The 60,948-nt window shown below is 38.4% G+C and overlaps 1 protein-coding gene and 2 long non-coding RNA genes across 5 annotated transcripts; 2 read left to right on the forward strand and 1 right to left on the reverse strand.

Annotated features, from left to right (window-relative positions):
* Window positions 1–14,354: 14,354 nt before the first annotated feature.
* Window positions 14,355–23,958, reverse strand: LOC136256619 (uncharacterized). The gene is made up of 3 exons (XR_010701570.1): window positions 23,494–23,958; window positions 14,593–14,703; window positions 14,355–14,466 (listed from the first exon to the last, which is right to left on the reverse strand). It is a non-coding gene; the product is annotated as an uncharacterized lncRNA (long non-coding RNA).
* Window positions 23,959–28,156: 4,198 nt separating this feature from the next.
* LOC136256618 (uncharacterized) lies at window positions 28,157–35,348 on the forward strand. 3 transcript variants are annotated; one of them, XR_010701569.1, is made up of 4 exons: window positions 28,163–28,293; window positions 30,146–30,241; window positions 34,974–35,148; window positions 35,198–35,348. It is a non-coding gene; the product is annotated as an uncharacterized lncRNA (long non-coding RNA). The 3 variants fall into 3 exon arrangements; XR_010701567.1 differs by lacking the exon at window positions 30,146–30,241 and having other exon boundaries at window positions 28,157–28,293; XR_010701568.1 differs by lacking the exon at window positions 28,163–28,293 and having other exon boundaries at window positions 29,824–30,241.
* A 3,297-nt stretch (window positions 35,349–38,645) lies between these two features.
* LOC136255754 (uncharacterized) lies at window positions 38,646–54,072 on the forward strand. Its single transcript, XM_066048629.1, has 3 exons — window positions 38,646–38,766; window positions 40,343–40,696; window positions 54,029–54,072. Exons 1-3 carry the CDS (start codon window positions 38,721–38,723, stop codon window positions 54,052–54,054), a joined length of 426 nt encoding a protein of 141 aa, XP_065904701.1. The 5' UTR covers window positions 38,646–38,720; the 3' UTR covers window positions 54,055–54,072.
* Window positions 54,073–60,948: the final 6,876 nt, after the last annotated feature.

The following is a 60,948-nucleotide window of genomic DNA, read 5'->3' on the forward strand; positions in this document are numbered from 1 at the left end:
GATCCTCTCTACAAGAACACACCAGCACACACACACATACACACACACACTAAGGACAAGTTGGAGCACAGAAGCAAAATTGGCAAGGTTGCATGACCTTTCCCAAGTGCATAAAGAAACAGGACAAGATGTTTATTCCAACAATTGGCAAGATCATTATACCTTGTCTCAATTCACGCATGTACTGTACAACATATCAATTAAATGGAAACTACAAAAGATTCTTCTAACATTCTAAGCAAATGGCAAGGTTGTTCTTTCTTGCTCAGGTCCATGAGGAACAATACATAATTATGCTAATATAACTTGGAAACCACATGCACAAAATACATATGACATGCATCAATTAAATGGAAATATGTACTATTGTCTCCAAGCAATTAGTAAGATTAAGGTACATACTCAAGTGCATATACACGTACACACATGCAAACACAATACAAACTGGCTGTGCAAAGAGATTACCACACAATTAAGATATGGTTTTGCCAAATGTGTCAAGGCACAATCTAGGCACAAGGCACAATCTATTTGATACATGTAAATTAATTGCTCCATGGTGAAAAGAAAGAAAAAAAAAAAAAGAAAAAGAAGGTGATGCATTATGTGGTGTTGTACATAAGAGCTTATTTTATTAGAGTTATCTTGTACAGAGCTACAGACTTGGTTTGTGGTGGAGGTTTATAGTAAATGCTTTTTGTTGCATTTCACGATTTCTCACTCGATATGTTCACGATTTGCTTATAGTAATCAGAGGATGGTTACAAGTATACAATGTCAATGTTAACAATAAAGGCATAATGACTGGACATACCTGCCAAAATGTAACAGATATCCAGCTTTTCCATCTTTAGATTAATTGAAACCTGAAGATATTCAAGGTTTGTCCATCTTTAGATTAACCTGAAGATGTCATGTTTTTACATCTTTATATAATCAGAAGATTTTGGAGTAAAACCTAACAAGAAATTCTGATTATACCTGCTGGAAATGTGGAGTTTCTTGGATTGAAATGTCAATACAGAGTAGAGAACAAAACAAATTATTTGATGCAAATCAAAGGTAAGGATTTTGTGTTAGTAGTAGATGTGAATTCATCTGTTGCTGTTTTGATATAGATTATTTCAGAACTAACAGGCACAAGCTAAGTGAAACAGAATGTGTCAGTCATCACACATCAATGACAAGTAGTTTCAACCCACTTGTAGGTGCGTAATAATATAAACCATGTATACATTCCATGTTGTGTGATGAATATTCACTGTTATATTAACTTGTGTTAACTGTAATACACAATTTTTGTTACAGGTGGACTTGTATTACAACAAACATTTGGAAGTTGAGCAACTAGGATGAAGGATCACACAGACATGATCCATTGCCAGCAATACCTGCTGAATTTCTCAAAGGTGTTTGATACAGTTTCTCACCAACACCTATATTACAAGTTGCATCATTATGGCATTAGAGGCAACCTTCTAGAATGGTTAAAGCAGTTTCTTTCAGAGAGACATCAATGGGTAATAGTAAACGTTGATCCTGTTGATGTAACATCTGGGATCCAACAGGACACTGTGCTGGCCCCTTACGATTCATAAATGACTTACCTAATAATATCATCTCATCGGTCAGACTATATATATGCTGATGATGTCATTCTTTACAGACCCATTCATTCAGAAGAAGACTGTCACTTCTCCTGCAGGACCCACACACACTAGAAAAGTGTGCAACAAAGTCATTTAACATAATCCTATCCGTTTTCAATACATTTTACACAATTAAGTTATAGTGAAATAGAACACACAAAATACTCAGACATAGTTATTGATTCCAAACTATCATGGTCACAACATATTTGAGAAGTTACCAATAAAGCTAACAAAGTTTTCTACAATGCAACCTCTAGGATTTTCCAGTATCTGTCAAGGCCAACTGCTATATATAGTCTCCAATTTTGGAGTATGCTTGGGCACCACACATGCAAAAGGATATATCTAGCACTGAGTCAGTATACAGAGATGTGTTGTAAGGTTTCATTATTCCTACCACTCAAGTGTTACAGAAATACTAAACTGGCCAACTCTACTATGCTGATGAGACCAACTAAAACTATTACTATGATAATAATTCAGAATCGTATTGACATACCTGACACCAGTTACATCAACTTATCACCTGCAGGGTCACGCATTGAAGTTTCAGCAGCCAATCACTCTTCCAATGCAGTTTGGTGTATTCACATCACTTAAGGGAATAGTGAGCATTTTTAAACTAGACAACTATGTAGCTATAGGTAATGAATTATTGTTATAATTAAAGTAGTAAAAACAAAAGTGAAAAATAATATCAGCTGTCAACCTAGAAGATATGTATCAGCTGTTAACTGAATTTTTGAATGATTTAACACCTTAAGATACGAGGTGAGAATTTCATGAGGTGGGAAATTCAATCAAACAAAACAAAATAAAATACTTGGTCTGTGGCTATCAAATATAAGGTGGGAGCCATATTCCTTTCTACTGCTGGTATTTTATGCAGAATTATGTGGGAGCAAGACAGTAATTTTGAAATTAAAGTACGTTTACTGAATTTTCAAATGATTTAACACCTCAAGATATGAGGTGAGAATTTCATAAGGTGGGAAATCCAATCAAATACTTAGTCAGTGGCTATCAAACAAGGTGGGAGCCATATTTGTATTGTGAAAACTTTAAAGGGCATAAACTCAACTCAATTTAAGAGTAATTTTTTCAATTCTAAAGAATTCAATGGTGAAGTGGCTATAAATCATTCATATCCTCCTGGTAAAACAAATAGTTGATGGCTGCTAAACAACAGGTGAAGGCAAGCCTGCAGCTATGTATTATTCATAAACACAAACTAAACTGGATCAATAGATTAGCTATTTGGTGGCTAAACTGGTGGCAGGTGGTGACAAGCAAAACTTATCAGAATTATGAATCAATTTAGACACTGATGCAAATGCTATCAAAGGTGTGGTAACCATAGTTTGGTGGCTTTAAAGCAGGAATAAGTCTGTCAAACAGAAGAAATACAATATTTAAGTAGTGGCTACAGTTTTTTTATAGTTGTGGTGATCTCTTCCAAACTGGTCATACAAGTATCAAATTGATGGCTATTATACACAAGTGGTAGCAGCTAGCTATTATTCAACAGGTGGTGACAAGCAAAAACTTAGAAAAACCATTATACAGTTAATAATTGTGGTGGCACAAGCAAGAGCTACTGGTATTAGCAATCCTTACAAACAGGTGGCTATTTTTCAGTTGTGGCATACACTAAGAATTGGCTACAGCTTATATATTATGCAAATTTATATGTATGTGGTGGCAAGGCTTGCAATTTTAACAATGGTGGCACAAGCAAGAACTACCGATTCATTCCAATGTTAATGGTAGTGACAATCCTAATTCCTAACAGGCAGGTGGCTGCACAATTTCGAACTGTTTTATTAAGGCTTACAATTTTAACAATGGTGGCACAAGCAAGAGCTACCGATTCATTCTAATGTTAATGGTAGTGGCAATCCTAATTCCTAACAAGCAGGTGGCTATACAATTTTATAAAGGCTTGCAATTTTAACAATGGTGGTACAAGCAAGAACCACCGATTCATTCCAATGTTAATGGTAGCAGCAATCCTAATTCCTAACAAGCAGGTGGCTGTACAATTTTATAAAGGCTTACAATTTTAACAATGGTGGCACAAGCAACAGCTACCGATTCATTCCAATGTTAATAGTAGAGGCAATCCTAATTCCTAACAAGCAGGTGGCTATACAATTTTATAAAGGCTTGCAATTTTAACAATGGAGGCACAAGCAAGAACCACCGATTCATTCCAATGTTAATGGTAGTGGCAATCCTAATTCCTAACAAGCCCTAATTCCTAACAAGCAGGTGGCTGTACAATTTTATAAAGGCTTACAATTTTAACTATGGTGGCACAAGCAACAGCTACCGATTCATTCCAATGTTAATAGTAGAGGCAATCCTAATTCCTAACAAGCAGGTGGCTATACAATTTTATAAAGGCTTGCAATTTTAACAATGGTGGCACAAGCAAGAACTACCGATTCATTCCAATGTTAATGGTAGAGGCAATCCTAATTCCTAACAAGCAGGTGGCTATACAATTTCAAAGTATTTTATAAAGGTTACAATTTTAACAATGGTGGCACAAGCAAGAACTACCGATTCATTCCAATGTTAATGGTAGAGGCAATCCTAATTCCTAACAAGCAGGTGGCTATACAATTTCAAACTATTTTATAAAGGTTACAATTTTAACAATGGTGGCACAAGCAACAGCTACCAATTCATTCCAATGCTAATGGTAGTGGCAATCCTAATTCCTAACAAGCAGGTGGCTATACAATTTCAAACTATTTTATAAAGGTTACAATTTTAACAATGGTGGCACAAGCAACAGCTACCAATTCATTCCAATGCTAATGGTAGTGGCAATCCTAATTCCTAACAAGCAGGTGGCTATACAATTTCAAACTATTTTATAAAGTTACAATTTTAACAATGGTGGCACAAGCAACAGCTACCAATTCATTCCAATGCTAATGGTAGTGGCAATCCTAATTCCTAACAAGCAGGTGGCTATACAATTTCAAACTATTTTATAAAGGTTACGATTTTAACAATGGTGGCACAAGCAACAGCTACCAATTCATTCCAATGCTAATGGTAGTTCCAATCCTAATTCCTAACAAGCAGGTGGCTATACATTTTCAAACTATTTTATAAAGGTTACGATTTTAACAATGGTGGCACAAGCAACAGCTACCAATTCATTCCAATGCTAATGGTAGTTGCAATCCTAATTCCTAACAAGCAGGTGGCTATACAATTCAAACTATTTTATAAAGGTTACAATTTTAACAATGGTGGCACAAGCAACAGCTACCAATTCATTCCAATGTTAATGGTAGTTGCAATCCTAATTCCTAACAAGCAGGTGGCTATACAATTTCAAACTATTTTATAAAGGTTACAGTGTTAACAATGGTGGCACAAGCAACAGCTACCAATTCATTCCAATGCTAATGGTAGTGGCAATCCTAATTCCTAACAGGCAGGTGGCTATACAATTTCAAACTATTTTATAAAGGTTACAATTTTAACAATGGTGGCACAAGCAACAGCTACCAATTCATTCCAATGCTAATGGTAGTTGCAATCCTAATTCCTAACAAGCAGGTGGCTATACAATTTTATAAAGGTTTGCAATTTTAACAATGGTGGCACAAGCAAGAACTACCGATTCATTCCAATGTTAATGGTAGTGACAATCCTAATTCCTAACAGGCAGGTGGCTGCACAATTTCGAACTGTTTTATAAAGGTGGCACAAGCAAGAGCTACCGATTCATTCTAATGTTAATGGTAGTGGCAATCCTAATTCCTAACAAGCAAGTGGCTATACAATTTCAAACTATTTTATAAAGGTTACAATTTTAACAATGGTGGCACAAGCAACAGCTACCAATTCATTCCAATGCTAATGGTAGTGGCAATCCTAATTCCTAACAGGCAGGTGGCTATACAATTTCAAACTATTTTATAAAGGTTACAATTTTAACAATGGTGGCACAAGCAAGAGCTGCCGATTCGTTCCAATGTTAATGGTAGTGGCAATCCTAATTCCTAACAAGCAGGTGGCTATACAATTTCAAACCGTTTTATAAAGGCTTACAATTTTAGCAGTGGTGGCACAAGCAAGAGCTGCCAATTCATTCCAACGTTAATGGTAGTGACAATCCTAATTCCTAACAAGCAGGTAGCTATACAATTTCAAACCGTTTTATAAAGGCTTACAATTTTAGCAGTGGTGGCACAAGCAAGAGCTGCCGATTCGTTCCAATGTTAATGGTAGTGACAATCCAAATTCCTAACAAGCAGGTGGCTATACAATTTCAAACCGTTTTATAAAGGCCTACACTACAATTTTAGCAGTGGTGGCACAAGCAAGAGCTGCCGATTCATTCCAACGTTAATGGTAGTGGCAATCCTAATTCCTAACAAGCAGGTGACTATACAATTTCAAACCGTTTTATAAAGGCCTACACTACAATTTTAGGAGGGGTGGCACAAGCAACAGCTACCGATTCATTCCAATGTTAATAGTAGAGGCAATCCTAATTCCTAACAAGCAGGTGGCTATACAATTTTATAAAGGCTTGCAATTTTAACAATGGTGGCACAAGCAAGAACTACCGATTCATTCCAATGTTAATGGTAGTGACAATCCTAATTCCTAACTGGCAGGTGGCTGCACAATTTCGAACTGTTTTATTAAGGCTTACAATTTTAACAATGGTGGCACAAGCAAGAGCTACCGATTCATTCTAATGTTAATGGTGGTGGCAATCCTAATTCCTAACAAGCAGGTGGCTATACAATTTTATAAAGGCTTACAATTTTAACAATGGTGGCACAAGCAACAGCTACCGATTTATTCCAATGTTAATAGTAGAGGCAATCCTAATTCCTAACAAGCAGGTGGCTATACAATTTTATAAAGGCTTGCAATTTTAACAATGGTGGCACAAGCAAGAACTACCGATTCATTCCAATGTTAATGGTAATGATAATCCTAATTCCTAACAGGCAGGTGGCTGCACAATTTCGAACTGTTTTATTAAGGCTTACAATTTTAACAATGGTGGCACAAGCAAGAGCTCCCGATTCATTCCAATGTTAATGGTAGTGGCAATCCTAATTCCTAACAAGCAGGTGGCTATACAATTTTATAAAGGCTTGCAATTTTAACAATGGTGGCACAAGCAAGAACCACTGATTCATTCCAATGTTAATGGTAGTGGCAATCCTAATTCCTAACAAGCAGGTGGCTGTACAATTTTATAAAGGCTTACAATTTTAACAATGGTGGCACAAGCAACAGCTACCGATTCATTCCAATGTTAATAGTAGAGGCAATCCTAATTCCTAACAAGCAGGTGGCTATACAATTTTATAAAGGCTTGCAATTTTAACAATGGTGGCACAAGCAAGAACTACCGATTCATTCCAATGTTAATGGTAATGACAATCCTAATTCCTAACAGGCAGGTGGCTGCACAATTTCGAACTGTTTTATTAAGGCTTACAATTTTAACAATGGTGGCACAAGCAAGAACTACCAATTCATTCCAATGTTAATGGTAGTGACAATCCTAATTCCTAACAAGCAGGTGGCTGTACAATTTTATAAAGGCTTACAATTTAACAATGGTGGCACAAGCAAGAGCTACCGATTCATTCCAATGTTAATGGTAGAGGCAATCCTAATTCCTAACAAGCAGGTGGCTATACAATTTTATAAAGGCTTGCAATTTTAACAATGGTGGCACAAGCAAGAACTACCGATTCATTCCAATGTTAATGGTAATGACAATCCTAATTCCTAACAGGCAGGTGGCTGCACAATTTCGAACTGTTTTATTAAGGCTTACAATTTTAACAATGGTGGCACAAGCAAGAGCTACCGATTCATTCTAATGTTAATGGTAGTGGCAATCCTAACAAGCAGGTGGCTATACAATTTTATAAAGGCTTGCAATTTTAACAATGGTGGCACAAGCAAGAACCACCGATTCATTCCAATGTTAATGGTAGCGGCAATCCTAATTCCTAACAAGCAGGTGGCTGTACAATTTTATAAAGGTTACAATTTTAACAATGGTGGCACAAGCAAGAACTACCAATTCATTCCAATGTTAATGGTAGTGACAATCCTAATTCCTAACAAGCAGGTAGCTATACAATTTCAAACCGTTTTATAAAGGCTTACAATTTTAGCAGTGGTGGCACAAGCAAGAGCTGCCAATTCATTCCAACGTTAATGGTAGTGACAATCCTAATTCCTAACAAGCAGGTAGCTATACAATTTCAAACCGTTTTATAAAGGCTTACAATTTTAGCAGTGGTGGCACAAGCAAGAGCTGCCGATTCGTTCCAATGTTAATGGTAGTGACAATCCAAATTCCTAACAAGCAGGTGGCTATACAATTTCAAACCGTTTTATAAAGGCCTACACTACAATTTTAGCAGTGGTGGCACAAGCAAGAGCTGCCGATTCATTCCAACGTTAATGGTAGTGGCAATCCTAATTCCTAACAAGCAGGTGACTATACAATTTCAAACCGTTTTATAAAGGCCTACACTACAATTTTAGGAGGGGTGGCACAAGCAACAGCTACCGATTCATTCCAATGTTAATAGTAGAGGCAATCCTAATTCCTAACAAGCAGGTGGCTATACAATTTTATAAAGGCTTGCAATTTTAACAATGGTGGCACAAGCAAGAACTACCGATTCATTCCAATGTTAATGGTAGTGACAATCCTAATTCCTAACTGGCAGGTGGCTGCACAATTTCGAACTGTTTTATTAAGGCTTACAATTTTAACAATGGTGGCACAAGCAAGAGCTACCGATTCATTCTAATGTTAATGGTGGTGGCAATCCTAATTCCTAACAAGCAGGTGGCTATACAATTTTATAAAGGCTTACAATTTTAACAATGGTGGCACAAGCAACAGCTACCGATTTATTCCAATGTTAATAGTAGAGGCAATCCTAATTCCTAACAAGCAGGTGGCTATACAATTTTATAAAGGCTTGCAATTTTAACAATGGTGGCACAAGCAAGAACTACCGATTCATTCCAATGTTAATGGTAATGATAATCCTAATTCCTAACAGGCAGGTGGCTGCACAATTTCGAACTGTTTTATTAAGGCTTACAATTTTAACAATGGTGGCACAAGCAAGAGTTCCCGATTCATTCCAATGTTAATGGTAGTGGCAATCCTAATTCCTAACAAGCAGGTGGCTATACAATTTTATAAAGGCTTGCAATTTTAACAATGGTGGCACAAGCAAGAACCACTGATTCATTCCAATGTTAATGGTAGTGGCAATCCTAATTCCTAACAAGCAGGTGGCTGTACAATTTTATAAAGGCTTACAATTTTAACAATGGTGGCACAAGCAACAGCTACCGATTCATTCCAATGTTAATAGTAGAGGCAATCCTAATTCCTAACAAGCAGGTGGCTATACAATTTTATAAAGGCTTGCAATTTTAACAATGGTGGCACAAGCAAGAACTACCGATTCATTCCAATGTTAATGGTAATGACAATCCTAATTCCTAACAGGCAGGTGGCTGCACAATTTCGAACTGTTTTATTAAGGCTTACAATTTTAACAATGGTGGCACAAGCAAGAGCTACCGATTCATTCTAATGTTAATGGTAGTGGCAATCCTAACAAGCAGGTGGCTATACAATTTTATAAAGGCTTGCAATTTTAACAATGGTGGCACAAGCAAGAACTACCGATTCATTCCAATGTTAATGGTAGTGACAATCCTAATTCCTAACTGGCAGGTGGCTGCACAATTTCGAACTGTTTTATTAAGGCTTACAATTTTAACAATGGTGGCACAAGCAAGAGCTACCGATTCATTCCAATGTTAATGGTAGTGACAATCCTAATTCCTAACTGGCAGGTGGCTGCACAATTTCGAACTGTTTTATTAAGGCTTACAATTTTAACAGTGGTGGCACAAGCAAGAGCTACCGATTCATTCTAATGTTAATGGTGGTGGCAATCCTAATTCCTAACAAGCAGGTGGCTATACAATTTTATAAAGGCTTACAATTTTAACAATGGTGGCACAAGCAACAGCTACCGATTTATTCCAATGTTAATAGTAGAGGCAATCCTAATTCCTAACAAGCAGGTGGCTATACAATTTTATAAAGGCTTGCAATTTTAACAATGGTGGCACAAGCAAGAACTACCGATTCATTCCAATGTTAATGGTAATGATAATCCTAATTCCTAACAGGCAGGTGGCTGCACAATTTCGAACTGTTTTATTAAGGCTTACAATTTTAACAATGGTGGCACAAGCAAGAGCTCCCGATTCATTCCAATGTTAATGGTAGTGGCAATCCTAATTCCTAACAAGCAGGTGGCTATACAATTTTATAAAGGCTTGCAATTTTAACAATGGTGGCACAAGCAAGAACCACTGATTCATTCCAATGTTAATGGTAGTGGCAATCCTAATTCCTAACAAGCAGGTGGCTGTACAATTTTATAAAGGCTTACAATTTTAACAATGGTGGCACAAGCAACAGCTACCGATTCATTCCAATGTTAATAGTAGAGGCAATCCTAATTCCTAACAAGCAGGTGGCTATACAATTTTATAAAGGCTTGCAATTTTAACAATGGTGGCACAAGCAAGAACTACCGATTCATTCCAATGTTAATGGTAATGACAATCCTAATTCCTAACAGGCAGGTGGCTGCACAATTTCGAACTGTTTTATTAAGGCTTACAATTTTAACAATGGTGGCACAAGCAAGAGCTACCGATTCATTCTAATGTTAATGGTAGTGGCAATCCTAACAAGCAGGTGGCTATACAATTTTATAAAGGCTTGCAATTTTAACAATGGTGGCACAAGCAAGAACCACCGATTCATTCCAATGTTAATGGTAGCGTCAATCCTAATTCCTAACAAGCAGGTGGCTGTACAATTTTATAAAGGCTTACAATTTTAACAATGGTGGCACAAGCAAGAACTACCAATTCATTCCAATGTTAATGGTAGTGACAATCCTAATTCCTAACAAGCAGGTGGCTGTACAATTTTATAAAGGCTTACAATTTAACAATGGTGGCACAAGCAAGAGCTACCGATTCATTCCAATGTTAATGGTAGAGGCAATCCTAATTCCTAACAAGCAGGTGGCTATACAATTTTATAAAGGCTTGCAATTTTAACAATGGTGGCACAAGCAAGAACCACCGATTCATTCCAATGTTAATGGTAGCGTCAATCCTAATTCCTAACAAGCAGGTGGCTGTACAATTTTATAAAGGCTTACAATTTTAACAATGGTGGCACAAGCAAGAACTACCAATTCATTCCAATGTTAATGGTAGTGACAATCCTAATTCCTAACAAGCAGGTGGCTGTACAATTTTATAAAGGCTTACAATTTAACAATGGTGGCACAAGCAAGAGCTACCGATTCATTCCAATGTTAATGGTAGAGGCAATCCTAATTCCTAACAAGCAGGTGGCTATACAATTTTATAAAGGCTTGCAATTTTAACAATGGTGGCACAAGCAAGAACCACCGATTCATTCCAATGTTAATGGTAGCGGCAATCCTAATTCCTAACAAGCAGGTGGCTGTACAATTTTATAAAGGCTTACAATTTTAACAATGGTGGCACAAGCAAGAACTACCAATTCATTCCAATGTTAATGGTAGTGACAATCCTAATTCCTAACAAGCAGGTGGCTGTACAATTTTATAAAGGTTTACAATTTAACAATGGTGGCACAAGCAAGAGCTAGCGGCAATCCTAATTCCTAACAAGCAGGTGGCTGTACAATTTTATAAAGGCTTACAATTTTAACAATGGTGGCACAAGCAAGAACTACCAATTCATTCCAATGTTAATGGTAGTGACAATCCTAATTCCTAACAAGCAGGTGGCTGTACAATTTTATAAAGGCTTACAATTTAACAATGGTGGCACAAGCAAGAGCTACCGATTCATTCCAATGTTAATGGTAGAGGCAATCCTAATTCCTAACAAGCAGGTGGCTATACAATTTTATAAAGGCTTGCAATTTTAACAATGGTGGCACAAGCAAGAACCACCGATTCATTTCAATGTTAATGGTAGCGGCATTCCTAATTCCTAACAAGCAGGTGGCTATACAATTTCAAACTATTTTATAAAGACTTACAATTTTAACAATGGTGGCATAAGTAAGAGCTGCCGATTCATTCCAATGTTAATGGTATCTAATTCCTAACAAGTAGGTGGCTATATAATTTTATAAAGGGTACAATTTTAACAGTGGTGGCACAAGCAAGACTACCAATTCATTCCAACATTAATGGTAGAGACAATCCTAATTCCTAACAAGCAGGTGGCTATATAATTTTATAAAGGCTTACAGTTTTAACATTGGTGGCACAAGCAAGAGCTCCCGATTCGTTCCATTATTAATGGTAGTGGCAATCTTAATTCCTAACAAGCAGGTGGCTATACAATTTCAAACTATTTTATAAAGGCCTACAATTTTAGCAGTGGTGGCACAAGCAACAACTACCGATTCATTCCAATGTTAATGGTAGCGACAATCCTAATTCCTAACAAGCAGGTGGCTATACAATTTCAAACTATTTTATAAAGGCTTACAATTTTAACAATCGTGGCACAAGCAAGAGCTACCGATTCATTCCAATGTTAATGGTAGTGGCAATCCTATTTCCTAACAAGCAGGTGGCTATACAATTTCAAACTATTTTATAAAGGCTTGCAATTTTAACAATGGTGGCGCAAGCAAGAACTACCGATTCATTCCAATGTTAATGGTAGTGACAATCCTAATTCCTAACAGGCAGGTGGTTGCACAATTTTGAACTGTTTTATTAAGGCTTACAATTTTAACAATGGTGGCACAAGCAAGAGCTACCGATTCATTCCAATGTTAATGGTAGTGGCAATCCTAATTCCTAACAGGCAGGTGGCTGCATAATTTTGAACTGTTTTATTAAGGCTTACAATTTTAACAATCGTGGCACAAGCAAGAGCTACCAATTCATTCCAATGTTAATGGTAGTGGCAATCCTAATTCCTAACAAGCAGGTGGCTATATAATTTTATAAAGGATTACAATTTTAACAATGGTGGCACAAGCAAGAGCTGCCGATTCACTCCAATGTTAATGGTAGTGGCAATCCTAATTCCTAACAAGCAGGTGGCTATATAATTTTATAAAGGATTACAATTTTAACAGTGATGGCACAAGCAAGAGCTGCCGATTCACTCCAATGTTAATGGTAGTGGCAATCCTAATTCCTAACAAGCAGGTGGCTATATAATTTTATAAAGGATTACAATTTTAACAATGGTGGCACAAGCAAGAGCTACTGATTCATTCCAATGTTAATGGTAGTGACAATCCTAATTCCTAACAAACAGGTGGCTATATAATTTTATAAAGGATTACAATTTTAACAGTGATGGCACAAGCAAGGGCTGCCGATTCACTCCAATGTTAATGGTAGTGGAAACCTTAATTCCTAACAAGCAGGTGTCTATACATTTTCAAACTGTTTTATAAAGGCTTGCAATTTTAACAATGGTGGCACAAGCAAGAACCACCGATTCATTCCAATGTTAATGGTAGCGGCAATCCTAATTCCTAACAAGCAGGTGGCTATATAATTTTATAAAGGATTACAATTTTAGTAGTGGTGGCACAAGCAAGAGTTACCTATTCATTGCAGTGTTCATGGTAGTGACAATTTCAAACTGTTTTATAAAGTGCATGTAGTTGTATTAGTGTTCCTAACCACACTATACTGTACTATAGGCAACTAGTTACCTTTTGTGATTCGTATATAAGAAGCATAGCAGATAGTGAACTGGATGTCATAAAAGAAAGTTTTAAACAGTATTTTCAGATTATTTCACAAGGAAATGTATATACAGTATACAGCTAACAACATTACTGTTTGTTTATGTTACTTACCCAGCAAATTATGGCAGACTATCATTCAAAGTCTTCAGAGTGAACTAGTGAAAATGATCATCTAAATGTAACTGCTCTAGCAAGACACAATGTTGCTTCAGTAAATGAATGGAAAATGGTAACCAAGGAGGTTAATAAATAAAGTATTACTTGAATCATGTCTGATGTGATCTGTGAATGCGGAGGGTATTCTTGACACTTTGTCAACAAGGTATTTAGATATTACATACGTACATAGTTACTTTACATATTTGTATACTTTAGTACAAGTGATGCCTCATCAGGATTTTGGAAATTATGTTTAACTGAAGATAGCAGCAGATGAAGACTTAAATTAGTTGAAAACTCCCATGGTACTGCCTATTTGCAAGCCTCTAGAAATAAAGGTATTAACACTGCTGTGCTTGGTTAGTTCTTCAGCATATGAGGTGCTAAGCTGGTTGGTTAAATGTGAAATCAGCATACACTATTAGGAATGTAGCTGCTGGGCTCATCTATATTTAAAATTTGTGTTGATAGCAATGTAGCAATGTTGGCTGAAATGTTGTGTGTATTTTTGTAGTTGTTGCTGACACTTCAGATTCAGGCACAGTTCAAGTACAGCCAACCAGCTTTCAGTGGAACACAGAGAATGAAGATATACAATAAGTGTTAATAGATGATGAGGATACCACTGAAAGCATTGGTACGCAATTTGTGTGTCACATTGTACTACATGTATGTGTTACCTTACATTTATATTAACTGTAGGTAGATCATCTTTAACTATGAGCTGCTCCATACTTCTAATGGCACATGCTATTCCCGGTACACTGACATTTGGCAAATCATCTTTTAGCTTCAACCCTAAAGACACAACGGAAGTTTCTAATTATGTAAGATGTGCAATAGAATATGTATAACTCTAATATAATGTTATAGGCACCTTTGATTCCTAGCTAACTATGTAGTGTTTACATAATTTATAATTACTTGTCTCCATTAGCTGGATACGTCATGTGTTGAGAAGTGGTGGTATGCTGATGTGACTGCAGTGTTCTTACGGTTGTATCTTCACCAAAGAAGAGCTGCTGAAGTGTTCTTCTGTAATCAAAGTACAAGAAGATATTTGTTGTAGTTTAATGCCTGCTATTGTCCATATATTTAGTACACTATATGCTGCGAAGCATGAAATTAAACTTACATTACTAAGAAACTTTAATGAATAAATATGTGATCGACACATGCTGTACACATACATAATTCCTTCCTGGAAAGTATCTCCACATTTCATTATGTGATCCCCATTTCCATTGCCTCCAAATATAACTCCCATGTTAATTTGAACTGGTTGTGTCTTCATACATGTACGTATATGTGGGATGTGTATCAGGTTGGTTGGACGCCATGATACAAGAACTTAAGGTTGCAAAATTAGTGTAGCACAATCCTATAGTTAGCTTTACAGAGCTATTTCTTATCATACTTTATAAGTTGAATCAAACTGTTAGCTTTGCACTATTTAACTAGCTTTATTCAGTGACTAATGACAGTGGTTGTGGACAGAGTCCATGGTGTCTTTGGAACTGGCCAGTTGGTCACATATGTTATACAGTACAGGGATCATTGAGGTTTGGATTGTCTTGCCCAAAAATATCAAAAACCTACCTCATTTTCCCTTCATAATGTGGCAGAATTGGCAATGTAGAACAGCCTCCAAACCCTCCAGCAAGTTTCTATATATATTTTTATTTAACCAATTCTCTCCTTAGGTTAACTTTGTCTTTTCTTTGTAATTTCTTTTGGTGATTTTTACATCGGTGTGTAATAGTGGCTACTTTCTTTGACAACTTCCAAGCCCTGAAGCAGTTTGTAAAGCGTTTGGAGTTGGAAAGTTGTATGGAGTACCTATTACAAGGTACAAAACAATGAATTTGTGAATATAATCAGCATTGCTGTAGTGTGTTTACATATGTATTTCCCTAGCAATTGTAGTAACTTTGTGGTGGTATACAGTGTGTGTATTATATTATGCATCTTTTTTTTCATGTCATTTTCCATTGTCATAGGTCAATTTCCTTAGCTTCTTCATTGCAGCTACTTAAGAAATCTAATATGTCATCAAGATGGTAAAAAAAGAGAAATGACGAATTTTGATTATTTGATGTTTTTAAATACTATATCAGGTATTTTGTAGCTTGTGTATACATTTTACATACAGTTTGCAAATTGTACATATCTCATAAATCTAATTAAGTATATACTGTATGTATAGTTTGTATTGATTTGTGTTTATATTTTTACTTGAGTCCATAGTTGAAAGTTTGGTTTGTAATTTACGTAACTGTATACAGTAAATATTGCCAGTTTGTATTTCTATTTTCTGTCACTGATTTTCTGTTGTGTTAGGACGATCTTATAATGGCCTTGGCCAGTACCCAGTGTTTCCATGGATATTGAATGGTTACTGTTCTGAAGAATTAGATCTTAACAACCCAAAAATCTATAGAGATTTGTCTAAGGTATATAAAGCTAGATATTGTTAAGAAAAAAGTAATTGTTTAAATTTAAAGTTAAGTTGCATTACAGTATCTTGTCATCTTTAAAATGCAACTGAATGTATGTGCTGCATATCTTGTTTCACAGCCTATTGGCTTGTTGAATCCAGACCAACTAGAACAGTTCAAAACACGCTATGATTTTATGGATGATGAAATGCCAAAATTTCTGTTTGGGACTCATTACTCAACAATGGCATATACCCTACACTGGTTAATCAGAGTGGTACGTTTGTACTATATGTAATTCATTCTTACTGATTTTGATATTGTACATAGGAACCTTACTCATCCCTCCACATTGAGTTCAATGGAGGCTATTTTGATGATCCTATCAGAGTATTCTCTTCTATGGAAGAAACGTGGAAGAAAGTACATCTGATTTTAGAGTACGTGTCCATTGTTTTATCAACTCTGTATTACTAGGGTCAAAATTAAATAACAATAATCAATAGATTTACTGCTAGTTGAAAATACTAATGTCTATTTTGTAGGAGCTGATACCAGAGTTGTTTTTCTTACCACAGATGTTTGTAAATGATAACAAGGTGAGTGTTGTGTACAACACGAGCATGAGGGCTTTGTCTGAAATGTATGCCCGACTGCCTGAGGACTGCAGGCTCAAGGGCGGAGGGCAAATATTTCAGACAAAACCCGAATGCCCCATGTTAATATGTAACACTTCCCATCAGTATCAGGCTAATGGCCTGCACAGGGTGATCAATCACCCAAGCCAATATGAGTACAGCCACTGGATGCATACCTAAACATTGTGATGGGTGTGTGGTCTGGAACATTGTGATGGGTGATGGGTGTGCTGACCCATAATGGAAATGTTTATATGCATACCTAAACATTTCCATTATGGGTCAGCAGCTACTGTAGTACATTCTCGGTATGATGATCAGACAGATCCTAGAGGTATCACGGTGAATTTCAGTTATGCAAGTTTAGTGTTTTAATCAGTGCTATTGAATCATTTATGGAATAATTGATGTATTGTAAGCTTGCTTATAGAGTGGTTACTTCATGCAGAGTAGTAACATTGTGATGGGTGTGTGGTCTGTATTCAGAAACATGTGGAAAAGATTGGTGCAAAAGCTATATCACTAGTTCTCACTTTAGCCCAACATTTTTCAACTCATACGTAGGATAGCGAGAATAACAAAACGCTCTCCATCTGAGTGGTTTTATGGCAAAAATCCATATGACATGAGCATAATCGATCCCCACAATTGTTTTCAACCTTATCTCACTTCCCAGATGTAGTCTGGGCAGCTCTTTGATCTGAGATGTGAAAGTGTTACATGTGTGTTTATCCATTTTTACATGTGAACTTTCTAGTAGTCTGTATTTTGGATACACAGACGGATGGTTATGTGCATTTCCCCTCCGTAATCTTCATAATAGTTTAATTGCTGCTCACTGAACATTACCAGCTGTGTTTGTGTATTTTTAGTTTGAATTAGGTGTCAATCATTTTGGAGAAGCAATTGGAAATGTAAAGCTTTCTTGTTGGGGAAATTCACCAGAAGAATTCATTAGAATATACAAGGAGGTGTGTGTGCTTGGAAATCTGTTTGCTATTTTTGGTGATTTATTTTCAGGCATTAGAGTCGGATAATGTTTCAGCTAACTTGCATCACTGGATTGATCTTGTGTTTGGCTATAAACAAAATGGTAACATATATACTGTACTGTATGTACACATTATGTTTAGTTCAGTGCCAAAGTAAAAGATTTTCCCACTTAACTAATGATTGTGACCTGCTGAGCAAAAACCAGCCGTTTTCGACATTCCTCGAATTCCATTTTATTGCATCTCTGTAATCTATAGTAACAAAAGAGTGGACAGCCAAAGTTTCAGCCTTTTATTATGAATGCTCTTAGAGTTATAGTGCTTGACAGTTGAAACAGTGATAAACTCGATTAATTTTGTCAACAACAATACGTGAAATTAATGTAGTTTGCTCACCTCCCAACATACTTGACACTGATTATTAGATACACCACTGTCAATTGATGTGGTGTGTTTGGTAGTTGTACAAGGACTCTGTCTGCTGTGGGAACCTAGTCAGTTTTAAGGCTGGGATATAACTCTGGAGAAGATGTTCTGTGTACATATCAATTGGCTTGGAGGGGGTATTTTTAAATGGCTAAGGGTGAATACACTAACTGATGTAGCTTGGGTGTACCAGGCCATAGAAAGGCATGCCACATGGCTTTCCACTCAAGGGTAGACCTAAATATATAGATAAAGTATGAGAAAACTATTTCTTTAGATTATTTGCCTGAATTTACAACTCTACATGTAAGACACACCATCATCCCTTGTAACTACACACATATACACATTATGTAAGTAGAACTATAACTCATCTAGCTATGCCTATACATACAACATGTCTGCACTGTGGTATAGTTATTATAACTAATCTAGCATAGATTATGGATACGTGGTAAGTTGGATAATATTAAGTGTTCGCGGTAAGCAAGACACGCCTAGCTATTTTGTTTCGAAGATGGTGTATATGCAAGAGACTTCGACAATCCTGTTAAATCTTGTGGTGACAGTCGAACATAGCATAAGTAGGCATCACTTCTCCACCTGCCCAGGGCTTTTAAGTGTGAGTCACTCACACTGGCCCGTTTGGCTGATGTAGCAGCACCAATTCTGATCTATGTGTATTAAACTGGTGGGGGTCCATGTGCAGCTCTTTTAAGGCTTTGTTGAGGGCTGAGCTAAATGATGCTCTTGTCAATGCCTTGTTGTTAGGCCACACAAACAGTGGTCCTGGGGTGCCGTCTCGCCTGACTAGGTACTGTACCAAGGCCTGGACTGGACAGATGGCATGGGTCATCTTGCCTAAACATATTTGTGTCCCTTTCCTAAACTGGTCTCCTTTTGACTGTTTAAGTGTGATCTGTACAAGTGTTGGAGAAGCTCTATTGTCTAAAGCTACATCTGATAAAAGCAAATCGGTTAAAGGGTCAAAGTGGTCCGGTGACGATGTGGTAAATTCACTGACTCTAAGAAGTCCAAAATAGGCAAGGCAGCAGGCGGCCCAGATCATCACATCTCTGTAGTTGCTGGTGTGTTTTGAAAACACTACATGTAGATGCACCATAATTGGAAAAGTAATAAGCAGCCGTTCCCTTGGTTCATGGGTAATTGCACATGATTTACGTATGCCTTTCAAAATGTAGTGTGATCTTGGTGTTGTTGGGGGCAATGATTCTCCATTTGTGTAGTGCAACTGTACCTCACAGCAGAGAGGTACACTTGTATAGTAGTATAAGAAAGCCTGTAAGCTAGCATCAGAGCAAAAGGTGATGTACTTGCGGAGGCCAGCTGTGTAGGCTTTCTTTGTTGCTGCTGATATTCCTAAGTTGAAGTGGTTTGTGCTGCTGCACTCAGTTGGAATAGTGTGGCTGACAAGAGCTCTGTGGGTATAAGAAATCAGTAAAAAAATTTTTTTTTGGTGTAAACATGGCAGCCATGATAACAGTATTAACAGTAGTACATGAATACATTAATGGTGTTAACAGCATATACAAATGCAATCAAAATAAATGAATGATAAAGTCTTGTGAAAAAGTCGAAGGAAGTGGGGGGAGATCCAGTCAAGCCTGCAAGGAAAGATTAACTGGAAGGCTGTGTGGGGAATCACTGTAGGTTGATATGACAAGGTGGGAGTAACTTGGAAGGCCTGATCCAACCGACCACGAGAAAGGTGATCAGCAGTCACATTGATCACCCCCGGTAGGTGAGTAGCAGTAATGTAAATGTCGAAGTGAACAACGAAAAATGATAGGCAGCGGAGCAGATGCATTACAAACTTATCCTTACTTGAGCCTTTATTAATGGCAATGGCTAAATTAGCGTTGTCACAATGGAAGTTAATGTGGTGTTTGGACAGATAAGGCCCCCATACAATGCAAGTGAAAATGATTGGCACAAGCTCCTTTGCCATTATCCCTATTTTGTACCATTCTGGGGGCCATTGCCACTGCAACCATTGGAGGTCCAACACCGCTGCACAACCCCATGCTCCTGAGGCATCTGTTTGGGCACAGAAATCCAGATATGAGACGGTTGGGTGTCTAAGAATACCGAGACCGTTCCATGATTGGAGAAATGTATGCCACCACAACAAATCGGACCTGAATGATGTGTTTAGCCTAGTGATGAAGTGCATCTCGTGGAGCTTAGCTGCCGTTGAATACATTCTTGAGACAAATGCTCTGCCGGGACGCACAACTTTTGTGGCATGTTGGAGAGTGCCTACTAGCGATAAAATCTGCCTCTTTCTAGCTTTCTTCCTGAGGAGCCATGTCGTCAACAGTTGCTGTATTCTAGTGAGTTTATCTTTTGGTAGCATAATTTCCATTCTTTCAGTGTCTAATATGATTCCCAGGAATGACAAGGATGTTGAAGGACCTTCTAGTTTATCGGGTGCTAAGGGGACGTCAAGATAAGAAACACCTGCATTTTCCATGATCCAGGCTAAAAGGTTATCGAGAACATTGAATAATTTTGGTGTTGAATGAAGACCAAAGGGGATACAATGATCAATATATATACTGCCTCTCTATCTCACCCCTAGTAAATGTCAGTCTGCTTGGTGTTCAGGTAGTAGGCGAAAGGCACTCTTGATATCAATTTTTGCCAACATTGTATTTTTCCTGACTTAAGTATGTTTAATATGGCATCATCTATGGTTACATAGGTCAGGCTGCACAGCTGTGAAGGTATGCCATCATTCACACTACTACCTACTGGGTAGGACAGGTCTGTAATGAGCCGCCACTTATCCTGCTGATGGTTCTTCAGGATGACCCCGAATCTTTTTATGTGAACACCCGGACATATTGACAGTGGGTATGGGCCCAACATCCTGCCTAGTAATAGTTCATTATGAAGATAGTCATCCACAACTGTAGGATGATTTGAAGGTTCCTTTGTGCTGATTGTGTACCACTCCCATTAGAACCCACTCTAAAGCCAAGGGAGATACTCTGCAGGAAATACTGGACTAGGTTTTGATGTGGGTGATGCCTTAAGTGATATAGCCAAGCAGTTGAGATGAGTGGAGTGTGAATGTAGCCAACTTCTACAGGAATTTGATTGAAAAGTGGGACAGGAGAAAGGTGATTCTGCCATTGCTGTAGCCACTGAGGGTATGGTTCCAGTATGCGAAATAACTTTTCAAACATGTCCTGACATACTGTCCGGACATTGTGAAAGTTGAGTGGACATCAAACAATTTGACCGTACTTTTTAACTTTTGTTGTTTCTCCTTTCCTGTGTTTTTACCAAGTTACAGTAGATATGTTTGCTTCTGGGGCCACCCATGTACTGTAGAGCTGATTACTACTCAACCACTCACACTGATACTACAGTATTTTAAAGTGTAACTACTGGTCACATAAAAGAGCTTCTATGGAATCAATTCTATTACAAGGAAAGGAGTCATAAGGACTTCTGTCAAGGTCTCCTACATAGCTATATGTGGTTAAACTTTGCTTATGCTACCATTGTTTAAAATACATTTGAACTGGCTTTACCCTAATACAGTGTATGAACATAAGAGATGCACTGATGTCTTGTCCATTCTAGCTTAAAATATAAACTTGTACAAGTGATGATGAAAACCACAAGTAAAAGTACTACTGGAAATCAGTTTATAAATACATTTTACTACTGCAGTACAGGTCTGAGACAAGTAGGCTGGCACAGCAGTTAACCTCAGAGTACATCTTGGGAATACCTTTGTGGTCACCACAGACAAATAACTTAATTACATATCAATACCATCATGTCTGGCCTCCCTCCTAGCCCAATAAACTCTGCTACACTTTGAAAGGACACTATTTCTGAACAAATTCAATTATGGCCTGACAACTGATGTAATTGTCTGGTGTCCTGAGGTTATTTAGAACACTGTGGTTCTGATTTTGTATCCCTTCGATGGATTGGCTCTAGGACACCATTTGGAATTATAAATAATTATGTATATGAATTATTAAGGTAGATACCTCATAGCAATTACATGTTATTGAACAGCACAGCAAAAAAAATTGATTGTATATTGTACAATATGAGTACACATACTAGTAGTTAAATGAAATAGTGGCACGCTAAAAGTTTTTTGACCGCAGTCTACATACATCATTGAAACAGTGACCTAGGCCATTGGTTTGTAGTCAACTGCTGGGCAGGAGGGTTAGGACAGAACAAAGCCTTATGATGGATGTCCTTCACAGCCGAATTAAAGGAACAGTAATAACACACATGTTCATAACGGCAGTTTGGGAAAATGCATCCCTGAGCGTGTTGTTCATTCCATTGATGGCAAATGAATCGTCAGTAGCCTGGAGCTTGATGCGTTTGGTCATGTGAGCTGGAGGTTGAACTTGAGCAAATTCACAGTCTATGGATTGGTGAAATAAACTAAAGCAATGTTTGCAGCGATTTACTTTGGCTTGGCCTGTAAAAGCTAGGCTCCAAAGTGTTGAATCTGTGATAGACCACTTGCAGCTTGGTTGGGAGGCGGCAAGCTGTCGGAATCGTTGATCATATGCCAGCCAGCGATTATTCTGGTATTCATTGCTGGCTTCCAGCATTAGGATCTGGTAACCCATCAAGTCCGGAACATGCTTCTTAGAAACGACTGACACATAAATGGTGAATGCTTGTAGCCATTCGGATATGTTGGTAATTGATCTTTGTTTTGGCTTGGATCTTGCTGTCTCCTCAAAACCCAAGTGGCTTGGAACAAGGTCTCCTATCTCTATGAATTTGCCAGCTTCAATCTTATCAACCAGGTTTTATGGGACTGGTGGTATAGTTGAACTTGCTATTAGAGGTGCAGACAGCTGGTTGGTAGGACGAGGGGCCTTCTTCCGTTTTGATGAAAGTACGTTGACATGCTCCTGATCTAGGAAGGTGCAGGAGAGAGGTAACACCGTTATAGTAGTAGAGTGCAGAAAGAATGGGGCTCAATGGTATGTCCATTTATATATATATACAGTTGGGCAAGGTAGTCTCGGTGTATGGCTTCATGGTTACCTAATTGTCTACCTAATGCCCACAACACTGCTACAAATATCCCTACCATATTTACCATCAACACAAACACATTATACTTGTAAGTGTTCGAATCGCATAACGAAGCGAGATGTGACATACGGCGTAACCGCAAGAAGCTTACTTTGCATTACGCTAATTATCACGCACACGCCAGCTGACTTTGCGTTATGCCAATTATCACGCACAATGCCACGCCGTCACTCCTGATGCCACACGATTCGAACAGATAGGCAAGCTACTCACCTAGGTGGGGATTATCTTGGCTCTTCTCCTGAGGGTCCTCACTTTCCGGTTACTAATGACTGCTTCAACAATTTTTGGAATATTGGCCTTGGTTAATGGATTGTCATCGAATTCTTCATCATCTTCACTGGTTGAGGAGTCGCTCTCTGGTTCACGGATAGTAGCCACACGCTGATGTTTCTGACGTGGCGGATCGGCCGTTGTACTCTTCCTTTTAGTTGATTTAGTGGTTCCAGAAGATTCTTTTCCAGCCCCAGTAGGACGGTTCTTTCTTCTTCGGCCCGATACGCGATCCGGTAGTAGAGAGTTGCTCTTCAGCCGTCGTCGTGGTATTCGGATTAGGGATCTTTTTTCACTTCCTCTCTTCGTCCTAGGCATGTCTCTCAGGGAAATCGTGATCTCGCTTGAACGCTCCCACTACTCTTAAAACACCCAATGCACATGTTGACTGTTGCACATGCGTGAACTCTGATTGATGCTCACCTGGCACTCTAATTAATGCCCAATGCGCCTTTCATTGCTCCTCCATTAACTTGGTTTAAATATGCTATGTAACCTCATTAAATTACAGGGGCTTAGACAATTGATCATAACTCACAATTAAAACAAGCTATGAAGATGGGACTTAATTGTCTTAATTGTCTCAATCTGTGCACCATAAACTGGTAAATCAATCAAGTTATAGTGCTTTCCCTGTGCTCCTCCATGTTGACAAAGAAGAAGGCCATTCCAACTACAAAACGATGATGGTGAATGTCATTTTTGCTGCATCGTGTCCATAACTCATGTATCCTTTGCTTTGCAACAAGATTTTCTCCATAAACAGTCAAATCCAGTGATGTACAGGCTTTCTTAATTTGAGCCTAATTTCAGTGCGTATGAATGCTATTAAAGCATGCGTAAATTTTCATGTAACATGCATATTTTTACTCAGTGTATTTCAATAGAATTTCATGGCAAACTATAATTTTGCAAAAACGGCCGGTTTTCACTCAGCGGGACACATTATTACATGGCACTCAAATAACTGAGCGTTTTAATATTAGCATAATTGTGGGCTTGCCATTGGGACTGCAGCAATCGCACTATAAAGATCAGTGATGCTGAATAACTTTTGCTAAAGTAATGTCAAAAATACATTAAGACTGGATGAGTGATATATTATGCATGTCTAATGTTCTATTATATGGCTGTAGTTGTTGTATTAGGGTGACTGCTAATCTCAAGTGACCCTCTGGTGGAGGTATCTCACATGATAGATCATTGGAGCATAGTCAACGTTTTCTGTATTGTTATAACTGGAAGTAGCATAAACATTTTAATTAAATTTTGAGTGTAAGAAAACTGTCATATTAAAGATTAATGGTTTCCTAAGACAAGCACAAGAAGAAAGGTAAAGGAGTAGTGCTAGGAGCAAATTTTGTCGGAACTCCAAAAGGCACATACCATGGTTGATCATGACTTTGTTGCTGTAGCATAAACTGGTAGTTGTATGGTTGTGTGATGCATCATTTAACCTGTAGCCATTTGACTATAGCCGTCCTCCTACGTCAGAGTACACTGAGACACATACAAATACACAAGTACAAAACTGAAAAACATACAAGACATGACAAATACAAAGCAATACAATTAAATAATAGACAAATTAACTATTATTAGTCATATAGTGAGTCTTCGTTAAAGTAACAAATTCTCCATGCTTGTGGGGCACTTCACTATGATCTTAACAATGATTCATGTGTCTGTTGTAGGAAGAGCTGCTGTGGAAGCACAGAATCTATTTATTATTTAACTTACCCTGGATGTATTAACTTGGAAACTCTTGATGATGCAAGTTTAAAGAAAGTATGAAAAGTACTGGTACCTGACTGTGATACAAGAGAAGTAAAGACTATATTGAAAAGAGTGTGGTATTCGCTTTTTTTTTTTTTGAAGAAAAGGTTTTGCAGTAGTCCTTACCTACACCATGAGTGGTATTTGGTTTCATTGATCGTACTGTATTTACATAGATTTGAGCTAAAGGGGTTATTTTTATGCATATAAAAATGATAAGGTATTATTATTCTAATAACTCACCATGAGTTCTAACTATGTAATCACAACAGATGCGTTTTCAATCTACATATCTGTACAAGCAATGTAGCCAGTTTATTATAGATAGCATTTTCAAGATATTTTGGGTATGGGAGAGAGACTAATATAGCTTGAGGCAAAAAGTATATCTTGTACTTACATAGGGGTAGACTAGTGGCTACAAATCATATGGCCCAAATATGGATTTTATAGAGTTTTAATGCTGCCTGAACAGACAGAAAAGCGTATGTGTGAGTTAGTTGGAAGCCTGTGCCCCCCTCCCCCATGGCGCCAAACTGTTTGTTATACTGTGGCAATGTTAGAAAACTATAGCAGCACAGTAACTAAAACATATGTTTTAACATCGGACATATTAGAATCCATAAATCAGTGTATTTACTAGTGAAAGAGCAAGTATATAGTAGTGTATGAAAGACCCTATACATGTCACACCCATTAGCCCAACTCTACGCGAGTAACCCGAGTGGAATTGTTGTATACAGTGAAACCTGTCTAAAGCGGTCACCTTCGGGCCAGAAATATTTGGCCTTTATAGAGAGGTGGTTGCCTAACTCAGGTGACCATTAAGGGAGGTTCCACTGTACCATCAACAAAACTGTGGTCACCAAATACTGATAGTTATAAGTTACGTATTTATGTACAAATTAAAAAATAATTACCCTAATAGCATTTTTGTCCCAGATAACTGTATTTCCAATATTATTGTAATTGTAAACATGTACAGTGTGTACATATCAACACCAAAATGCATTTCTGTGCATAGCAACGTACATAAATTTTACAGTGCGATAGGGTAGTTAAATTTGTAAAGTTTAAAGTTTAGTACATAAAATAATTATTCTGCAAGTTTTTTTAGCATCCAAACTTTAGCTTCAGTGTTGGGAATGCTGAACTTCCACTGCACATAGGTCCATTGTCTGCTGTTTTTTTCCATTTAGTGTGTCCTGTTCTAGTCAGCATTTCATTAAACCAACGAAGAATATCTGTTGAATCAGCCATTCCTTTGTTGCTATCAAAGCACCAATGATCATGAAAGCTTGAAGCTATTAGCTTTTCTGTCTTGTTCAGTGGTCCTTGCAATTCTTCACAATGCTTTCTACCTGTCACATTTATATCCATTTGTAAGCAAAATTGACGATCAATATATGGAGAATCGTAAAACTTCACAGAAACAGTGTCACTAAAAGTAACATGCTTAAGAACCTGTAGAGAAGCTTTAGTTCCACGGTGATCGTCACTTCTCAAGATGCCACATGAGCTATGTTCTTTGCAAGCCATCTGCAACTTTCAACCAACTGATGCCTTCCTTCCCAGTTTGAATTAGACATACTGCTGAGAGGAGTGATATATAGAAAATTCTTTTCTCTCAGAAATCTCTCAGAATCTCTCAGGGCCATGTTAAACCTGTGCATGTAGCGTTTACTCAATGAATGTAACTCTGAGAGATTTTATTGTGAGAGATTGTAAGATGTTTGTGCTGAAGGTATTAAAATATCTCACAAAAAAATCTCTCAGCTATGCACAGAGGTGTGAAACTTTCACAGAAATCTCATAGCTACCCATAGTGTTTATTCAGTAAGCACAATTCTGAGAGATTTTTGTGAGAGATTTTATGTATGCCTTGTACAGGAAATATCAAGATTTTCTTACAAGAATCTGTCAGCTGTGCCCAAATATTTGGTTAAAAAAGGGAAAATACTTGAATCCAGTAGTCCAGTCCAGTGATTGTATACAACCCTAAAGATGCGAAAATTGTCCACCTTAAAGTTTTGGATGGTGGCAACCAGCAAAAAAAAAAAAAAAAATTGAAAATCCTGCTATGCGGTACTTAATTAAGAATGGTCCAGTTTCCATTCCTATAAAATAAACTTTAGTACACTTATTTTATCAAGACATGAACTATGTGTTAGCTGTGAAATTATTTAATGCATTGTGACTTTGTATGTGCTTTTTAGTCACTTGTGGAACAGATAAAGAGTTTTGGTCAAATGCCAAATCAACTGCTGATAGATCCACACCCACTTTGAAATCCACCAGTAAAGGTACACTATGTTCTGTATGGAGCCAAAAATACTTCACGTAGCTGTAGCAAATGTATAATTGCGTTTCCATTCAGTAGATGCTTGTCAATAATGATGCATTCAACTTTGTGTTGTTGTTTTTTTCTAATAAATTCCAACAACATTTAATATTATGATTATTTCCTTTCCAGATTATTTCACAGTGTCTTCCAGCTACTAGTTCTTTTGAGCAAGCTTGAAGTCAGTCCTGATGTAGCCATTATTATGTTACATCCTGAGGAGACGTATTCATATCCAAGAACTATTTTGTCTCTGTCAGCAAGTTACGTATACTGTGCAGCTAACTGGAATGTTACTGAAGGTACAATAATTGCTTAACCATTTCTTTGTGTTGTGTTTATTACTAATTTACAGTGAAGCGGCAGCCAACATGTTTGCTTGAAGTGAATGTCATAAACAGTAAGTACCAGTGATGTTTCCTGTATGTTAATGTTATCTGTAGTTCACCAATTCAGTTGTTAAGTTTGTGCTTACTTTTCTCTTTTAGGCTTTAAGCAACGGAGAATTTTGTTTACTGAAGCTAGTGATACAAAGTTGTTTTGCACTGCTACAATAGTCAACCAATTTTTGTTCACATGTGGTGCTTCTAAGATCAGCTTTCAGATTTATAACACCAAAACAGGTACTGTGATATTTGTACTGAGAAGGTTTTGTATTTATTTTAGTAAATACCTCTGTATTTCAGAATACCTCTTTAATGTGATTCACTATGTACCTGTAATGTATCCAATACCTGATAGAGATTTTGGTGCAGTACATGGGTTTTTTTCCAATTCCCTTCCTTTGTATAAAGTTGTCCCACTTAAAGTTCCCCACATACAAGATTTACCAAAAAACATATTATCGACAGTAAGATTATATGCAGATGACGTCATTCTGTACACCACCCCTATTAACTCAAAAGAAGACTGTTACCAACTTCAGAAAGATCTAACTATTTTAGAAAGATGGGCAATTAAATGGAAAATGACATTTAATGTTAAGAAATGTGAATTCATCAGAATAACATACAAGAAAAAGCCTATATTTTACCATTACACTTTGTATGACACTGTTGTGCAGGAGGTGACGCACACCAAGTACCTAGGTCTTACTATTGACTCGAAGCTATCCTGGTCTGAGCACATTAGACAGATAACTAACAAAGCTAACAGTATCAAAGGATTTTTACAACGTAACCTTCATAGCTGCCCAATCTCGGTCAAAGTGAGTTGTTACAAGTCACTTATTAAACCAATCCTAGAGTATGCCTGTGTGATCTGGGACCCTTATACACAAAAGGATATCTTAGCTATTGAATCAGTTCAAAGACGATGTGCGAGGTTTGTGTATAATAATTATTCTTCATATGCAAGTGTCACAAACATGTTGCAAAATTTGAATTGGCCACCTCTTGCTCACTGCAGAAACCAGGTGAAAGCGATCACAATGTTTAAGATCATGCACCAATTAATAGATATACCGGCTGATACCATACTCATACCAGCTCCATCTAACTACTCTCTATGGGGTCATTCAATGAGGCTGTTACAGCCAAACACAAGAGTAAACTCATACCTTAACTCATTCTTCCCTTCAAGTATAAAGATTTGGAATAGCTTACCCAACAACCTCATCACCTGTTCAAGTTTAGACCAATTCAAAGCAAGGCTAGCTGAACATCAATTAACCACATAATTAATTTTGCTGATTTATTATCTGTGCTTGTATATACTCTTTGTAAGAGGTTTTGCACAGTAAACAATAATAATAATAATAATGATAATAACCTGGGTATATAGTAAATACCCTGGGTATATAGTAAATACCCTGGGTATATAGTAAATAACCTGGGTATATAGCAAATACCCTGGGTATACAGTAAATACCCTGGGTATTTATATATACCCTTGGTATGCTCTTTATAAATACCTTACTATAATATTAAGTAAGGTTCTGATACAAATGGCACTTCATAACTTCAACATTGACTGGCATCCGCTTGTTATTTGTTTCAAGCTACTGTATGGAACAACGTGTAGTAACAATAGATGTAAGTAAGCATGACAGCTTACCAAAATCTTTATAGACTGGTGAGAACTTCATGCAGTAAATCATGTTTCTTGAGAGTAACTATAATGGACATTTAAGTCAAGCAAATATAATAGCTTTATACACGCATACCATTTTGACATCATAAATATATTGGTATGTAGTGCAAAATCCCATTGTTCCTGTCGTTCCCACACAACTTCAAAATGCAGTTAAAATAATGTCACGTAACCAGAATACACACTAGCAGGTAAAGGAATTCATATCGGTCATGTTGCAACTATGCACAGAAATAACTAGTGTGTAAATTTGACATAATACACTGTGCTTCATCTGTGAGTTTGTGATAACACACCACAGTGTAAAGTCTAACACAGTGTATTGTGTTAATATTAACACAGTACTGTGTTTAACTTTTGTGATCCTAATTGTTGCCAATGTAGTGTGCTAATTAATGCCTGAAACTATAGAATTTGACATATTATGGTGGTAATGGCAGAAAGATCAAGAATCAAGACAAAGTTGCTAGCTACATTAATGTAAGTAAAATTAATGTGATATAAAAAGATGTAGCTAGCCTTAAGAGAACAAGGATTTGCTCTCAGAGAGTGGTGGTTTGGTACATTATAACTGATGTGTTAGTATCCCTTGCTGCTTAAATAGTGCTGACAAATGTGTCAGACAAGAACACAGTGTTTAAACCACCTCTGAAAAAGTGTGTACATCGTATCTAATCAAGAGCTTGGATGGGTGGGAGTAATGGTATACCAGTGGTAGATCCAGGGAGGGGGTTCAGAGGGTTGCTGATAAGTTGAGTGTTAACTTCAGAAAGGCTGAGAGCAGCTTGTAAAATTGGTGAGATTGTTTTTGGTTTCAGTTCTCAAGTGTGAAGATGTCTATGTAAAATGGAAACAGTACAATAACCACAAGTACAAAACTTTATGTAGAATGGTACTTACTTATGCTTTCGGATGTATTTTGTTGGATATTTCACGCAAGGAAATTTGTGACAAGTATACAACTTTAAAATTTGACAAATCAGAAAAATTTGTCTAGTGTTCCAAAAACAATTGTTTAGACCTATGATTTCTTGTTCTTCGTCAAATCAAACTGATGCAACTTTGAATTTGTCAACTTTTTCTCTCATAAATTTTTTCCTTACTATTACTAGTATGCTTTGAAATGCTGGTTAGTTTTTGGGTTAATAAAAGGCAATGTTGCTGCATCAATGCATCACACAGACTGCAAGCAATTGCCTCAATTCTTCACATGCTCTAGACATTAGACATTACTTTTCCTTACCAGTGGCGGATCTAGACAGGTTTCTGGGGTTTCAACAGAAATCCCCTTTTAAATTTAGCTCAGTGGCAGTACAAATACATAAACATTGTTGTACTGACAGTTTGTCATAGTAGACGACTATATTCCACTGTATTTCAGTAGCATGCATGTAGTTACTTAACTAACACCATTTATAGCTATTAAACCCTCAGCAGAGTACAATATAACGGTCGGCCCTCGGCCATTTTCCGACCATCCAGCCACGATGACCGAGTAAAACACTGGGCGTTCGGTCCATTTGTCCGAGCAAGAAATGCACAACTTTAATCACGCTAAAAAACTTACGAATAATGTGCAATAGCAACAAAAACATTCCACACTATGCAACTGCCAAGTAACAGTCCAAGTCCACAGCGAAGGAAGCATTGGAGCACTGGAGGTAGAGGTCACGTGATTGTTGTATGTTAATATTTTAATACATTAATAATTATTGTTGCACATGTTCGATGAAAAGGTCAACTAATTCAGCATCCGGAACTGCTACCAAGAAACGGAAGGTGAGTTTTCAAACATTCAAACAGTGGAAGCGAGATTTCGATCGTGAGCATAAAATGCTGAGTTGGCTAGAATGCGAAACGTGCATTGAGGCTGGCACTCGAGTTGTAACACAGCTGAAGTGTACTACCTGCAAGAAATTTCAAGCAAGAATTGTAGGTAAGAGAAATTTTAGCGATCGATGGATTACTGGGGCCGAGTCTATTCGCACAAGCAACATCCGTGACCACGCCCACAGCGAGCAGCAGGTTCATGCAATGATGCTACTTCATCAGGAAATCCAGAGAGCACAAGGCGTAAGTAGCTCTGCTAATGCACCCATAGTTGTTGCTTTGAATACCCTGGGAGATGAAGAAAGGGCTAGGCTACGTGTCAAGTTCGACATTAGTTATTATATTGCCAAGGAAAAGCTACCTTTCCGTAAGTATCCGGGTATCTGTGAATTGGAGACACGCCATGGAGTCAATGTTGGGAGGGCCTACACAACTGAAACAGCTTCAAAAGACTTTACACACTATATTACAGAAGCACAACGCATGAAAGTTATAGGCCAACTGAAGAAATGTAAGTTCTTTTCCATTCTTTTAGATGGTTCTACTGATAGTGGCAACATAGAAAACGAGTTGATTATGGCTGTGTGGTTCAACCCAGAAGGCGCAGATGAAAAGGTAAGCACAACAATAAGTTACTTTAGCATTAGCCGGCCATCCTCGACTACAGCACAAGGCCTTTTTGATCTTCTTCAGGATGCAATGCAGAAGATCATGGGCATTCGAGATATCACTGTGGAAGAATGCAGTGCACTAGTTGGGGTGGGAACTGATCAAGCAGCAGTTAATGTTGCTGGTGCTGGGTTGAAGGGACTGGTGGAGAGACAGCTCCCTTGGGTGTTTTGGTCATGGTGTATGGCTCATAGGCTAGAGTTAGCTGTTAGGGATGCCTTAAAGTGTACTGCATTTGACCTAGTAGATGATATGCTCCTAAGGCTATACTTGATTTATGAAAATTCCCCAAAGAAGTGTCGAGAGCTTAAGGAAATTTGTTCAGAGTTAACACAGTGTTTAGCCTTAGACCCTGAAGATGGTGGGATGAAGCCCATTAGAGCAAGCGGCTCACGTTGGGTGGCTCATAAGTGGAATGCGATGAAAAGGATACTTTCCAAATATGCAGCTTATACCAGTCATTTAGCAGCCTTGTCAGAAGACTCTTCTGTCAAAAGTGTCGACAGATCTAAACTGAAAGGCTATTACAACAAATGGGTAAATGCCAAGTACATATTAGGATGTGCTGTATTTGTGGATGTCCTTTCTCCCTGTGTTATTTTGTCAAAAGTAATGCAGTATGACCACTTAGATATCCTTGCAGCTCTGTCTAGCTTGTTGCGCTCTATTAAAGAGATTGAGAAATTGAATTCTTTACCTGTAGATCAGTGGCCAACATTTGCATCAACCATTAGTAAGTGTACTGCAGATGGTGATAGCATAATGTACCAGGCCCAAACATTAAAGCAGTTTGATGCAGCCAAATCCTACTTTATGAGACATGCTAGTTTGTACTGTTCTAAGGTCAGCGACTGCATCAAGTCCAGGCTTATGTGGACTGATCTAGATCTGCTTAGGGATATCATCTTTGTCCTGGCTACACAGGGTTGGCAAAAGGTGGTTGATGAGAGTGAGGATTTTGGGGCGATTGATAGGCTAGCAGATCATTTCCGAGTCCCTTTGGAAAAGGCCAACACTGACATGGATGAGATCCATGCAGAGTTTGAATCAGTACTGCACTATGCCACCACATACATTTCTTTGTCCACGTTAGACTATAGAGCTGTTTGGTGGAGAGTTTTTCATTCTCCAGATTCTTCAGCTTGGGTCAATGTCCTTAATTTAATTGAGCTGCTGTTTTCTTTGCCTGTGTCTAATGGAGTGGTTGAGAGAGTCTTTTCTCAAATGAATGTTATTAAGGGCAAAAAAAGATCTTTGTTAACCAATGATACTCTTGATGACCTTCTCAGTATTTCTTCAGCTAATTTGCCACTTTCTGAGTTTGATCCAAACGAGGCAATCGATCTATGGTGGAACGACAAGACAAGGCGCCCTAATCAGAATGCTAGAAAGCCATATAAGAAGCACAAGACACGATCAACTGCCTCTGTTTCTTGCAGCTCGTCATCTCTTGCTACTAGTTCTGTGATTGTTTGTGACTCTGATTCCACTACCTCCGAGTCTGATAGCGAGTCTGTGGCTTCTAAAAGCCTGCTTGACTGTTGGGATGACTGGATAGATCCTCCATCAGAAACTGCATCTCATGGTCTTAACCTTGAAGTTATTGATGTGGATGATGATTAAAGAGTGACAGACTTCTACTGCAAACTGTATAAATTAAATCATTTTTTCAAATTTTTAACAATATCATTCATGATTTTATTATTTAAATCCTGTATATAACAGTTTATACACTGCATTGTGACAGTACTTAGTACTTACTGACTCTATACATCTGATTGTAAATTATCAATATAATTATTGCAATACATAATTAAATTTGTAAAACATCACATAGATACAAACTTCATAGTTAAACTACTGACAAAATGCAAATAATAATTATGTAAAAACGTGTGCATCAAATATGATTATAAATAGTTTAAAATGGTCTCATATTCTATCTCAGAGTGCTTCATTTCTAAAAATTTCCTGGGGGGGCATGCCCCCAGACCCCCCTAGAAAGCTTGTGCTTCGCACTGCGCAGGGTGTGCTTCGCACACCCACAGAGTTGCTTCCACCTTATGACCATGCAATTCTTTGAATGGCCAACCAAATTCAGTTTTGATTGGCCATTTTGTCAGAGCAATATTTTTTCCTTATATTGTACTCTGCTCAGCAACACTTCATTTTTCATCTCCCACTGCATTAAAAACGATCGAGATACTCTAATAGAGCAGTCAAGTAACTACTTTAATAGAGCACAGCTTGTAGTCACCATATTTTCCCTATAGTTAGCTATAGTATTTACAGTTTAAAGCATTGAATTTATTGTAATTGCTAACTAAAAATAACCTAAAATCTGATCTCAGAGCTTCTAAAATCTTCCAGAGAAATATCATCAGATATCTTATTCAGTTATACTAACTTTCAGAAACCCCCTTTTAAAAATCCTAGATCCGCCACTGCTTACTTATAGAGTACTCAGCATGATATTAAAGCAGTGTTTAATTCATGTCTTCCTCTGACTTTTAGCTGAACTAAAGAACCAAATGCTTTACACAGCTTAAAATTAAATTTTCACAAACTCAAACCTGCCATTACTAAAATTTTGTCACATTTGCAAACGTTAAAGTTAGTAGATATGTAATCCAGTTTTCAATAAGGGTTTTAGCTCATAATTATGCTATCTTGCTATCTTACTATGTTTATTGTATTTACATTATTTTTACAGAATGATCTCCTTGTTGCCAAACTTCACATAATGTGGTCCCTCAAGGGAAACTACAAATGACATAATGACAGTAGTGATGATAGCATCGATATTTATTGTAATTGCGACATGCATTTTAAGTTGAGCTTGTATTATTCGTCGTTTGCTGGTGATACTAGAAAGACAGCCAAGAAGAGTGAGTATAAATAGCCATGTAGTATACTTATGCACATTCAATTTTACAGGGAATTGCACCAGAGCTAAATTTCATAGTAGCAGAAGCCTGGGTTTGAGAGATAATGTAACACTTTTCTGCATAACTAAAATAATTTTTTAAATGTACTATCTGTATGGTCCATTTCCAATTCAGACTGACAGTATGTCCTTTTAAATAGAGATATATTAGTGGTGACTGAAGGGCGGTTGTATTGGTTTTGATCAAAGCCCCTTTTTGAAAAAGTGTACACACTGCAAACAATTAATGGAGCAGATGGGTTACCAGTGGCGGATCCAGATAGGTTGCCAATTGACTGATTATTTATAAGGTGAACCTGAGAGAAACTGATTCAAGTTAGTAAGACATTTTTTGCTTCAACATTTAAAAAGATGGACAGAAACCCCCTCCCAGTTAAATTTCTAGATCTACCACTGTGTATGTATTATATGTTTGAGAATTAGGAAAGCAAAGTTATAGTGATCAAAAATCAAAGTACGTACATCCGTGATGATTCAACAGCATTATGCTCCAAATTTATCATGTTACCAGTGAATTGTACATCATTCAAAATCAAACTAACACTTGTGACCACCAGTGGGTAGCTACACTACAGTGTATACAATAATACTGATTTAATGCTCCTGATTATTCATAACTATTATACTTTTCTATAATGTACGTATCACCATTATGTTCTTTGCAATGAAGTACTCCTTCACAGAATAAATCTGTGAACGTGCATAAAACTTTTTCCATTGTTATCGCAATTTTAATTGACTTCATGTGTGGATTTATCTCTATGACATCAATTACATTAGTCAAGAAAATCTTGTGACTTTCGTAGATGTATAAAACTTCAATATAAGCATATTTGAAACCATCTACTGCTGAGTCCCTTCTTATTTGAATAACTGCATTAATTCTGTACTCGATTCCATGAATCTTAGCACCCTTTGCCCTAAGATGGTTTTTTTTTTATCGCAATCGGCAGTGCATACACTAGTGACTAGTCACATTAACCTTATTACCTGTATATAAAACCATCATGGTTTGGTTCTCCACAAAGCTCACATATTTCATTCAATGAAACTGTCCAACACAATATGTGACTCTGCAAGTTAATGTCAAAACATGGTAGTAAATTTTGTGTAGCATGCCTTTCACATGTATATAAAAGTAATACTTTTCTGATTTATTAGAAACATTAATCAGGGAAGGTAGAAATTGGTGTGTGTGGAATGCTTTCAATATACATGCACATTTGATTCACTATTACACACACATAGCAAAAGAACAGCTGCACATGTATCACACAATTGATCAGCTTTACATGTCTGTTGACTGAGCCACTACCTGTGCAATATAGTCAGGTGCCCAAGTGTCAAGTTCCTCCTGGAGTTGGGCGATATCCCATGCATAGGAGATGGTGAAGGTGAGTTACACAAAGTTCTACCTGAATTGCTTAATCAAGAGTTTATTGTTGAAGTTTGCATCATGTTTTGTTTGTGCATGTGTGCATGTGTTTATGGGAAGCAAGATAATTCCCAACTGTACATGTTTTACTTAGTGGGTAATGCATCAGGTAGAACTTCAGGTACCCACACCTTTATCTTTAAGACGTGATACAGCCTACTAGTCCTTTTCAAGGTAAAAAAGGTGCACAGGTGTCCTAGTGCTGGTTCACTGTACAGTTAGGCATATCATACTTATGCTAGGCAAATGCTGCTTGTGTGTGTGTGTGTGTGTTTTTTTTTTTTAAGAACCTGGAAGATTTTCCTGCTCTGACTCCTAGTACCTGCAGTACTAGTGAGTATAGCACACAGCTGCAGGTGTCCCATGAGTGCATTAGTGGTAGCCAAAGGTTATGATTTACTTTTTCGTGCATTGTGTCTGTGTCTGTGTGAGTGCTAACTACAATGCCTTTCCATTACACGGTGCACTGGTGATACAATTGTATAATATCTAGCACTGTATGAAGTTTTAATGAACTGCCTTATTGAAAAATTCAAGTTCAAAAAACAAGTCAGGTTAGAATTTAAGTCATGTATTATGCTGTGTTTGCTCTATTCCAGTGTAAATTTGCCTTTTAAAATTATTTTGTTATGCATAATAGTATAGGAATATCAAAAGCATCTTTTGAGTTGTAAGTGTAGTGTGAGTTTGCGACGTACATGTATGGTACCTGAAATAATATCATCACCACGGTAAAGATAATTTGAGCTGGTCTGTCCTGGTCTTGTCAATAACTGAAAAGCCATCCACTGTTGGTGATGTGTTGCTACAGTAAATGGGACATTTTAAAAGCATTTCAATACAAATCCTTTGATTTGAGCGTTTTTTGATTCAAAATGTATACACCAATGATTTCTTAGTGGACCAAAGCTAAATGAAGAACAAAAGGTTCATGTAAGTATGAAATAATAATCAGTTGTACTTCTTACAGTGCAAATTGTTCCGGAAAATGAGAAAAATAATGCATCTTGGGTAAGATGGATGCACTTGGGTACAGATGACAAAATGCCTCTAGATAAGTTTCAACTATCCATGCTAACTTTATTGTGTCAGACTGCTTTACTTCAAGGGAACTACTAATACTACATATGTCCCACAGCAGTAAGAAACATTCCCAGTGCTGATCGCTTGTTTCTACTAATGGTTCAACAATAAATGGTAACAATTGTACCAAAGTCATCATCTGAGAAGCTGCATAACATAATAATTATGCACATTATATGTATAATCAATGACTTCATAATAGAGAGAGTATACTCATGCAATGCTGTCTAAAAAATCATCACTTGAAGGTAACAAACAGGTAATAAAACTTGCCTTGAGCATGCACACTTAAATATTATGCTATTCAAATACCGTTATTTTTTTCAAACACAGGGCATACTCCAATGAATGTCTCCTCAAAGTCTTATGATGATCAATGCATGCAATGTCAACATCTATATCAATCAGGGAGGCCAAGTGACCAGTTTGAATATAGTTATGATTAATTTTTGACATGATGCAATCACTTTACACAGTGTGTTGTATACTCTCCCTCCCTACTACAAACTTGTATTAATGCTTTACAGCACAAGTGCTGAAGGTCTGTAGGACACCTGATCCTACAGCCTGTTTAAAGCTGTTACATAAGGTGTATTTGAAAAGTTGGGCAAAGGAGAAAAAATTCCAAGACTGGACCTAGGTAGCTAGCCTCGAACCTGCAGCCATCCGATTAACAAACTCTTAAAGAAAGAAATAATGATACAAAATACTGTGTAACAAACTATCGTTTGGTTTGTGCTTTGCAGCGCCCGTAAGATAATGGCTAATTAGAGTAGATCTATAAATAACTCTAATGGTGGACCACGTGAAACCTCCCCTAGATCCGACCCTAGCGCCACTCCGCCTCGCGATCGGTTTCTATTGGACATCTGTGATGTAACGGATTCTAACCTGACCACACCCCTTGCTCTGCGGGCGCGTGTACTGAGTTGGTGGAATCAGTGCCGGGGCACGAATTAGATATCGTACAAGTACTTTACTACTTGCGGGGGGATATGATACTAAGTTATCTGCTACTTGTACTCTTCTGGAGCACTAGAAGTAAGTTCAGTATCAGTTGCAATTGAGACTATGTACTAGTCGAATCTACGCCCATAACCTTGACCAGCCATGTCTCACCCTGTGTGAGGAGTGTTGATGTACGTGTGTTTGCACGTTTTCACAATTGCGCAAATACCATGAATATCCATGCTTTATTTCGTTTGTCTATGTCGAGGTCTGTGCGGCTAAACTCGAGGCGGCCCCTCCGGATATTCTGCCGGCAAACAGTTACGTTTATTTGAAGATGATACATCATAATTACACGTACAATAATATTACCAAGAGTCTAGTCTCAGGGTTACCAAGTTATTAAACAAGTAGTATAACTGGAGCCCTAGCAAGGCAAAAAGAAACTAAAAAATACAATTATAGCACTAAATAATTACACTAATCAAAAGTTCAACAGATTGACTACGCTGATCCCATGATGCTGAAGCCCGAGCATAAAATATCCTGTACGAACAGGAGATGGTAACATGAGCTGCCTGCTGAAATATACAACGTATTGTACTCTTCGATAGATGGCACACATTGCTAAGTCTTGTAACAGTCACGGGCATCGTGAAATGGCCTAGATCAGCTAACAACAACCCAGATGGCCTAGATCAGCTACCCACAACCCCTTGTTGAGTGCTTTGAGCTGCCACAACATGTGTCATGAAGCTAATTGGTTAGGCTACTTGTTAATTCTATGTTTCAGATCCCCCTCCGGCATTGCTATGCCTCACCACCTAAATTTGGTCATTATTATGAGTTTTCACAAGTGTATACAAGTTATAAATGAATTACTTACATATCTAGGCAGAAAAGAAGGCTAGATGGCTGAATACTAACCCCAATGTCAGGAGAAGGGACTTTAACCCTTTTGTTAAGATTATGATAAAAGATTGAGATACTCTAATAAAGCATTCAGCTAACTCTAATAATCAGGTGCATATAAGATTGTAATGAATAATAAGCTGGCTGCCCGCATTTGTTTAGATTAACTTTCTGATCTGAAACATAAAATTAACAATAAGTGGCCTACACAAGCCAAATAGGTATACAAGAGCATAGTTTATTTGATTGGTTACACTTATGTACTTAATCAGTAGAGTGAATATAGAGTAGTTACTAGGTCATCAAAACGAGCATTGTAGAATGAGAATTTAAATACCTTCTGTCTGCAACTCAGAGGAGGTACGACACATGTTAAACACTATCAAAAAAGAATTTGTGTCAATTGACTTTTGAATTGATGCTTTGTCTGGCTTTATGGGATTATGTGGATGCCATGAATATAATTTCCAGTGCTATTCTAATATACTTATTATATTGTATACTGTGCAGGAATCATGTATGATTATAATGTACATAATAAAAGTCTCTAAATCATTACAAAACTCAGTGTATGTGGGAGTGTCAATTATGTTCTAAGGTAGTAACTAATAAACAATGTAGCTGTTTTGCGTACAGTATTGTCTATGTCCTGTGTGTTACATATGAAAAATGATAAGTGAAAAACCGATCTGCCTATTCCAACTGTTGGATGTATATATATATATATATATATATGCTTTATTAGCTTCTGTCACAGGTGTTGCTGGCCAGTTCACAGTCACCATTCTCAGTGATCCACCCGGTATACCAGTTGATGATCAACCTAACACATTTGACTATCCCATATTGAGTAGTGTCACTCTTACATGTATGGTAACATCAAGTGATGGGTCACCATTAGACATAGCATCATACCGATGGAGAACTACTGGATGTTATACTAATGCTGGTCATCGTGGTGGAAAAGCAAGGTGTTTTCCTAATGGTCAGACAACACAAATTGTCTCTGAAAATGATCTGACTGCAGAGGATGCTGGCACTATTAGGTGTGAAGCATATATTGGTGATGGGGTGTATCATATTAGTAATGAAATAACACTCCGTATATCAGGTGAGATGGTAGCTTGCACTACTGAGTGTTTAACTACTTGTTATTCAATGATGGTGCATGTTGAAAACTACATTGCTTATATGTACACTTTTTAACCTATAGAAACTAACTCTTGCTGTAGTGAATATTCACATAATTATACGTAGCACACTTGCACTGTGAAATTGTGGATGGCAAGCTGCTTTAACTTGTGTAATTGTGCTAGCTTTAAACAAACTCTGAAGCTTTGTTTATTAATGTTCATTCAGTTTATATGTAGTTTAGATAATCATTGGTATCATGTTACCACTAAGTGCAACCCATTTAATCACATGACAAATTTCTTCCATATTTGGTTTTGTATATAAATAGGTTTTTTATTATACCACTGCATGTGTGCTTGGAGCTTATTGTTTTGTCATGACCTATCACTTTGATGAAGATGAACTAAAATATAATTCAATACTGTTATTCCAATCAGGCATTTATGTTCACAATTGTTGTAATATTTAAATGGGAGGTGTGGTAAGTAGTGCACTCAGGCCATCATCTAGGAAATGACTCAAGGGGGAGGGTGCAAAAAAGAATTTTATGAGAATAAGGGGACGATAGATCTAGAGTAAAGATCTGTGTGCTTATCGCACATGGCATCTAGGTGGTGTGAGGCATACCCACTAGGCATTTTACACACTCAGATTGCTTCTGGTACATTCTCAGGTAGTGACTGTGGTATGAACAGACTTCATGCATACACGTGATTCTAATGATGTAATGTATGTTATGTAACACATACTGGTTGTACCGGTTTACTTGGGATAATTGTGTGATAATCTAATCAATAGTTGTTGTATAATCCGACATGGTGTCAGAAGTGTAATGAAACATGGCCTCATATCAGTTTCCGCCGCCTGAAATTTTTAACTTTCAACGTCCAGATGAATGGTCAAAGTGGAACGGCACTTCGAGTGCTTTCGAAATGCGTCAGGCCTCGTCAAGGAAGATGAAGTGCAACAAGTCAGTGCCCTATTGTACTGTATGGGAGAACCAGCGGACGATGTACTCACCTCTACTAAGATTTCTACCGAAGACAGACAGAAATACGCTTCTGTTGTGGGGAAATTTGACGACTACTTTAAAGTGCGTCATAATGTTATATTGGAAAGAGCTAGATTCAACCGACGAAATCAGCTCCCTGGTGAGTCCGCTGAGCAATACATTACAACCTTATACAGCTTAGTTTCAACATGTGAATATGGAGGACTCATGGATCAATTACTGCGTGACAGGCTAGTCGTGGGTATAAGGGACACTGCACTGTCTGAGCACCTTCAAATGGACGCTGAATTGGACCTCGAAAAGGCCAAGAAGATGATTCATCAGAGAGAGGCGATAAAAGACCACCATCAGCTACTACTGGATGGTAGGCGGAGTCACGTGGATGAAGTGAGAAAGAAATCACTAAGTGGTAAGAAGACTGGCACCCACAACCCAGCCCAAGGTGAAGGCAAGACTCAACCTGATCGACAACCCTGCAAACAGTGTGGAAAGCACCATAGCTCTACTGAGAAGTGTCTAGCACGCAATGCTACGTGTTACAAGTGTCAACGCAAGGGCCACTTCAGCTCACAATGCTTGACAAAGTCTGCTCCAACTGATGAACTAACTACTGAGACTGTTAATGTTGACCAGTTCCTGGGAGTAGTGAGCAGTAACACAGATTCAGCGTGGCTTATCACAGTGCAGTTAGAGGACAAGGGAGTCACATTTAAGCTGGACACAGGGGCTGAGGTTACGGCTATCTCTGAGGAAGCTTACAACTCCCTCAAAAGAGTCACTTTACAGCAAGCTTGCAAGTCACTTTTTGGACCAACCACAATGCCATACAAGTGTTGGGACAGTTTCAAGGCAAACTGGGAGTTGGAGACAGAACTTCAACAGAAACAGTTTTTGTGATTCGTGGTCTCAGAAATAATTTGCTGGGTCTACCAGCTATTAAGTCCCTTCAACTTGTGTGCAGAGTCGACACAGTGTGTAGTGAGCAGGAGATCCAACAGAGGTTTCCTAAAGTTTTCAGTGGGTTAGGAACACTGGGAGAACCGTATGTGATTAAGTTGAAAGCTGATGCTAAGCCATATGCCTTGTTTACTGCAAGGAACGTCCCAATACCATTACGTGATAAAGTACGTGATGAGCTGGAGAGAATGGAATCCATTGGGATGATTGCCAAGGTCACAGCACCAACCCAGTGGTGCGCAGGTATGGTAGTTGTACCGAAGAGTACAGGGGCAGTCAGAATATGTGTTGATCTCAGACCTCTTAATGAGAATGTATTAAGAGAGCCCCACCCCGTCCCCACAGTAGATGAGACATTAGCTCAATTGTCAGGTGCTAACATATTTAGCAAAGTTGACGCAAATAGTGGTTTCTGGCAGATTCCACTGTCAGAGGAGTCACAGCATTACACCACTTTCATATCTCCCTTTGGTCGTTATTGTTTTAGGAAGTTACCATTCGGAATTGCTAGTGCACCAGAGTTGTTCCAGCGAAGAATCAGCACAGTCCTGCAAGGTCTAGATGGTGTTTTATGTCATATGGGTGATGTACTTATCTTTGGAGCCACTCAAGCAGAGCATGACCACCATCTGACAGCAGCTCTCAGCCGACTGGAGGAAGCTGGAGTCACTCTCAACCCCAGTAAGTGCAAATTTGGCTGTAGTTGTGTTAGTTTCCTAGGTCACATTGTTGACAAGTCCGGGATTCGAGCAGATCCCAGTAAGACATCTGCTATTCTCCAGATGGAGCCTCCCAAAAATGTGCCTGAGTTGAGAAGGTTCCTAGGCATGGCCAACCAGCTAGGAAAGTTTTCCCCACACTTAGCTGAAATTAGTCAGCCACTAAGAGAGTTATTGAGCACAAGACGGTCATGGACCTGGGGACCGGATCAGCAAGCAGCCTTCACACAAGTTCAGAAGGAGTTGTCTCAGCCAACAGTGTTAGCCCTATATGATCCCAAGGCACCCACCAAGGTGTCTGCAGACGCATCGTCTTTCGGACTAGGGGCAGTCCTCCTTCAGCAGTTTGATGACCAGTGGAAACCAGTAGCCTATGCATCTCGGTCAATGACAGAGACTGAACGCCGATACGCCCAAATCGAGAAAGAGGCATTGGCTGCCACCTGGGCATGTGAAAGGTTCTCAAACTACATACTAGGAAGAGAGTTTCAAATTGAGTCCGATCATAAACCCCTTATTCCGTTACTAACGTCCAAGGCACTTGACAACTTGCCATCGAGAGTGTTAAGGTTTCGATTACGACTGGCAAGATTTAATTACACTGCTATTCATGTGCTGGGCAAACTTCTCTTTACAGCTGATGCCCTTTCCAGAGCACCAGTAATGGAAACTAGTGTTGACATTGATTCTATGGCACTACAACAAGAAGTAGAAACCTTTATAGAGAGTGTCACTTCAACTCTACCAGCAACTCAAAAGAGACTGGAAGAGTACAAACAGTCACAGACCCAAGATGCTACCTGTTCCCAAGTACTTAAGTACTGCCAAACTAATTGGCCAGAGAGAGGACAAGTGTCAGGTGACCTGGTTCCATATTGGAAAGTCAGAGCTTCACTCTCAGTTTGTAACAATTTATTATTGTACAATGACCGTATTGTTGTTCCCCTCTCGTTACAGAATGAGACACGTACAATGACCGTATTGTTGTTCCCCTCTCGTTACAGAATGAGACACTGCAATGGCTCCATTAGGGACACCAGGGGATACAGCGGTGCAAGCTGAGAGCAAAGACATCTGTGTGGTGGCCAGGTATCTCTAGACAAATGGAACAGATGATTCAGAATTGTCATACCTGTGCTAAAGAGGTGAACTACCGTAAGGAACCCCTAATGCCAACTGAGTTACCTGAATTTCCCTGGCAAGTAGTAGGTTCTGATTTATTTGAGTTAAGAGGTGTTCCCTACTTATTAATTGTCGACTATTTTTCACGGTTCCCAGAAGTAGTTAAGATGTCAACTACCACATCGACTGCCATCATAGCAGCAATGAAGCCAATATTTTCAAGACATGGCTTCCCTGAAGTATTGTGTAGTGACAATGGCCCTCAATATGCTTCATTGAAAATGGCTGAATTTCTCTCTAGCAATAACATCCAACATGCTACCAGTAGTCCTCATTACCCCCAGAGTAATGGCATGGCGGAGAGGTTTGTACAGATAGTGAAACAACTACTGAAACAATGTGAAGACTTGAACCTAGCTCTACTCACTTATCGAGCAACACCTTTACCTTGGTGTAACCGTAGTCCTGCCGAACTGTTGATGGGGAGGTGTATCAGAACAAGCTTGCCCCAGACTGACAAACAGCTCACTCCGCAATGGCCTTACCTTGAAGAGTTTCGAAAGAGTGACCAAGCACTCAAGATGCGACAGAAGAAAGACTTTGACCGTCATCACCGTGTACATAAACTGCCAGACATTCCTGACAATACTAATGTGTGGGTCACCTCAGGAGAGACCCCAATACAAGGACAAGTACAGTCCTCGGCTGGTGCTCCGAGATCTTATATTGTGGAGACACCAACTGGCAGTGTCAGATGGAATAGAAGTCAATTGAGAGCTGTACCTGATGTACCACATCTCACAATGACTGAGTCTACAACTCCAGAACCTAATAGAGTCATGACTCGTATACGGACTGGTACACAGATTCATCCTCCTGATTGTTTGAACCTGTGAGGGGAGATGTGGTATGAACAGACTTCATGCATACACATGATTCTAATGATGTAATGTATGTTATGTAACACATACTGGTTGTACCGGTTTACGCGGGATAATTGTGTGATAATCTAATCAATAGTTGTTGTATAATCCGACAGTGACATGCCCCTCCAGGAAATTTTTTATGTATTTTAGACTCTCAGGTTGCTTCTGGTCATTCTCAGGTACGTACCTGAAAATGACCAGGAGTAATCTCTCAGGTTATTACTGCATAATCTTGATGCATTCTGATGCACTTTCATTAAACTATTGAAAAGGGAAGGTGAGAGTTTGTCAAGAGGGGAGAGAGGTAAGCTGCCACCATAAATGAAACCCTGGTGGCACTATTCGAAAAAGTACAAAACTTGTCTGGCAGTTAGTACATCTCATGATATGGAATTTGAGGGCTGGAAGCAGTGGATCAGTGGTTAGGGTTTTGAGTGTGTAGTGGTCTGGCCAAATATTTCAGCATTTTGTACACATTTTAATTTTTTCTATCCTGCTGTATTTGACTAAATTAACTGTGTGCTTCTTACATACAATTATTGCTTTTGTCCAATCTTTTCAAGCTACAAAAAAACTTATAAAATTAGTTTATCTACATACTGAGTTCTAACTTATTTTCTATAGGGATGAAATAAATGTCACATTTTGAGAGCTAACCATTCTTTTTGAAGCAACAAACTAAATTTCCTATATGTGATGTAATCTGCAAGAATCCCACATAATCACACAATTAAACCCAATTTTACAGTAGAATATATTAAACACAAGGTGGTGAAATAATTCCGAATTATAAAAAGAAATTCTATAAAATTTTGAATTCTTGTTTTACAATGAAGGAAAGTGCTAACCACAAAAACCTTGGCACCATCATATTCCCCAAAGAGAGGAGTTCCAAAATCTTTGTTTTATCTAAGGAGATGAAGACATGAGCATTAGCTTACTTTGTGGTAGACATGTGGCGTGATGTGTGGTTCATTCTCATCTTTTTGTCACATTCCATGGTTTTAGGACGGACCTGTAAGACATAATTTAGGCGACAGAGGATTCACCTGTTCAGAGGAGTGTGATGGTGATTATTACATATTCATACAAGACTGCATTTGTAAGTTATAGATGTTTTATTCAGCGCTTGTAGTTTTTTTTTTCTGTACAACTTTATCTTTCTGTTGTTGCCACTGTGTAGTGCTAGAACTTCTAAAGCTTAGGGCTCAAACTTCAGTTCACTATTCCTTTGGCCAGATAGACAAAGGACATGTAATAAAATGGAATTTAAGAAACTACATCAAGTGTGGTGTTCTTACAGATCCAATCACTATATTTTTTGACAGTTATCTGTGTAATGAACTAACTTTATGTAATGTAATGACTGACTTTATTACTGTATCACATGACACTTAATATTTTTGGGAGTGTAAAAGTTTGAGCACGTGTGTATTGTTATACTTAACTGCTGCATCTGTGACTGTTGTATTAATTGGTCGTTATTAGTCATATTACACTGTTAGCAGAGACTGGTTTGTGAAATGGCCACTACAAACATCAGTATTTCCTAGTCCTTTTCAGGTGGAGATGCTCAATAGTGGTTTCAGACATTTGAAATTTGTTCCGATGCAAACAGATGGGACACAGCAAAGAAGGTGAAGAAATTGTCTACCTTACTTGAAGGGGAAGCTTTAGCAGCATGGATGGAGCTAACCGATGTATAAAAGAACGATTATATTGTTGCAAAGGACAAATTGATTAAGAAAATGGCGCCACTAGAATTTGTGTCATTGGAAGAAATTCAAAAGCGATCGATTTTTCCTGGCGAATCAGTTGGTATGTATGAGCTGAAAAGACTGCTACAGCAAGCAATGCCAGAATTAACAGCCGATGTGAGGAAACAAATGCTGATTCACCAATTCTTAGCAGGATTACCCATTTCACTGAGTCGTTGACAACTTAGAGCGAGTGGTAACATGGCAGACCTTGATGAACTTGTTCAACATGCCAAGATCTTGATGATAGTGGATAGTGGTGAGAGGCAAACTGCGGCGGTTCACTCAGGCACTTCTGAAGTATCAGAACTGAAATCCCAAATTCAAGAATTGACAGCACAAGTGGTAGCACTGAAATTAGCTTGGAAGAGTGACAGGAACCCACTGCAGTGCTACTACTGCAAGCAGCCTGGCCATGTGTAGTGATATTATCCAAACTGAGTCAGGGAACGTAGGTGTTATATCTGTGGCAGGCCAGGCCATATTGCCACCAACTGCTAGCAGTCAGGAAACAAGAAGGGGATGTCCCTGGGGGACAATTGACGTCCCTAATATGTAAGAGCCCCACACGTACTGTAATAGTAGCAACCACTAATATACAAACAGCTGTAATTATGGACACTCTACCTTGGAGGTAATGCTTGATTCCGGTTCTTCCATATCCTTGTTAGCACAATCTGGTGTCGCACAAATGACTAACATCATAGAGAAACCAGTTCCAAGGATCCTGTTGAGAACAGAATCAGGTGTACCACTTCCTACTGTTAAGTGCATCACAGCATCTGTGCTGATCCAGAACATGGAGACACCTGTATAGCACAATTTTGTGGTTAGTGATCTTATTTCTCATGCTCTTTTAGGACTTGATTTCTTACAGCATCACAACCTTGTTCTGGATTTTTCTGAAGAAACAGTTCAAGTGTACCCCAAGAAAATACAACTACCAGTGGAACATCATTCAGCAGTTAAAGCAAATGATGAATGATGCCCAGAGCAGCAAACCGCATGTTGGTATGATAGCAGCTCTATATACTGACTCCAGTGTAATGCCAGAAGAGTGTGTTATTCCTGATTTTGGTGCTGCTAATACTTATGAACTACCTGAGAATTGCGGTGCTGATTTTAAACAACTGGTGGAAGAACACAAAACCTTACTTGGCATCATACCAGGAAAGACCACACTTGGCTGTCACTACATTCTAACAAAATGTCTGCCCATTCGTGTACCTCTGTGACACATTCCAGGCCACATAAAAGAGAGTAGTAGCCCGTGGTTTTTTGTACCCAAGAAATCCGGAGAACTAAGAATATGTGTGGTCCCTTAACAACTTATTTCTTGCCTCTCCCTGATGAGGTACAAACTAATACTGCTGTGTTTTCCACTTTAGACTTCCACAGTGGATATTGGCAACTCCAAGTGGTGGAAGCTAATCATCCTAAGAATGTTTTCTGCCCTGGACCAGGAGTGGGCCTCTATCAGTTTTGCCACATTCCATTCGGGTTCTCAGGAGCACCAGTATCTTTCCAGAGACTAATGGACTCTGTTTTGCATGGCCTGCCATTTGCATCAACATACCTGCATGACATATTGGTCCAACACCAACTGATGTCACCACCCTTTGTCAATTCTTGGCCTTGCTTCTTATTATAGAAGATATATACACAAATTTACTGATGTTGCTGCCCCACTTCATGGTCTTACACAGAAAGGTGTGTCATTCGAATGGGCTTCTGCTCATGACAATGCATTTTCATTCCAAACAGTCAAGTTAACACAATCACCTATCCTGCCTTATCCAGATTTTTCTCCTAGCGCTCCTCCTTTTGTGTTGCAGTCAAATGCCTCTGCTGTGGGATTAGGAACTGTGTTGGAACAAGGAGGCCATGTGATTGCCTATGCCAGCTGGACATTGACCAAAAGTGAGTCAAATTATAGTGTTATACAAAGAGAGTGCTTAACTGCTGTAGTTGGTATGAAACAATTTTGTCACTATTTCTTAGGGTATTCTTTTACTCTGATGACAGACCATGTACCACTCCAGTGGCTGTCCATACAGAAAATGGAAGGTCTCCATCAGCATTGGGCCTTACTGTAGCTGTGCAAGAATATACCTTTGACATTAAAAAGGGACAGAAAACACCAATGCAGATTCATATTGTCACACAATCCAGTATCTGTACTACACTCAGTTGTAACATCCTCACAACCTGACATACAAGTGGCTCAGTTAGAGAATCCAGTTGGAAAATACAAAAAATGGCTGTGAATATCCTGGGAATGTCTAGATCTGGGGCAATGTTGCTTGTGTGATATGCCATTTCTGGCAGACAAATCTATTGTAAATATTATCCATGCAAAAACAGCCAAGCTGTATAAAAGGGTACAGCCTTCAAAAAGCCTGGGTGAAAAAGTTGTGAAATCAAAGGTGGTAGATGTTAATGAAATGTGGCTGGATCTGCAAAAATCCTACATGCTAGTGTAAGCCTAATTTTACAGTAGACTACAATAAACACAATGGGTGAAAGATTTACAAAACTGATTTAAAAAATTCCATAAATTTTTTGAGTGCTTATTTCAAATGAAGGAAGATGATAATGGCAAACCCCTTGGTAGCACCATGATCCCCAAAGCAAAAGGACCTCAACAATCTTTGTTTTGTGTTAGTGCTCCCAAGGAGATTGAACATATGAGCATTAGATTGCCTCACATTTATTGTTATTGCTTTTTTCTCATGTTTTCACCTTCATTCTGGTCATAGGAAGGGCCTGAAAGACAGCAATGGATTCACCTGTTATTCGATGGTGTAAGTTACATCTCAGTATAGGACTGCATTTGTGAGTCATGACTGTTTGATTACGCGCTTGTAGTTTATTCTCCGTATTGTCACAGTACAAATTGCTTTTTCTTTTATTGCCACTTTGTAGCACTGTAACTTCGAAAGTTCTTGGCTTTTAGAACTGAAATTTCAGTTGACCATTCACTAGGCTATCTAGATAAAGAAAATGTAATAAAATGGAATTCAAAAAATGTTCTAACATGGGGTTCTTGCAGATCCTGTCACAAATGGCTCCTATGATGTTAATACTAATAACATCATTGCAGTCATTTAATGGCCACCACCTTTGATTTCACAAATTTTTTCACCCAGGCTATTTGAAGGCAACACCCTTTTTATACAGCTTGGCTGTTTTTGCATGGATTTCACTTCTTTTTATATGTAATAGTTGCAACACAGGCATGAGGGCTTTGCCTGATATGTATGTTCAACAGCCTGAGGGCTGAGGGCACACATATTAGGCAAAAGCCCTGCCCCGTGTTACAGCTAATATGTAACACTTCCAATCTGTTTCAGGCTGATAGCCTGCACATGACTATCATTCACCCAAGCCATTACGAGTGCAACCACTAGATATATTATATTTGCATGCCTAAAAATTTTGATTATGGGTCAGCAGCTAGTACGTTCTGATTACATTCGGTTATGATGATCATACAAATCCTAGAGACATCATGGAGAATTTTGGTTATGCAAGTTTAATGTTTTAATAAGTGTTATTGAATTGTTTATGGAATAATTATGGAGTTTTCTAAAGGCCTAGATAGGTAAGCTTGTTTGTAGAGTGGTTACTTCATGCAGAGTGGTAAATTCGTGATGGGGGAGTGGTCTGTATTTGGAAACATGCAGAAACGCTTGGTAAATAAGCTATAGTACTAGTTCTCACCTTAGCCCAACGTTTTTCAACTTGTAGGATAGTGAGGACAACAAAATGCTCTCTGTCTGAGTGGTTTTCATGGCAAGATCCAAGTCATGCATACTAATCACGTGAGTATTAATCGATCTCCACAATCAATTTTGGTCTTAAAGTCTATATATTCACTGCCCGGTTGTAGCCCAGTGTATATTCAGATGTAGCCCGGGTAAAGTTGCCAACTGGGCTACATTGCGAATGTAGCTCGGGCAGCTCCTTTGATCTGAGATGTGAAAGTGATACATTATATATATATATATACCACAAAGCCATACATTAACTAGCTCTGAAATTTACTTTTACACAAATCATTATTCTTCTTATCTCCAGATACAATGACAATCATATATGTAAGACAAACTAGTGCTCTACCAATTTGTAAATGGCTCAGGGCACAAAGTGTAGGCTTGAGTCTGTTATGCTCCAAAATTTGCCTATTATGCTTTTTGGCATTTCCCCAATTTTCTGCCTATCATGCTTGTCTTTATGCTTTTCAGAAATGCATTATACTTTTTTTTCTAATAAAGAGAGTTCTTCATATGATAGAAAATGAATGTAAAGTGTCACTTCAACTTCAACATACAAAAATTAGCAATAGCATTTCACAGCAAGAGATCTGGGGGCAAATCTATAGTCCCTTAGAAGCTGCAGATATTTTATTGTCTAATATCTTTGTAGTTTTGTATGCAAATAATTACTCATAAAATAATATTGATCGTAGATTTTCTGAGTTTTAGCAATTGGTATTCAAAGTACAGCAACTACTCAGGGAGAGAGAGAAAACGTCTTGTTTTATTAAGACAACATACATACATATGTACAGGGAAGGAAAAGGGGCCTAGACTCAGGAGTACACAGCTAACTGAAACACAGGTAGCTGGATCCCTGGCAAGACAAAAAAAACCGTACATTACAATATACATACAATAATTATTAACTAAAAATAGTTAGAAGTTCCGTAACATCCACAGCCCTGATGCGCGAGCATTGAAAATTCTGTAGGAGCATGAGATAGCAAGTCGAGCAACTTGTTCGAAAATAGCTCTGACAGGACATTTTGAAGATAACAAACTTTACATAAATTAGATATAGATGATGGTAAGAAGTGACCTAGACAGCTAACTTCAATAGTAACTAATGTACCAGATAAGCCAGTATGTTCAAGATCCGAAAGTAAAGGACCATAGTGAACTTCCTACCTGGAGCTGGCATCCACAAAGTGTTGTTCTGTATTGGTAACTACTGACAGTTCCATTAAGATGATGTGATCACTAGAAATCAAGACTATATCAGGTCTACTTGATGTTGATGATAAGCTTGGTGGAACAGTGCTCGGCGGGCTAGTGCTAGCTAAGTGGCCAGGGAGATCAGCATATAATTTATAACAAGATGATAAGTTCTTCTTATAATATTATGCAACTTGCATTTGCACCACCATGCCGAGAACATATTAGCCTCCTGGGGTAAACACTTAATAGTTCTCATCCTCTCTGTTGCATGCAATGACTGTTCTATTAGAGTGTTTGACTGTTCTGTTAGAGAATCTTGACCTTTTTGAAATATTTTCCTGGTTTGATATTAACCTCAGCCTCACTGCAAACCTTCACTATTTTCAATGTTCAGACATTTACTAGCTATACTGACTCATCACTAACCTTATTATCATCCTCGTTATCACCAAAGCTTGATTGGAAGACAATAGCTAGCTAGCTATTGTCTTCCAATCGAGCTTTCAATAATCATAATCATCATAATATCACATTTTATTCAAAATCAAATGATGAGACACATTAGATATAACTATAAACTGCTTTGCCATGCCTTTGTGCTAGTTGGCACATGACTGCACATGATGTGTCCTATAAAACTCAAACCCACAATGAAAAGCACTGACTTGTTCCGTCGAATGTAAACTTATAGTAAGAAGATTGTAGTGCATTTTACTACTCGTTGTCAGGAATTGTTTCACCATTCAAAACAGGTTAGCCCTTGACTTCATTATGCCAGCATTATGCTTTATGCTTTTCATCCCCTATTATGCCAAAAATTACACTGGCATAATCGACGCAAGCCAACAAAGTGCCTGCATGCTATTTATAACAAGTAAAAGAAAAAAATTAGGAATTTTAAACTAGAGTTGGGATCAACTAGAATATACACCAATAAAAAGTACTGAAACAAGGAGTATATGTGACTGGATCTGTGAAAACCGGACATAATTGCACAAGCCTAAATTTACAGTATAAAGCATTGAATATATTGGGCGAAATACATACTTGCGTGTTATTGAAAAAAAATATGTAAAATTTTTGAACACCTCTTTCTTAGTGAAGGAAGGGACTAACAATAAAAACCTGAATATCATCTTATTTGCCTGCTCAAGAGGAGTTGGAAAATCTTTGTTTCGTTGCAGTAGACCCAAGGATACATACATTATGAGCATTTGTTTACATCACATCAAAGCAATCAATTTTTCATCACAAATTTCACCTTTGTGTGCAGTGAAGAAGGGTGAGTAAAGGAACAGCTTACCCAGTAATTGATTCCCTGTTCATGGCGAACACGATGGTGAAAATATTAGCTCTGTACTGGTAAGTTACAACCATTTTTGTAAGTGCCTGTAATTTATTTTTCCTATACTAGCTGTACAAATTGATTTTGTGATGTTGCTACTTTGTAGGACTGTAACTCCCAAAGTTATTGGCATATGAAACTGAAACTTTGCCAGTGGGTACACTTGGCTAAGTAGATTATAAATATTTAATAAACAGGAATTCTAAAAATATGCGATTATGTCCGGTTTTCCCAGATCCGGTCATATATTGGCACAGCAAATTACTGTTACCACAAAAAGAAGATACTGTGCTGTGGAGTTTCCGTGATTGAAATGCACAGTAGGGATATACACTTCTTTTGTGTTACAGTAATTTGCTGTCATAATATACCAACTCAAGCTTGTTTCAGTACTTTTATTGGTGCACTATGTATATTCTAGTTAATCCTTACTCTTAGACTAGTTTAAAATTACTAATTTTTTTATTTTACTTGTTTCTGTTCTTTTTATAGAATTGGTGATCAATCTATGTAACTAGTTTGTTTCATAAAGATGAATTGATATAGCTATGGGAAGTCAATCAAAGAAGACGCCATCAATTTTTTGGTTGAACATAAAATGTAATATTTTTGCATGTAAATCGGTGTACTGATATTCTACAACAATTGATTGATTTATACACCTTATGGTTTAAGACAGGGGCGGAGAACAGTACTCAAAAGTGGAGGGGGTGGCTGTAAGTTACAAAGTGTTTCAAAATCATTAACTGTACCTTCATGCCAATAGCTACTAAGGGTGTAGGCCCACAGGAAAACTTTGAGATTTGAATGCTTTTAGGTTGAATCTGAGAGCGTTTTCTGTGGTACATGTGTACTTGAATAGGATACTCCTACAATATTATGCCAATGACTATCATTAAGATATACTGTACAACTAGATTGCTACATCAGTAAATGAAGGCATTTTAGATAGACTCATGCTCTTGAATATATGTGACTGGATTTAGCAAATGAGCGCAAGAGCCAAAAATGAGATAACACCAGCATGGTGTTGCTGTACTATCCAGCTAACAATTTCCATATCAACTTGCCTTCAACTTGTTTGGTCTGCTTTTGGTAGACTGTTCTCTGGCGGCCTGTATAACCATGTCAAACGTCTGTACAGGTCTGTGAACAACAGGGAAGTGCTTTGGGGGTTCATACACTCTGGACAGACGAACAGGAGCTGAATATGTGATATATGTCTGTTATTGTGATATTTAGTCTATTCCCTGCCTCTGAAGGGTTGTTTTGTGGTCTGGTGCCTTCAATTACCATCCTCGTTCCATTTTGTAGTCTATCTCTTTCCCAACCCACCATCCCTACACTCCGCCCCTTTTTGAGGACTGGTGATACAGCAACACTGGCAAAAAACCTATCTTAAATGTCAGGAAACTCTACAAGGATTACTTTGGCCACCAGGTGCTCTTAAAGGCTGTGAATTACTCCATATTTGGTAAAAAATCCATATGTGTGGCTGCCAGGGCTGGTTAATAACAATGCTTTAAATTATTAAATACCTTTTTTTCTATGAATCAATAATGCACCCATAAGGGTGATTTCCGAAATCCAGTAACATATGTGTTAATAGAGACAAATTGCATAGCAGGACCAACTTATGACCATTCCGCTGAATGTTCTATTAGAGTAGTTAGGTGACTGCTCTATTAGAGTATCTTGATCTCGTGCACCCCCAGCACTGATTTATGCAGTATTCCATTCTTGCATATCAAGACACATAGTAGTGTGTTGTGCGGCCCAAGAAGCCGGTGCGCAACACCCGTGAGTATATTGATAGGAAGAACAAAAATGCAATTTTCGCACCTCCGTAACTCTGTGCTGCCTTGATGAAACAAAATGATTTTTTACTGTGGACGCGCCTGCCAACTTCAGTACTCCACATACCAAATTTGAGCGGAATCACTTCCAGCGTTCCCGAGATATACGACTTCAAAAGTTGGCATAGTTTTTTTTTTCTTATTATTTTTATTTTTCTTCCTCTTTTTGCACTTACAAAAACTGCTATAAAACACGAACGCTATATCTGATTGCCTTGAAATTTGGCACACAGAAGGGGGATATAAAGGCGCATCGTGGTACCAACTTTGGCTGGATTACGATAAACAGGCAAAGAGTTATTAGCAATTATTCATGAAATAACACCTATATGTTGTCACGCCTACAGGGTAAACTGCTTATGGGAAGAAGTTGAAAATCAGTGGGTGAATAAGTTAACTATTGAACCTCAAACCTTTTGTGATTTGAAAATAATTGAGCTAAAAATCAGGAAGATACAACAAAAAAACCAACAGTATGTAACAATTATGCAATCGAGATTAGCTAATAAAAAATGACTACTTTCCAGGCCTACCAGAAAAACCACTTGGGGTAATGCTTTGAAAATCACTGTACAGATGGAGTAATCATCTTAGAAAGGCTCTTAAATGGTGTAGAAGAATCAGACTTAAAGCCACGGAGTTATAACACGAAATCCAACTTGGTGTAGCAGGTGCGAGATCGAGATACTCTAATAGAGCAGTCATCCTAATAGAACAATCACCCTGAAGAGAATTCAAGAGATCAGCTAGAGACAAGTACCTGTATAGAGATCAGCTACAAACAAATCACCCTGTAGAGAGTTCAGCTACACAAAATTCACCCTGTAGAGAGTTCAGCTACAACAAAATTCACCCTGTACAGAGATCAGCTAGAAGAAGTTACCTTATAGAGAGTTCAGCTACAAACAAATCACCCTGTAGAAAAATAAGTTAGAAGAAGTCACCTTGTAGAAGTTCGGTTACAAAGAAACCACTATGTAGGGAGTTCAGCTACAAACTAGTGACGCTGTAAAGACATCAGTTAGAAGAAGTTACCTTGTAGAAAGTTCGGCTACAAAGAAACCATCATGTAGAGAGTTCAACTATAAACAAGTGACCCTGTAGAGACATCAGCTTACCTTGTAGAGAGTTCAGCTGCAAACAGATCACCCTGTAGAGAGTTCAGCTACAAACTAATCACCTTGTAGAGAGATCAGCTGGAAGAAGTCACCTTGTAGAGAGTTCAGTTTCAAAGAAACCATTCTGTAAAGAGCTCAGCTGCAAACAAATCACCTGTACAGAATTCAGCTACAACAAATCACCCTGTAGAGAGATCAGCTAGAAGAAGTCACCTTGTAGAGAGTTCAGTTACAAAGAAACAACCACGTAGAGAGTTCAGCTGCAAACAAAAATCACCTGTAGAGAGTTCAGCTACGAAAAGATCATCCTGTAGAGAGTTCAGCTACATGAAGTCACCTTGTAGAGAGTTCAGCTACAAAGAAACCATCATGTAGAGAGTTTAACTACAGACAAGTGACCCTGTAGAGACATCAGCTAAAAGAAGTCACCTTATAGAGAGTTCAGTTACAAAGAAACCACCATGTAGAGAGTTCAGCTGCAAACAAATCACCTGTAGAGAGTTCAGCTACGAAAAGATCATCCTGTAGAGAGTTCAGCTACATGAAGTCACCTTGTAGAGAGTTCATCTACAAAGAAACCACCATGTAGATAGTTCAGCTGCAAACAAAGCACTCTGTAGAGAATTTAGCTACAAACACATCACCCTGTAGAAAGATCAGCTAGAAGAAATTACCTTGTAGAGACTTCAGCTACAAAGAAACCATTCTGTAAAGAGCTCAGCTGCAAACAAATCACCTGTACATAATTCAGCTACAAACAAATCACCCTGTAGAGAGATCAGCTAGAAGAAGTAACCTTGTAGATAGTTAAGCTACAAACAAATCACCCTGTAGAGAGATCAGGTAGAAGAAGCCACCTTGTAGAAGGTTCAGTTACAAAGAAACTACCATGTAGAGAGTTCTGTAATAAATATATGTATCATACAGTACGATAGTACTGTATATTAGGGACATCGAAGGTGTGGGGGCAATCCGTGATATAATATAACCCAAAAACCTGCCACGATTTTTCCTCACAATGACATGAGAGTATTGGTTGGGTAAAACCAAGCCTAAAAGTGTCTTCAGATCGACTCGAAACGTTTGCGTCAAGTTGCTACAGAATTTAGGAAAAAAATTTATTCAACAGAATTTTCTACTGCCTGCCTGCCTGCCTGCCTGCCTGCCTGCCTGCCTGCCTGCCTGCCTGCCTGCCTGCCTGCCTGCCTGCCTGCCTGCCTGCCTGCCTGCCTGCCTGCCTGCCTGCCTGCCTGCCTGCCTGCCTGCCTGCCTGCCTGCCTGCCTGCCTGCCTGCCTGCCTGCCTGCCTGCCTGCCTGCCTGCCTGCCTGCCTGCCTGCCTGCCTGCCTGCCTGCCTGCCTGCCTGCCTGCCTGCCTGCCTGCCTGCCTGCCTGCCTGCCTGCCTGCCTGCCTGCCTGCCTGCCTGCCTGCCTGCCTGCCTGCCTGCCTGCCTGCCTGCCTGCCTGCCTGCCTGCCTGACACCTTCAGTCAAGCGTAGCGGAAAAGTGGCTACAGCTACAGCCCTAATTTTTTTATAGAAACGTTTCTAGTTCGCTTAAGAAAAAACCTTTTGTATATTGATAAGTATACAATGCTTTTGCAATTGTCTTACCTTTTATCCTTCTTTACCATGGCCATCAGTCAAGATTCTACCGATAGTTAATAGACTACAGTACGGCTTCCATACCAGTGTATATCGCATCAAACTATTCGAATACACGTTGTCGCTGGTTGCACCAAAAACGCACGCGTATGTGACTCGCTGTTGATATCAATCAGAGAGAGCAACTCATGGCGAACTATATAGCAATGTGTAAGCCAATAAATATAGTTTATTTATAACAATGTTAAACCGAGTCGGGTCATCCAGGTCCTGCTTTACAGATTATTCAGGTCTGACCCCATGTGCTAAATTAAATGTGGACGTGTTACTGGCTTCTTTCGTGAGCCACGCTCACTTACGTAAATTACAGTCTGTAGACATGGTAGCCACGTCCATTCATCTGTGTGTAAGTATGCACGAATCCATGCCCACTTACGTAAATTACTGTCTGTAGACATATGGTAGCCACACCCATTCATCAGTCCATAGGTATGCACGAATCCACGTCCATTATTGTCTGCAGCTTATGTAGAGCCACACCCACTGATCAGTTGTTATTGTATGAGTCATAATCTAGTATAATAGTGCTGTGAGTAACTCAGCAGATATTTAGTGGTCATGAGCTTGCAAAAAAAAACTTCACAAACAATGCACAGTAGGGATATTCACTTCTTATTGTTTTACAGTATTTGGACATTACGTACTACTCCGATCCAGCTTGTTTCAGTACTTTTTATTGCAGCATTAAACACTGTCCCTAATCTAATTTAAAATTCCAAATTTTTCTTATACTTGTTATATATAATTTGTTCGTTTAATGATAAAATTAGAAATATTTAAAGTATTTAACATCTGCTTCATCCTTTCTTCTTCCTGTGGTAAAGAAAAAAATAGGTTTAAAAAGCCCCAAAGCTGACCATAGGCCGGCTTTGGGGTATACAAATACAAAAAGAAGTGAAATCTAATCCAAAACAGCCAAACTGTAAAAAAAGAGTGCGGCCCTCAGAAAGGCTATGGTGAAAAAAGATGTGAAATCGAAGGTGGCAGCCAAAAAATGGCTGTGATGGTAGGTTAATGGTTACATTTTAATAACAACAATTCAGGTGAATTTGGTGCCAAGACCAAGCGGCACAAAATTCACCTGAATTGTCGTTATTAAAATGTAACCATTAACCTACCATCACAGCCATTTCTTGGCCGCCACCTTGGATTTCACATCTTTTTTCACCATGGCCTTTTTGGGGGCCACACCTTTTTTTACAGCTTGGCTGTTTTTGATTAGATATCACTTCTTTTTGTATTTGTATACTGCAAAGCCGACCTATGGCTGGCTTTGGGGCTTTTTTAACCCATGTGTTTTTTTCTTTACCACAGGAAGAAGAAAAGAACTTAAAGAAGATTTTTAATGTTTCAATTGTTTTTGATTTTATTAGTAATTATATAAATTATATACATATATTAATTACATGCCCATTATTCCCCACAGGATATTTTTTTGCAGTTGATCTCTCTACTGGGTGACTTGAAATGTAGCTGAACTATATACAGGATGGTTTTTTTGTAGCTGAACTCTCTACAAGGTGACCTCTTCTAGCTGGTCTCTCTACAGGGTGATTTGTTTCTAGCTGAACTCTCTACAGGTGATTTGTTTGCAGCTAAACTCTCTACATGGTGGTTTGTTTGTAGCTGAACTCTCTACATGATGGTTTCTTTGTAGCTGAACTCTCTATAAGGTGACTTCATCTAGCTGAACTCTCTACAGGGCAATTTGTTTCTGGCAGAATTTTCTACAGGGTGATTTGTTTGCAGCTGAACTCTCTACATGATGGTTCCTTAGTAGCTGAACTCTCTACAAGGTGACTTCGTCCAGCTGATCTCTCTACGGGGTGATTTGTTTCTAGCTGAACTCTCTACAGGTGATTTGTTTGCAGCTAAACTCTCTACATGGTGGTTTCTTTGTAGCTGAACTCCCTACATGATGGTTTCTTTGTAGCTGAACTCTCTACAAGGTAACTTCTTCTCTACAGGGTGATTTGTTGTAGTTGAATTCTCTACAAGGTGGTTTGTTTGAGGCTGAACTCTCTACATGGCGGCTTCTTTGTAGCTGAACTCTCTACAGAGTGATTTGTTTGCAGCTGAACTCTCTACATGATGGTTTCTTTGTAACTGAACACTCTACAAGGTGACTTCTTCTAGCTGATCTTTCTAGAGGGTGAATTGTTTGTAACTGAACACTCTACAAGGTGACTTCTTCTAGCTGATCTTTCTACAGGGTGATTTGTTTGTAACTGAACTCTCTACATGATGGTTTCTTTGTAGCTGAACTCTCTACAAGGTGACTTCTTCTAGCTGATCCCTCTACAGGGGGATTTATTTGTAGTTGAACTCTCTACAAGTGATTTATTTGCAGCTTAACTCTTTATGTGGTGGTTTCTTTGTAGCTGAACTCTCTACAAGGTGACCTCTTCTAACTGATCTCTCTACAGGGTGATTTGTTTCCAGCTGAACTCTCTACAGGTGATTTTTTGCAGCTAAACACTCTACATGGTGGTTTCGTTGTAGCTGAACTCTGTACATGATGGTTTCTTTGTAGCTGAACTCTTTACAAGGTGACTTCTTCTAGCTGAACTCTCTATGGGGTAATTTCTTTGTAGCTGAACTCTCTATATGATGGTTTCTTTGTAACTGAACTCTCTACAAGGTAACTTCTTCTAGCTGATCTTTCTACTGGATGATTTGTTTGCAGCTGAACTCTCTACATGGTGGTTTCTTTGTTGCTGAACTCTCTACAAGGTGAATTCTTCTACCTGATCTCTCTACAGGGTAATTTGTTTGT

The sequence above is a fragment of the Dysidea avara genome, chromosome 5, assembly GCF_963678975.1.
Source record: "Dysidea avara chromosome 5, odDysAvar1.4, whole genome shotgun sequence".
NCBI lineage: Eukaryota > Metazoa > Porifera > Demospongiae > Dictyoceratida > Dysideidae > Dysidea > Dysidea avara.

What these genes read in the sequence shown, in the direction of transcription:
- LOC136255754 (XM_066048629.1), top strand. Translation starts at nt 38,721, where the DNA reads ATGATACTAAGTTATCTGCTACTTGTACTCTTCTGGAGCACTAGAA. An exon ending in ACTCTTCTGGAGCACTAGAA is followed by an intron (nt 38,767 to 40,342) that starts GTAAGTTCAGTA and finishes CTTCTGTCACAG; the next exon opens with GTGTTGCTGGCCAGTTCACA. An exon ending in AATAACACTCCGTATATCAG is followed by an intron (nt 40,697 to 54,028) that starts GTGAGATGGTAG and finishes TTCTTTTTATAG; the next exon opens with AATTGGTGATCAATCTATGT.